The sequence below is a fragment of the Xiphophorus couchianus genome, chromosome 20, assembly GCF_001444195.1.
Source record: "Xiphophorus couchianus chromosome 20, X_couchianus-1.0, whole genome shotgun sequence".
Classification (NCBI taxonomy): domain Eukaryota; kingdom Metazoa; phylum Chordata; class Actinopteri; order Cyprinodontiformes; family Poeciliidae; genus Xiphophorus; species Xiphophorus couchianus.
In genome coordinates, this window is record NC_040247.1 from 17405356 (window position 1) to 17477444 (window position 72089).

The 72089-nt window shown below is 37.6% G+C and overlaps 2 protein-coding genes across 3 annotated transcripts in view; both read left to right on the top strand.

The window, feature by feature from the left end:
• Window positions 1–7357: 7357 nt before the first annotated feature.
• On the top strand, window positions 7358–48366 carry LOC114135584 (sodium-coupled neutral amino acid transporter 3-like). Of its 2 annotated transcripts, XM_028002976.1 has the most exons (17): window positions 7358–7686; window positions 21741–21974; window positions 23248–23289; window positions 24622–24715; window positions 24824–24939; window positions 30952–31025; window positions 31137–31229; window positions 32490–32571; window positions 36648–36730; window positions 37906–37964; window positions 38316–38462; window positions 40050–40129; window positions 40463–40563; window positions 42180–42304; window positions 42459–42603; window positions 43757–43860; window positions 44476–48366. In XM_028002976.1, the coding sequence occupies exons 2-17, from the start codon at window positions 21838–21840 to the stop codon at window positions 44578–44580; spliced, it is 1587 nt and encodes a 528-aa protein (XP_027858777.1). In that variant the 5' UTR covers window positions 7358–7686; window positions 21741–21837; the 3' UTR covers window positions 44581–48366. The 2 variants fall into 2 exon arrangements, with proteins under 2 accessions (XP_027858777.1, XP_027858778.1); XM_028002977.1 differs by lacking the exon at window positions 23248–23289 and having other exon boundaries at window positions 7360–7686.
• Window positions 48367–50939: 2573 nt separating this feature from the next.
• The window catches only part of LOC114135550 (guanine nucleotide-binding protein G(i) subunit alpha-2-like), a 52470-nt gene continuing 31320 nt past the window's right edge, over window positions 50940–72089 (top strand). The window contains exon 1 of the mRNA XM_028002924.1: window positions 50940–51691. Within this exon, the coding sequence (XP_027858725.1) occupies window positions 51574–51691 (118 nt within the window). The 5' untranslated portion in view covers window positions 50940–51573. The remainder of the gene's footprint in view (window positions 51692–72089) is intronic.

A 72089-nucleotide genomic window follows, 5' to 3' on the forward strand; every position in this document is an offset into this window, starting at 1 on the left:
AAGTTGACTCATGCACAGCTCAATCATATATCACACTTAGAAAGCTTAGCCTGCTCTGTTATGTCTGTATCTTATTAGTTGGCTTTTGCTAGAATTCATGACACCTTCCTCTTGGTGTCATTTTTTCAGGACGTCAGCATTTCCTCAGTTGTCATGGTTCCTGCACAGCTGTTCCACGGTTCATCAGACTCACCTGTTGCTTTTTCCACTCTTTCCCATATTTATGCTTTCTATTTTTATCTGGTTCTCCTGCTGGTGCCAATCTTCCAGTTCCCGTTTTCCAATACAAATGTTTTTCTATTTGTATCGCATTACTTTGTAGCTACCATTATTGGATGTTTTGAACTATTTATTCCATCAATTCATCACTTTCATCATGATGTGCTTGCTTACAGTCTTTGTTTGGTTCCCCCACAACTGTAGTTTGAAACAGATTCATCCAGTTCAAAACCATTGTTGTCTAAGGAGTTATTGCCCAGTGGAAACATCTGGTTGTGTCCAAGTGTCCACCATCTCCCTCAATGTTAAGAGGGAAAGTTGATGTTATGAGGGCAGGCTTTCTTCTTCATTATTCCATCCATATTGTGCAATGCATCAACACCCCTAGTAGCAAAACAGACTCCATGTCTGATAGCTATGACTGTGTTCTTGCGTCAAAAGCCTTAACTTGACTGTTTCAGACATTTCTCTTGACAAATGACTCAATTTGTCAAGAAAAATGTCTTGAGAAATTTGTCTTTTGTCAAGACAAATTTCACTTGTGTTTCATTTGACTATAAAATGTTTCCCAAAAAGCATCTACATTGTCTCTATGGACAAATTTAAGTAAAACATGAACAGACTCCACAATTTCTCCAAAAAAGGTGTTAAAAGATAGAGCATGAATTATACCAGAAGCCAGCAAACGATCAGTAGCCTTTGCATTCTTGTTTATGCCACTTTTCTGGTCGAACTCCTTGATCCTAAGAACATACTGTACAATTTGATGTTTCTCTGAAACCAAAATGTTTGTGTTCCTTTCCTTCCTCTGGGATCAAAAAGGAAATACATCTAAGACTATACTCAGAATAAACACATTTCAAACAGAGGAACTTGTCTCATGGCGGAGAGTTGCTTAAACCTTCAGACCAGCTGGCCAAACAGAGAAAAACTGAATTCAATATCTGAGCAACTCAACATCTGCACATTCACTGGAAAGGGTTTACATTTATTACTAAACCTTAGCATTCATAAGATAAGGCATCCTGCCTTATTACAGGTTGTATTATCTGAGTTCTCTACATACTTTTTGTAATCTTACCCTTAGGAGGATTGGCAGGAATGTTAAAAAACAAACAAATAGCAAGCCTAAACAATAAAAGCTGAGGACAAATATATTTTGTTTTTATTACAAACAGACTTGCTTGGATTTATCAAATATGCAAAGACTATGCTGGATAACATTTTCTCTATGTAGGTCAGACTGCACTATTGTGTCAGATGTTTATTTGTGAGACTGGATGTTCTTCAGATTGATGTCTGCATCAAGTAATCTCTTAACAGAAAAGATATGCATGTAAATTAGATACATTATTATTGGCCTACTATCTGTGATTTTGAGTGATTTGCACCCCCAGTAATTTGCATCTAAGGCAGCCAAATAAAAATAATATTAGTAATGATAATAAAAATTGCAGCCTATTAATGTGGATACTTGCAGAAATGTGCAATAGGTGCCAGAGATTATTTTATTAATTATGATAATCTGGTTGCCGCCTGAAAATCTAGGAAATTCAACTTTTGTGATGACATTTTCAGTGAAAAAGCGATTGTGTAGGTTCCTCCGACTTCCTATCTGTCTCTCCCTTTTGGCCTCTTCTGCATTGTGGCCTGACAATTGCCAATTAGGAGAAGAGCTGAAACTCTAGCCCTGAAATTTTATGATATTCGTAGCAAAACATTAAAATTATAAATCAGGAGAGCAAGTCTTTCCACACCCAGTTAGCTAGAAGAACATTAAAACATATTACTCACCAAAAAGTGATATCAAAACAGAAAGTAAGTGTATTATCCTACTGCAGATGGGAAACATGAGAAAGACTTGTGTCTACTCTAGACTACAGACATTTGTGTTTAATAATAAATACCATTTGAAGCAAATAATAATTTGGAATTTAGATGACATGTTTCAGAACATTAAAGTAATCCCATATCCTAAATAATAGCCTTGTGTTACATTTACTTGAGTAACTTTTTTGGGGGAAAGGGAACTTATAAGAGTAGTTTTACTACACTATATTGTAGTATATTGGAAACAGCTTAATGGATTTCTGCAGCCTATGAGCTAATGTTTAATGTTGCAAATTTGAGCATAATTACTCAACATTTTATATGCTGCTGTTTACATCCTTATTGATTTTTGTATCAATATGTATGGTTATTTTATTTGAAAGGTTACATAATGGTTTATGTATTTATGTTAAAGTAAAAGCTTGTTTACACGGTCCTCCCAAAATAAAGCGATGAACCCCCTGGCAAAATTCCTCTGGAGCTGGGGCTGGACTGGACCTCTGCATTGGCAAATACATTATTAGAATAAGGTTTTATGTCATGCTCATTCCACATAAAATAATGAGCCTGTGTAAGTATTTCATCCTGGTGTTGTATACTACTTGCAATTTATTTTTTGTAACTACAGAGGTGGTGACACTACCATGTAACAAAGTTGTTATAATTATACTAAAAATGTATGATTATGTTACTTAAACAAATGTTTTTGATATGAGGGTATAACATCCACAGATTTCTTAGGATGGTGAACTGGACCAAAAATAATTAAACCTAATATAATTTGAAAAGCAAATTAAGTGTAATAGCACACATAAGAAATATACCTAAAGCTTAAATGTCTTGCCTGAACCCTTTTACACACTGACCTTTTTCTCAGTGTTTGGACTCTGATGTTTCATCTCCTCTCTGGAACAGCCAGACTGCTCCTTGAGGGAATTCCTCCCGCAGAGGAGAATTATGTTCAGGGTTTTTTTTGTCTTTGCTGTGTGTGTTGGTGTGTACTACAGTAAAGCCTCTTTGATGGTAAAAGAAGACGGCGGGCAGGTGGCCCAAGTACGTGTTTGTATGTGTAGGAGAGAGGACACATTGTGAACTCTCACTGTACAAACTTTCTGGAATGATTGAAGTCTGGACAGAATAACAAATAGCAACTCTCTTATATGGCAGATGTCTCCTCTTGATATTTGCTACTGTACTTGTTGATTGTTCTAGCTGACTGTGTCATAATGTAACATTTACACAAACTGTAAATGTCTTTTTTTTTCATGATGTTGGATCAGGGAAACAGATTATGCACCTATTGAAATTTATCTGAAATTAATCTAAAGGTGGAAAATATGACTGAGAACTCCAGCACAGTCCATCAACAAATTGATTCATTTAAGAATAAAAATAAAAGGTAAATGACCTGTATTTGTATAGCGCATTATCCAGATGACAGGACTCCAGAGTGCTTCACAGCTTTTTTTTATTAAGTCACAGCTTTTGCTGTGATCTAATAAAAACAAAAACCTGCACCAATTTTCTGTGTCCTATTTTGAAAGAAAACCTTTTCTTCTGGCACTGTACTAACATGATTTAGTGAATATAAACAAGCTGACTGACACCTGCACCCCCAGCAGCAGCATGTGTCGTGTTTATTCATTGTTGGCCAATATTTACCCTGCGACGACCATAAATTATAGCCCCACTCGACTAACAAGTAACCTCTCCACTATACTGCCTTTGGACCCCAGAGTCGATTAACTGAAACCAGTTTTCAGGTAATTACATAACCACATCATTTCCACAGCGCAACTATTTATTGCTTATCCATGAGTGGACCACATGGCAGCTATAATCACTCAGTCACTGCCATCCACTCCCTGCATGATGAATGCGCCAGTAGATTGACCTTAATTGACTTTGAGTGCATCGTCATCCAGCAGTGTTCAACAAAATCCTCTGAATGGGTTTAGTGGTCTGTGGCAAGATCTTTTCTTCCTGTTGCTCCTAATTATGCGTGGTGAGGGCCGCAGTGCTGTGGAGCACAGAGCCTAAGCTCAGGGCTTGTGAGAGAAGCTACTTGGAATCAAACACAGAATTCAAAGCATGTGAAATGACTATTTTTTTCCTTATGTTAGTGAAGAATTGCCTTCATAAGTTAATAATCTACTTAAAAAATACTTTAGTTAAGCCCTTGTACTATTACATGCTGGCCTGACTTCTATAAAGTCATCATTGTTTCAGAAACCAAAGCTGTTCAGAGGGCCGTGCTACTTTGTGCACAATGTGGAGCAGTGTGTGAGCTTTGGTCAAAAAAGGCTTGATTTTCTTTTCTAATGCTTTTGAGGAATGACATTCACTGTCACAAAATAATGCAACATTTAAAATGCACCAGTGAATTAAACATTTTGAAGCATCAGAATATTGCAAAACCCATAGATAAGGCAAAGTGCCACTAACTGGTATGGTATGTTAAAATATACTACTAAAGGATCCTTAAGTGTTATAAATATTCTAAGTAACATAGAAAGAATTGCATTTTGAAGGTACAATTGTAGGAGAAATGCTAAATCTTGCTTGTGAGGACTGAAGTGACCTCAGAGTTGTTGTTTTGTGATCCTGGAGTTTGGGGTCAACACAGTCTTGGGTAACACAAAGCTTTAGCTAATTATGGAAATCCAAATATCAAAGGGAACAATGTTTGGTTCAAACGAGAGCTTTAATGATGAAAAGGTAAAAGTGAGTATTGTTGTTCCCTAGGAAAGGACACACCCAGCCGCCGTTCATAAAAGACAACAGAGTTTACAGATGTAGCTCCACAGAATTATAAAAGGAGTTCAGAAAGGCCAAACTTGTGAAACAGTCTGTCTATGATTTGCTAAATCTTGATGAAATCCGTCAAAGTGCCAACGATGTTTTGCATTTGAGAACAGAGGAGCTTAAGGAGTATTTGAAATACCTCACACCAAATCACAGCTTAGGTTCAAAAGATGAGGAGAAAATTAAGTACAAAAACTCAATTCAGTTCAATTAAGAAACATAAATATTGTTGTCTCCTGCAGTCAGAGTTATACTCAAGAGTGATTGTAGATGCCAATGGCTGTGGGTAGGAAGGATCTCTTGTAGAAGTCAGTATTACAACAAATTTAGTTAATTATTTGTTTATTTCATTAATTTAGTTTAAAATGAATGTTGCATGTTGATAGACAAAGGTTTTGAATGAAAAGAAATAGTTGGAAGAAAACAAGCTTATATAGTCTAAGTACCACTCAACCCACCATATAAATATATCTTTAAATACAAAACAGGCAGAGCCACAGTTTATCTGTCCCCCTATACACTGTGAATGAAGGTTAAAACAAGTAAAACTCTCCCATGTTCACTGTGAGTTAACTCCTGCAAATAATGGCAATGCAAAGGTCTCACGTATCCATAGCAACCTCTTACTTTATACATGTCTTTAATTAAGCACCCTGATTCCTGCCTGTCCTCTGATTCAGATGTGAACACCCTCAAAATAAAGATATCAATCTGCACCTCTGCTTCATTGTTTATTGCATGAACTAACCAGAACTGAAATTTGTCATTGTTCAGTTATATCCTTAGAGCTCATCCCTTGCCAATAGGTGAGAACAGTTTTCGGTTTAACAGAATGCCTTGTAATGTATTATTCTACTTTATATTGTTATGTTAATTTTATTTTTACTGCATTTAAGGATATGACCAACTGATTTCAATGCACTTTGCTCAAAGCAATAGTATAATGACTCAGTTGTAAAGTTTTCTGGTAATATCTGAATCCTGAGCAGAACTCATTTAACAACTCTGGGTTCATTTAGCTAAAGTATCTCTTCTCAGATCTTATCTTACTTGTGAAACAGACACCTGTGATGCCCAGTTTCTATGGCTACCCTGTGTTGTGAATTCACCTTGGCTGATAGTGAGTACTCCAGGGAACTGCACATGTATCATTTTTTAGGCTGACAAGCAGGTGAGGAAAGGTGAGACTCACCTTGTTAAAAAGAGGAAAGAACAGAGCAGACTACAGCCAAAATAAAATGATCTCCTTTCAGATGTGGAAAGCAAAAAGTATTTTCCTTTCTGGTAGAGAATTTGTCAACAACAAATACAGAGGTCTAAGTGATCCTCATTTGGTAGGGTCCCAACGTTTATAAGATTGTCTTTCAGACCATGACACTACCACCACCAATCTGAATTAGTTGATAGATCTATGCTTTCATGTTGTTCATGCCAAATTCTCACCAGATGATCTGAATGATGCATTTTAAATATAGAATCATTGGCCCAAGCAACATTTTTTCCCCCCAATCTATTATTGTCCAGTTTTGGTCAGCTGTGTGGACTGTAGTCTTAATTCTGCTCTCCTTAAACTAGCAAAATTAATTTTTCTTCCCCATTCTGATTCTCAATCTGAACTTCAGCAAGTCGTTTTCACCTCGTCCAAATCACAGACACCAAAGCTGGTGTCCCAGCTCCAACCCAGCTGAATTACCTTCTCTGTATGTCATCAAGTTCTGCAGGAGCTTGTTGAAGTTCTGTTGACTCAGGTGTGTCAAAAGACGGGGCTCATCTAAAGCGTGCAGGACTCCAGCTCTGAAGGAGTAGGGATGGTTATCACATAGCAGGTGTACACCTGCTGTGGGATGCACAAGACTGTTTCTCAACAAAGGGACTAATCTCAGAACAAATGTTCAGCTCGGTTAAATGCTCTTTCAAATAAATAAAACCATCCTTGCTTTCTGAGAAGATCTTTACATTCCCACACAGGAAGTCAATTTAAATAGTTAAAGTTTGTGTAAGCTTTCTTATAAATTAGACTAAAAGGCCTACACAGGAAAACACCTGATCTAATTTCACTAAAGGTGCGTTTAAGTGTCCTCCTCGGCGAACCTGATCTGGAGGACAGCGGAAACAAACCCGATCCCCGGAACGATGATACAACAAAATGCGCAGCCGGCATATGACCTAAAAATGGGGCGAGCCTTGTCCGTCCTGTGCGTAAGCGGCAGCGGTGGCACATGGCCCCGGCAGCTGTTTACGTTACCGACGGCGTGTCAAAATGGAGACGCTGCAGTTTTATTAAAGTAAGCGTTCGATTTCTGCGTGCTCTTAAAGCGGCACTCATCCAATTTGTTCAATGAATTCATATAATATGCGTGACGTCCACGCGCTTATATTCTGCCCTTTATTTCTCATTCACAAGCGACTTCAAATGCACGAGATGCCACCAACACTATGTGAACAGACGGCCGCAATTCTCCAAAATGTTCCGCGCGCGCTCAGCCTTCGTGACGGAACAGTCCGTTCCAAAACGATTTCAAAGGCGCGTGCCAAGCGCTCCTGCGCGCGCCGCACCGGCTACGCAACAGACACCCAGACACTTTCAGCATCATCAGCTGTGCGTGCGGTAGGCGGACCCGGAGCACTCTTCACATCCCACTTTGGAGAAGATTACTAGGATAATTCACCGAGGAAACACATGACAGCGAGGCTGTGGAGAGGGAAGGCGCTGGGACGTGTCGCTGGACAGAAGAGGCGAGAAAAGAAGGTCGAGACAGAGCCGAGCTGCGAGCGGAGGCGAAAGCTGCGTGGAGATATTTGGAGTTCGAAGAGGGCACCGCTACTTCCCTGGTAAGAGACCGACGCTTAATATGTTAACCTTGATGTATTTGTGCTATGTAAGACTTGTCGGTGTTTCATGACAGGTAATTCATTAGAATTAGTGCAAAAAAAGAGATACCCTTTATTTTTAAATTATTGTGCATGCCTCATGCATCAACCTCCATTCAAGGCTGACCAGTTGTCCATTCAAAGTAAAAGTCATGCCATGTTGCAGAGCTATTTAAAGAGTTGCGAACATGGTGCACTTCATTATGAAGATGAATCTATTAACCACACGGTGTCCTTTTATGTCGCCTTTATTCCCCGGGGCTTATCAGCAATGATTTCTTTCACAGTTAAATGTTTATTTTACCCTTGAATCTCTATTGGCAACATAAGTAATGAGTTGCCAAACTGTGACCCACAGTGGTATTGACACCCAAAAACATTACAACACAGAGTCCGTTAAAGTGGGATATTATGTGATATGTCAGCACAAAGTTGAACATAATAGTAAAGTCGAAGGAAAAGGTTGCACAGTTTTATACATTTATCACAAATTAAAATACTAAACGTGTGATGCACATTTGTATTCATCCATACCACACCGCTGCAATGTTACCACTAAATACGTTTTTTCCAGTTTCATGGGAAAAAATATAAAGAGAATGGCACAACTGCCAAATGACAGTGAAAAATGATCAAACCAAACTCTAAAGGAGATGCCAAGAACTAGCTCAGGTGAGAAAACTTGTCAAAACTGCAACTATTAGTCATGAGCTTAACAAGTCCATCAGTTCTGTAAAATAAAGCTCAAAGAAAACTACAAGAAGTCCCATCTAATGCTTTCTTCAAGACAAACACAAACTTATGTTCTTGAGTGAAATGCAGTGCAGCAGTACTTACTGAAGTACCTTCTCCTAAATGGAGCTTTATGAGTGAAACTGCAACCCGTATAAAGTGTTGCAGCGTTTTTTAATAACACATTGAAAACTGATGTTCATTGGTTCTCTGCATCTAATTTGCTGTCAGTAAAACTGGGAGAGTCCCACTTTTAAAAATTTGCAGCTGTAAATGCGGCAAAGGCGATTCAACAAACTGTTGACCCCATTTGGATGATGACTTTAGAGTCATGCACTATGTTGTGTTTATCTACTCTGTAAAATCACGATGTAAATATAATGAAATTTGGGGGGACAAAAAAAGAGTGATAAAAATTTTTGAATTTCATTTAGCGAACTGGGGTCACAAACTTTGACATGCAGTGATATTCTTCTCTCTTTGGATTCTGATCAGTAGAGTACTGCTTTTCATAGTTTCTTATTAAGTCATATAAAAACTATGCAATTTTTTTTTCAAAGTTTACCTGTTATATGAAATATATTGATGATATGATTTCTGATTCTGTCATATTTTTTTGCATTGTTTTATATTTTTGGAGCTTTAACATTTTAGTCGTAAAGATTTTTGTTTGACATGGCCAAAAAAAGGACACTGAAACTCTTTCCAAATACATTAATAGCAACCAAAATGTAAATGCTTATAATATTGCAGACATGGAGAAATCACTGATCAGTCTCTTCCTGACAGAAATCAGTTTGATTTCGTGTCATTCAATGTCAGGCATGTTTGGATTTTACAGCTTCACACTGGTTATTTTTCCAGAACTGCAAGTCACACTGATTACGTTTCCACAGCTGGCTCACAGTGTGGCCACAGGTGCCATCTGCTCTTCATGTTTGGTTTGTGATCTTTCATAGCCAGTGGGAGGAATTGACACATTTGGTCTGCCAAGTCCAAGTAAATATTAAGGGATATATCCTTCTATAAAGCATGTCATATGCAGAAAAATATTTGGATGTAGCGGTTTAGTCACAAGAAAAGATGCATTTATATTCATATGATAAAAGTGACATGGTTGGATTTTTTATTTTAAAATAGATATTTTAATTCAATTATTGCATTACATGTTGCACTGTTAGTATGCTTGTCCTGGTTGACAGCGGCAAATTTCAGTCAAACTTTAACGGTGTGTATTTTTATAAGAATGAGCTTCTTTCTTAGTTGGCACATCCTTGATTATTGTGATTGAAAATTGGTTCTCGGTGGTGAGTGGCACTGCAAGTATCCATTTTGTATTTGTGCTCAACATGTATTTTAGACAGGAAATGTACAAAAAAAACCTGCCACAGGACGGGCGGGTAGAATAGTACTGTATATTTATAACAGTAAAGGACATAGAAACCTAATAGTTCACACACTAAATTATATGCAGTCACATAGTTTTAAAAGTAGTTCAGGGCATGTTTGAGCCTCTTATGATCCACAGACTGTCCTGCATCTGTTCTTCTCTTGATACATATATTTTAAGAGATTTATCTTTCTGGGGTAGGACATTATTTTTGTATCTGACTGGCTTGACATGCTTTAATTGAGTCACATGGTCAATGTGCAGTGAATCTCCTACTGGATCATTGAGAAAAATCACATTATTCACAAACTCATAATGTCTCCATTGACTGCAGAGCTTTTGAGCTTTGATGAGCAAAAATGTTAATGTGGGGAGATGTTTTGTTCTGCTAGTTTTGAGGAGAAAAAACAGTGACTTCTTCTCTATCCCTTTCTTCTTTATTATTAGAGTAGACACAAAGATGGGGTTGTACCTTCTTGACTGATGTGATTAAAGCTTCATGCAGTTGTATTGACTCAGATCTGGCAGATTGAAAATAAACCATGAAAGGATATTTCGCCTTTTGTAGTTTTATTCAGGATGAAAAGGGATGTCCTGCTGTGAATTTGTTTAAATCTTTAAAGAGACAGAGACCTTTGTTCTGATCTGGTCTCCTGCTACGTAGATTTCTCACTGTTTTGAGTAATATATCTGATCTGAAAATCATCGACACTCATCAAATATGTTGGTCAATGTTCCCTTTATTACTGTTCAAAATCAACTCTAAACAGGTGGGTTTTAAGTCTTGACTTAAAGAAACTAAGTATTTCAGTTGTTTTGCAGTTTTCTGGAACTTTATTCAAGATTTGTGGTGCATGGAAGCTGGATGCTGCTTCACCATGTTTGGTTCTGGTTCTGGGGATGCAGAGCAGACCAGAACCAGAAGACGTGAGTGATTTGGGAAGGCTGAGACACCAGCAGATCTTTAATTTATTTTGATGGTAAACTGTTCAGTGATTTATGGGTTAACAGAAGTATTTTAAACTTCAGGGAAATTGAATAAAGGGGCATATTGGTGTGTTCACAAATGCAATGGAAAGTAATATATCACTTCGTTGAATTACTCCATGTTTAAAAATATAGCCTCCAATAGCGAAGTAGCCAGTGCTGGGTGCACAAAATTCTTAATTTTGGCACTAATTCCATCCATCCATCCATCCATCCATCCATCCATCCATCCATCCATCCATCCATCCATCCAGCATAGTGTTTGTGGGGTTTGATTGAATTTACGAGCACGGTTCTCCAGGTGAGAAAAAAAAAAAATCTTAGCAATAGGCAACCTCCAAGTGTGATCAAATTACTTCATTCATACACCACACTTGTGGCTGAGTATTGTACCTAATTGTTTTTGTTTGATTGTTAAGTCCTGCATTGATCTGATTACATTGGGTGCCTGGTGTGCTAAGGACTTCTATGTCAGTAGATTGGGATTTGGACCGCTGGGTTGTGTGGCATGTGACAGAATCAGCAGCACAATATCCTCGCCGGTGGCCACACACTGCTTGAGTTGTACGTCCAAGCTGAATGAAAGCATTCGTCTCCACTCTGCACTGCCGTCCTCCACTTCCATCCCCATGTGACGAGGAGGAACCAGGAGAGAAACGGACGGTGGGAGCCAAAGGAAAAGTGTGGCGCTTTGTTTTGGGCCACATGATTAAGGGGAGACAGAGGTGCCATTGAAGAGTGTGGTGATGAGCAGCAACTGTTGGGGTGATGGTTCATTTTCAGTCCAATTTTTCTACCTTACATACAGAATGGGCCTGGATGTAGTTCCCCCTGGCTTTGTCACTTCTATAACTTCTTGAGCCTTGGCTCACTTCAAATTCTGCTGACTGAAAGAGGCATTTATAACAAGATTTGTCCATGATAACTGGAAATACATTTGTCATAGCCACTGTTCATATTCGATAAGCCTGATCTCTTTACAAATCCTTACGTTCCCAGCAGAATATGTTGACCTGAAGGAATAAGAAAAGGCAGCTGACCACACTGCATTTCATCAGTATGTGCTTAACGTACATTAATATTGTGACTGGATTCATTGTACTTGGAATCTGGATTTTCTAGGTTCCCAGTTAGAAGTGAAACAAAATGCTCCCCTATTAACACTTCTACTGGCAAGTAAGTTGCCAAACTGTGACCCACAGTGATGAGCATTATATCACAAATGTTAGTGCGTCTGAGAAAACAGAAAGACTGCAGATTTACCTGTCATTTTAATTTTACATGTCAGATGGGAAATAAATTGTAAAAAAGTTGACATACTTTCTTCTGTCCTTATTTGGCAAACAGACAAAAACTTTAGGTCACAATGAGATGCTTCTGTTATGATTTTTTCAAGACACTACAGAAAATGGTATGTTAAAGTTGAAGTTGGCTAAGCAGAACACAGGCAACTAAATGTACTCTAAAGAAAGTTTTTGAACTTGAACAAATCTCCAGCTGGAACTACAGATCAGAGGTTAAGAGAAATTTCTGATTTCAGGTGGCCTGAATTTGTTTTCAATGTTTCAAAGATATTTAATCATATTGCAAATTTACTGAGCTCAGTGATTTCAGGAGCTAACTAAATACCCTAAGCTAATTACTAATTTTCTCTTTTTATATATTTTTAATCATAACATTAAAAGTGTTTCCTGGAAATTAAAAGATTCCATCTTAATCTCACTTTTTATAAGGCATTGAGGTCAACACAAGCAGGAGAGAAACTTTTCTGAAACAGTTTTTAAAGGTCCATGAAATACATTTTTGAAAATCTCACAGATTATTTAATTATTCAAATAATTACACAAATTTACCCTGGTTTAATTTAATAAAAAGCAGGAGTATTAAGACTTGGTTAAATCTCATGTAGCTATGATAAGAAACATCTTCTTGCTGCCTTCTTGAGAGAGAGGAAGAGAGAGAGAAAGACAATTGAGTTCTCATACTACGACTATCAAGCTGTCTTTATCTCTCAGTGAGAACTCTGGCATATGCTTTCAAGAGCTGAATCAAATTTGATTTTGCTCAGAGAACAGTATTAACCATGCCAGCATTAAGTTATTGCCCAGACGGGAACTCATCATTATGCCTTTTTCACAGAGAGAAAAACATAAAAGGGAAAAAAATGGTGTGATCTCATCCACAGATCTGAGATTACATTCATATCTAGCCATCACAGAAGGTTGTTGACACAGATGTGAGAGAACATACACGTGTTAACCTGTCAAATGTTAGAGGCAACTCCTTAAATAAACTGCTAATTGTCATGAGCTGTGGGGTGTGGTGGTGAGGCAGACGCCGTAGACCCAGGTTGAAGTGGATGAAATGAAGATTTAATGAAGAATATCCAGAATTAACACAGTCCAATACAATTCAGAATACCGGGCAGCACGGCTGAGCGGGCACCAGGGCTCGACGCCGGTAGCAACCTGTTAAATGGAGGAAGAGACGGACTGGGCACACAAGATGACAGCGACAAGACGCCAACTGAGACAAGAGCTAGACAAGGACCCGACAAAGACACAGGTGACATTAAATACACAGGAGGTAATCAGGGAACGAGACACACCTGGGAACAATCGAGGGGAAGACAGGACAGCACAGCGACTCAAAGACACAGAAACTCAAAATCAACACTGAGAAAAACCGATTCCTAACACTAATATTTTGTGGTTTATGTATTTGTTTGCACTCTTCTCACACATTTTACAGTCCTGCATCTCACTTCGCTATTCCTGTACTTTCATATCCACTTGTGTTAGTCTGTTAGATGATAAAGACATTATTTATTTTTCTTCAGTGTATCTGCTCTCTGTTTATCTGCTCCACACAAGATATTACCTTGTGTGGACGACATACCTGCTCATGATGAGAGCTGACCTAGATGTAGATATTTCACGTTAGAAATATCTGCATCTTTTTTGATTTGTGTTTGTTAAACACAGCCTCATATTTGATAAAACTGAATATTTTTTTCACTCTTTGTCTTTAGTTCAAGTTTCTTTATTAACATTCCTGACACTGGTGTCATACACTTGAACACTGTGTGGTATTAGTTATAAAATCACAGTCAGTCTCATGCCATATATCACTCTCTTTAATAAAAGTGTAGTAACAATCTCTTGCTATCTATTCTTTACATGCATTTTGACTTTGAGAGTATTTCTGCTTATTTATTCATGTTTGCTGTGGTGTTCCTTACTTCAATGTGGTCGGCCCACACCTTACACTGAAGCAGAATAGAAACGTTTCTTTTAAAAAGAAATATGGCAGCTTTAACATCTTTCGCCTAGGAAAAGTAATTACAATGAAAGCAGCAACATGTCATTCACCTGTATTTAAACTCCAAACTCTTCTCAGGAGGTATTTGCATGTAAAACATGCCCTGCCTGCATTGCTTTAAAGCTGGTTAAGCATCCTTATGCATGCAGCTCCAGTTTTGCTCTTGTCTGTGGGGTGTCAGTGTTAAGAGTTGAGCCAGAGTGACAGAAAGTGTCGTGTGCTGCTATAAATAAATCCCGTTTTAAGTGAGTCATCACTGTGCTGGTGTTCCCACACGGGCAGTTCACGAGACAATTCATGCTGCCTAATGTATCACTCTTTTCCTGGGTTGATTAACCTCGGAGTGTTAAGATCCGTGACCCTGGAGGTGCTATACGCCACCCTGCCCAGGAGACAGAAAAGCAGACACACATCTCCTCCATCAAGCCTGGAGGAGAAAATCAAGAGTGCTTTTCCTGATTTAAAGTAGGGTATGCACTTCCTGGTTCAGAGAAGTAAGAATATCAAAGTCAAATTGAAAGGAGTCCCCCCAGAGAATTTTCAAAGTGTAATACCTGGTTTTGCCAGATTTGCAGCAACAACTATGAAGCCTTTGTGATAACTGTTAATTAATCTTTTACATCTCTGTGGAGAAATTTCTCCACGGAGAAACACTTCTGCAAACACTCTTTTTGCAGAAGTGTTTTAATTCAGACAGACTGGCATATTCTTTAGACTAAAAAACTCCTAGATGGTTTTCACAAACATGAAACTCCCTTTTCTCTTCAAAATTTAAGACCTAGTGTCCTGGACACTATAAATTATTATAATGTCCAAAGATTTTTGCGCTTTTGGTCTTTTATATACGAATCCAAATTTATTGATAAAGTAATGAAGTGTTCAGATGTCAGCTGATTAAAGTGAATTTTTCCATCACTTACCCAGGACTGAATATGCAACATCAGATAGTTAATTCATTTATATATTTCATATAGCCACAACTTTTTTACTTATATGAAATCATTTATGTTTTATTTAGCATATCTGATTTAACAAGTAAGGATTTTCTCCAGTTATAATCAAAGCAATCATATTTCCATAAACAGAACACAGGAATCATGCATTATTTTATTTTCAATCAAAATCAAAGTAGCTCACTTTCTGTTAGAGAGAATACAACAATGCATGTCTTTTGCTTTTGGGCCTTTCATTATTATTCAAGGTGCTCATTTTTAATTTTTAAGCATAATATGCATGGAAATAAGGATTAGTTTCACCTGTTTTGACGGATGAAATACAGACGTCTATGTACATTTCTACCCTCCAGGGCAGTTTATTTAAAGGGGTGTTCTTTCTCCTCCTGGTTTTGTTGGTTGTGCCATTGTAAATGCTATCCTCCTTCACATCCTGCCAGTTTGGTGTTTTGTACATTTCACTGTTGAAAGATCTCACTCTGAGCTGACAGCGTGATGTGATAACAAGATTCAAGAGAACATATGAAGCCTGCAGTGTTGGCAGCTGTTCAGATTGTTGAGATTCTGTTTCTTTAGAGCTGACTGATGAGCAAAGGAAACCAAATAAGATGAAAAACTAGAAATAATTGATAACAATCTTCACCAGTTTACCTCATAGACTCAGTTTTTATGATCGATTTTGCAAAATCAACCACCATCTCAGTGATTTCAAGGGAAACTACTGAATAAGACTTTAAATAAAAGTCAGTGATAATCTCTGTGAAAGTAACACTCAAATGCTCCCTCTTGACATCATTAAAGTGCAATGTCAGATTGACATCCTGTATGTAACTGTAAATTCTGACTTGCATGTTTTATGGCAGCTAATAGGAATCACTGAGACACAGTGTCTCACAAGCTAAAATACAAATCTCCCAGTCAGAAGTTAATCTGTTATTCTCTCCTGCTGGCTAATCACAGTGGCAGAGGAGGCAGGGGAGAATGAGTGAGATGGGAGGACAGATCGGTAGGGAAATAGAGATGGCAAAGCAGTATTTAATCTAGCACAGTAACTAAACCAAAGCTCATTAAAAGTTAGCTTATAAGTTATAAACTAACTTAAAAATCCATGTTTTTATTCTGTCCTCTTATGAAAAATTAAAATAAATAAGTAAAAAGAACTGAGACCGATACAATTTATTATGCATTTATGTTTTTTTTGTCATGACAAATTTTTTCTTAACGCAAGCATACAAATATTTCTATACTTTATGTTTTGAAATGGTTATTTTTCTGGCTATTTTTCTGATTGCGCTGTTCCTGTTGCCACAGTAAAGCTTTTTCTCATCGTTGCGTCTATGTCATGTTTGCGTGTGCCTGTGTGTGGCATCATACGTGTTGTTGTCACTGCTTAGCCTGGTGTGAAGAACCAGAACACCATAGCAGATGGCTGCTTGATGCACTCAGAGAATGGTTACTGCACTCAGAGAATGGTTATTGCTTATTTTAAGCAGCTGCCATTGTAATTATGTAGCACATGCAACAAGCACTCAAACAGCTTTTTTTATGTGACATGATGCAAGGTCAAGCTTTTCTCTCCTCTGCAGCTATTTTTAAGCAGGAGTGTTCGAAATGACCTGGACGGGTTTTATTCCTGATTTCCTGCCTCAGTGAGATGATCTCTAATCTGATCTGCTCCATCATCCTGAGTGTCCAAGGTCCTAAATCTGAACCCTTACGCTAAAATTTCAGCTGGTGGATCCGTTAACTTCTTGTCAGCAATATTATGGAGAAGTGAAATCTTTAAAGCTGCATAAAATTGCTTTTTGAGAGGGACGATAAGCAAATATCTTTATGTTTTGTCTTTTATTGTTTCAGTGAATATTCAGTGAGTATTGAAGACTTACTGTACATGGCATACTATAGTATGTATATGATTGTTAAGATCAAAAATGTTAAAATTACAAGTGAAGATGTGAAGATGTTAATGTGTTAATGATTAACAGTTAATAGTTAATGATTATTCTTTTTGAACACATTTAGAATATCTTTGGTATAAAAGCAATGATACATATGAAATAAACAAAAACAGATTAAGGGTCTCAGTTAAGAAAGCTTTTACATCAACATGTCTGCTAAAATGTCATCAAGCAGTGGCAGAAGAGGCTGTGTTAGAGAGATTACTGATGATATTACATAACCTGCACATCCCCCCTCCACACACAAACACACAAAGCCACACATTTAATTACAGTATCAAGCTATGAATAAATGGCAAGGACAAATGAAAAAATAAAAAAAAAACTAAATAAGTGTAGGAGTGAGTCAGCATGAGCAGCGTTTTATAGCACAGGTGTCACTTCAGGAATAACAATGAGAGAAGCCGCCTGGCTCCGTTTCCCTCCATGTGGGATGACGTCTCTGCAGAGCTGCTGACGTCAGAGCTACAGAGCTGAGGCACACACACTCTGATGCTCTGAAGGAGAATTGGAGTGAACCTAGCTTCTGCTGTTGCTGACATGAAAAACAGATTCATCTTCTCCCTCCAAGAGTCTTACAGTACAGGATTATGTCTTGGGAGTTAAAATAAACATTGAGGAAAGTCGTTTTGTCCATCTGGTATATCTGCTATGTAGCTGTGGTGTGTGTTAGTTTATTTTATTTGGAAAAATGCATTTTGTTGGAACATTTTTATAAAGAAAAATAAACCTGAAGTGAGAGACTAAATATCTTATAGTCAACTGAATCATGTAACGGATTTTATATTGTATTTTGTATCTAAGAGGATGAACTAAAAAGTGTAAGAAAACTTGATATCAGTGATCTGAGAATCAGGATTTGTTAAAAAATAAGAAGCCCTGTGTTTCCTTCTGCAGCCACACAACCACGTTTTTACATGACATAGTGTCTACAAACACTGTGTCACCCTGCACTATCCAGGTCAGCCATACAGCCAGACCCCTGTTCAATACCCCAGTCCTTATGTGGATGGTGCACTGGATGCCAGTTGGTTTCTCTAAATATCTTATAATTTTAAAAAATAGTAGTTAATCTAATTCAGATTTTCTATTTGGGGATGATGCATCCTCATCCACTGTCTTTGTGCAGTTTGTAATCTCACCCTCAGTGCAGCACAATTATTTTGCATTAACTATTTATTTTGTTTGCTTTCAGTTTATTCAATGCAACTTGAAGTGTTTGTTGCACTCTTCCACACTATATATTTGTCTTCTGTATTTTAAAAGACAACATTATGTATTTAAACACAACATACATAATTTGACAAAATGATCTATTCTGGGGGAAATATCAGGCAAACACTTTGTGACATCACTGACCGGTTTTTTGTAAAGTCATTTTTTCCCTGCATTATATTTAATATATTTTTGGCAGATGTTATTATTCCCTTGTGGAAAGCGCCACTGGTCTTTGAGAAGGCTAAACTCTGCCAAAAATTCACATAAATATGGACAGGTTTCCCACTGATTCCCTGCATAATGACTTATTTTAATGTGGGAATCTGAGTTAGTGCAGAGATGTTAGTTATTAGCCACATTAGGAACATATTTCCTCTGTCAGATTTAGAAGGACACAGAAACTCACATTTGCACTAATTTACAACTTGCAAACACTTTCACAAATTATACCTGTTTATATGGTTTCCTCAAATAAGGGGATCTTCTGTGACGAATGCATGTTCTTGCATGTTGACAAACAGTAGACAGTCCTGCATGATTTAGGTCATCTATACAACCAGACTATTGTTTCACATCACAGTGTTCATGTCGCTGCATGTCTGAGATTTGGTCATTTCAGTGCTGCCTCTTGTCTTCCACCTTTATTTTTTCATTAAATGTCTTATCACTTGATGTGATGCTGAGGAGGCAGTGTCATTAGTTGAATCAGGTGTTCTGGAGTAGGTACGCAGCTAAAACATGGACAGAGGGCAGGGACGGAGAATTAGTTTAGATCTAAGTTTCAATGTGTTAGAATAGGCTAGATCTAAGTGTAATTAATTATTTTTGACAAGGATAGTTTGAGCTATTTTACAAAGTTGAATAGAGATAAATTAACTTCATGTACACGTCACAAATTTTAGAATTGTTTCCTTTTCCTTTCATTTCACAATTATGTGTTACTTGAGTTGGCCTACTGCATAAAATCACAATAAACAAGGAGTCCAAGGAGTATTCATATTTTTATAAGGGATTGTAATCTAGGAAATTGCTATTTAGTTAGATTTTTTGCATACATTTTTTTACCTACTTCTGCTCTGCCTTCACTCACGACCTTCAAGCTTTCCGAATTCCCTCAATGAATGCAAGGTTCTGACCAGTAAGTGTGTTTTTACTCAGCAGTCGTGTATTCTCTTAACTGCTGAACATAATGATTGCAAAAGACACAACTCAGGCCAATGATGCCTTCTGTTAGAAGCACCAGTGCTTGGTGCCATTGAGGAGGAGCTGGGCAGCTCATCGAGTGTTGTCCGTCAATGGCTGCTCCAACCTCTCTGTGATTTGTGGGCCTTCTGAGTGGCAGTGCGGTGCTGTGCAGTGATTTGTCCCACAAGGCTGGTCCGGCCTCGGCCATTGCTGCCGTCAGCAGCTATGCTACAACTCCGCGTGAAAGCAGTATGCTGGCATTTGCTGAATTCAAGGTGGCGTCTTTTCAATTAGGGAGTGAAATACCTTTTCAGCCTCTCGAGTGGCCTGGCGAACTACAGCCAAGGGGCCCTGGCAGCATAATGATGCCTGGCACAATAGTACCACTGTTTCCCAACCAGTTCCCAGGAAACCACACAACATGTGCCATTGTGCCCAGTGCTTTGCTGCCCGGCCACGTTGCCCAGCTTACCCAGGGACACCGAGAGGTCTGTCTGTGCAGTGGAGCTCACAATGATATGGCCAGTAGGTTTGGAGGAACGCTAGGTGAAGACCAGGGGTGTTTCACCTCACAATGCAGTCAAGGTTTGGGGATATTTCCTCCCGGATTGAGCTACCTTGAAAAGAGTAGGCAGCAAAGCGAAATAGGCCTGAAGGAACAAAGGGCGGCAGAGTTGTTGCCAGTAATTGTTGCAGTGAGAACCCTGAACATTGTGGCTGTGCTGAACCCTCCACAATAAAAGAGGAAACCAAGAGAAAAGGGACGAGCAGAGAAATGGAGGCACAAAGACAGCTAGAACTGGTTTCTAGCTGGTCCTGACTGGTTCTTCTCTTTTTATCTCATCGCTGTGGGGGGAGTTGAACCGTTTGTGTGTTCCTTCTCTACAGATTCCAACATGGTCACCATTATAGCCCCTGTTTACGCAGCACAGCAAAAAAAAAAAAAAGATCATTTAGGGCCAGCCAGACAGGGGGGAATTAGTCAACGGCATCTAGGAGATACATGTCACTAAGGCCTTTCTGGGCCCCACAAGCCAGCTAGTCAACTAATACAGCACAACAGGATACCCAGGAAATGAAGGCCTGATGCAAAGTCCAGTGTGACACACCAAGCTAAAGGCTCTATTTCCTCTAAAAGGGTGACCTGTCACTTTATGTGTCAATTATTCATGAAATTTGCCAAAACAGCTATTCACTCTCTGCTCTGCATTGAAAATTGGAGTTTACTGAGTTTTTAGGATAGTTTACACAAACAGAAGCTTTTTATTTCTTGCAATCACCCTTTATTTTGATTTTAATTTCACCTCAAAATCTGAACACCCGTTCTAGTATAATTAGTGCACAAAATAATAACAAATTATTTATTTTTATTTCAGACATTCATATGCAACTTTATTAGAAAAATATCAGTTGCTTGATAAAACAAATAGCAACTTAGTACATGTAGACATCTAGATGTTGTGATGAGTTACTCAAGTACTAACCAAGCTTCAGGAAGAGGTGGTAAAAGCAGTTAAGTGACTTTGAATGTGGTTTGGTTGATTGTGCCAGACAGGCTTGTCTGAATATTTCAGAAATTTCTGATATAGAAGACAAAAAGCCTGTTGCAATAAGCAATTAATCAGCTAATCACATGCTAAATTAAAATGAGCTTGGTAATTTCAATTCTGATGATTGACATTTCCTTAAGAGCGATTTGTGTAATCTATTATATTTATGGTTTCAGTTGTGTTGATTTTATTTCAGATTTTTTTTTTGTTTAATTTGTTGTATATTTAAAATATCTTCAAGTTCCAGTACTAAGTGTTCTTCACAAAACTAAAGTGTATTGGGTAATTTTGCTTTATTATGCCAATATAAAAATATATTACTTACAAGTCAACCATATTGTTGTTAATCACAAAAATGATTGGGACAATTTATTGTCCAGCAAAATTTGTTTTCTTGACAGAACCTGGCCACCTCAATAAAAATTTCCTTTATTCATCGTCATCTTTTTGCTTAAATGACCTATGAAAACATTTAACTTATCTCTTCTCAATGTTTCATTTGCTGAAAGGTTTGGAGTCAATTTACAAAATCTCTTGAATCTTTCAAATGACTTCCTTAATGTAACATTTCAGTAATACATTCCATTAGGTTATATCCCTTCGTGTGTTGGGAGAAGTTTTCGCCTAACATCTAATGATATGATTTCTTTTTCATTTTCCCTTACTGCCTGACACTGTATGTCTGAAATGTTAATTGTCTGTATTTTTTTCTCTCACACAGATCCCAGGAGGAAAATCAAAACTTTGGTTTCAAAGCACTTACAACTGTCAGGCATTTACACTTTTCGAAGGACAGAATATTATTTACCTGAGGAGACATGAGTGAGGACAATCCAGCTGAGACTGTGGAAAATTCCTCAGCAGAGGTGAACGCTATTCCAAATGGGAAAGGCCATGAACCTGGAGAGGAGATCACAGCATCTGCAAAAACACCTTCTGCAGAAGACTGTGAAAAGTGAGTGTTCCACATAATTGTAGTGTAAACCATTGTAATGTGAGCATAAAAGTCATTTTTAGGTACCTGGGTTTTACTAAATAATTTAATTGCTGGTGTTTATGGGTCAAGTGTCACATGATTTCAGAAATAAAAGTAGGTACAATGTTGTTTACTAACCAATTTCATACAAGAAATGTTTCAAAAGCATGTTATATTTTGTTATATTTTCTTGTACTTAACATCTTAACATAGATCTTACTTTCCTTAATTCGTTTATGAATTACTTTCGCTTATTCTGGCATTTATGGCAAATAAAAATAATTTTAGTAATCCTAACTGAATGGTAACTGAGAACATTTTAGTCAAATTTTTAACCAGACATGAGGTTTGCAGGTTCTCTCTCTGCATGCGTGGGTTTTCTTAGAGTGCTCCGACTTCCTCCGCAGTTTAAAAACATGACTGTTAGGTCAATTGATCTCTTTGAGTTGTCCTTAGATATGAGTGTGTGTGCATGGTTGTATATCCTGTATGTCTCTGTGTTGCCCTGTGATGGACTAGCGACCTGTTCAGATGGTTACCTGCTTTTTTTCTCAATAAGCACTAGTGATGTGCACCAATATAAGGAAAGGCAGGTATAGACTTTGGAAGAATGCTCCAGTAAGGTGAGAGCAATAATAAGTCTAATCTATCACAGAACAACATTGAATCACATGGACAATGATTTAGATGATGGCATCTGACAAAATGTAATGTTTATTGTTGTTTCATAATTGGTTACTACATCGTGTTTTTGTGGTGTAAACACTTTGAACTGCCTGGTTGCTGAAATATGCTATGCAAATAGCCTTAACTTAACTTAATAAAAACAAACTAAACAAAGCAGAGAACAGATGAAAAGAATACTGAAAAGCAAAGAACAGCACTTAAACAGATGACAGTGTACCATAAAAAGAAAAACTTATAAACAACAAATCTGTCAACCACGATGGGATATTCAGCATAGACCCTAATGAAGCGCTGCTTGGCACAACACTTAGGCTTCAGCTGCTGACTTGCTGTACTACAATTTGTGCTTGATAATGTAATGAGATAAGTGCCCAATTATCACATCAGGTTGTCCAGCTTCTTTTTTTTTTGCACTGTTGGTGTAATAGATGGTTCAATTAAAGTTTCCCTCTCTGGGATAGAGATGATGATGTAATTTTTTGTCAGTGTGTTTGTCATATTATGACTGTGGGTCTTGTTTTCCACTTTGTGCTTTCGTTGGGTGATGGATGACCTCTCTCTACAGTACTTGTAGAGAAACTGTAGCCAATAGCACCCAGAATACTTGGTATGTATAAAATGATGTACAGTATAATGAGAATAGTCAATTTCACACTTAGTTTTGTGATAACTGTTGCACGTTGTGTCTTTGTGGTGACCAGGTGCCTGGGAAAAGTACTTTGTCATTTTATCTCTTTAAACTTTAATGTACTTTAATGGGATCTTATGTGATAAGAAAACACAAAGCAGTAAGTAGAAGAAAAAATATTCTGAATTGACCCCTATTACTTTACTGTACTGCCAAAAAGATGAAATGCAGTCCAATGAGTTGCCTTCATAGGTTTCTGAATTAGTAAACGGAAGTCACCTGTGTAATTTAAAGTAATTAAAAATACAGCTGTTTTGTGGAGGCCTCAGAATTTTGTGAACTTTAGTGAACAAAGCAACATAAACACCAAGGAACACGGCAGACACGCCGACAACTACAAAGTTGTCGGCGAGATTTACAGGGTGGGATTATAAAATAATACCACAAACTTTGAAAATCTCAGAGTACTCTGTGATCCATCAAAAAAAATAAGCGGATGTTCCAGTTACAGTTTGCCTCAGGTTTTAGTTTAGTTACTGCAGACATGTGAAGGAAGGCGCTCTGAACAGATGAGATCAAAATGTGACTCTTTGGCCTAAACGTAAAATCCTATGGTGATTTTGACTGGAAACAGAAAGTGTACCTGTCAGAGCCTGCAAAACACTTGAGTCAAGGGCAGAAGTTCCTCTTCCAACAGGACCAACCAGAGTAAAACATATTAGCTTAAAGCACAACCATGTCTGAAGGGCCTAGTAAAAGTCCAGGCCTACGTCTAATATAGAATGTGTCATGACATGAAAATTCACAGATTCTCTCTATCTTATATGGCTGAACTTAAGGTACAGTATTTTGAAAATAAAAGATGGATAAAGAGTTTCTGGAGACACAAACACCTGGAGTTTGTGTCTCCAGGTGTTTGTGTCTCCAGGTGTGCAAACGTTATAAACATACTTGCAAAACCCTTGTAGCTTTAATTTCAGTGAAAGATAATTTCACAAAATTGAAAACCATGAACAAATTTTCCTCCACCTGATAATCATGAGATAATTTGGTTTTGTCTATCATATACAATCCCAGTAAAATCCCCTCCAAAATTGTGGCTTTCTTGTGGAAAAATGTGGAAAAGTTCAAGGGATGTGAAGAGTTTTGCATGATGATACTAACACAGATGTGTCGAAGGTTTACCCAAAACTTGCTCAGTTAATAAATAAACCATAAACATACCCCCAAAGAAGAGATGGCTTTTGAATGATTTTACAAATCTGTGTTTGTAGTATGCTCCGTATTCTTACAGCAGTTTCCAATCTTTAGTCCTCACAGAACTGAAAACACAGAAGCCAGCCTCCCTGAGAGCCAGGAGTTCTTATCAGGCGCTGAGGATAAGAAAACAACTCGCTTCACGGATGTAAGTTAACACACATCACAGCCTCGGCATGATTATACTCCTCACTCAGGGATGTTTGCCAAAATGTCACCTCGCTTGCATCTAGCCCCTGTTCTACTTTGATTGCAGTTTGAAGGGAAAACCTCCTTTGGGATGTCCGTCTTCAACCTGGGCAATGCAATCATGGGAAGTGGAATTTTAGGACTTGCATACGCCATGGCCAACACAGGAGTCGTCCTGTTTCTGTAAGTCACGCATTAATGATGATGATGCATTAAAACCCTAATTGGATTGGAATTACTTCCTGCAGCTACACTTGCTGAATTACACCTCCCAGAACTCTGATTTATTTTCAACCCTTTGAGGGTTTTGCAGTGTGAGTTTGTGCCAGACATAAATATCTTCTAAATGCAATGTAATCACCTTGTATTAACATTCTAGCAGACCCTATTAATGACAAAGAAACTAGTGATACTGGGTACATTTGATGCATGTGAGTAATTGTACTCACATGCTTAAGTACAATTATAGCCTAACAATAATTTATTCATCTCATAAAGCCAGTGATTGCAGTCAAAGGTGTAGAAAATAATGAGTTTTAATATGTTCCTCTGATTGATTCTCTGCTTTGAGTCAGTCTGTGTGCATAATGAATTAGCAGCATAACATTTAAAAGTCTCCAGCACAGCAGGCTGGTGCAACAGATTCATGACTTCGGGGCTTTTGACCTTTAAGGAACATGCCTCACCAGCAGTATCTAAATATTTTTTTTCTTGTAGCATTTCACTTTTATTCTTTGACATGAAGAGAGAAATGTCACAAGCATTTTAGTTTGCTTGTTTTCTTGCAGACTGTTGGCTTTTAGTGTGCTTTTTTCCTGCTTTTGATGCCTACTAACTGGTGCCACAACAAATAGCCAAATGGTATTTACATGTTAATATTATGGCTGATCAGTGTAGATGTTCAGGAAGGTTACACTCCTGTTGCTTTCATGGATTTTTTTCTGGTTACTCCATGTTCCTCTCACTGCCCAAAAAACTTTCATGTTGGTCTGAGTAAAAAAGAATGGCTGGATGTTTATAGATGTCCTTGTGTTGTCTAGGCATGTCTCCCCCTCAGCAGCAATGCACCATCTATTTTTATTCTTCACACCTCTTCATGATGCTGGTTATGACGTGGCAGACATTGAAACTGGTTTAATCAATCATTTCAAAAATAGTTTTAGTCTGTTTTTTGTTTATAATAGTGAAGCTAAACACAAAGTTCCTGCTTCGTTTTGAATGTTTTCTGACTCAAGATTGGTAGTTGTACGTTTTTTTGTTTATTAGTAAAAAACTGAATATACCTGAGCAGACTTAGCTCTTTTTGTTATTCCAGATTCACATCTCCTCTGGAGAAAATCACAGGCATGTTTAATATTCAGAAACTCAATCCTGAAGGATGTAATTTGTCCTCTTCTTCAAGGCAGTCTTGTGAAGAGGATTTCCCCTCATGGCAGAAAAAGCTCCTTATTTTGATCTGTGTAGTGTGACTGAGGTTTTTCTGGATGTTAACTGACTGAACTCTCTGTCACCAAACAGCAGCAGTTCCGACACTAGGCTAGACGGAAGCTGAAAATAATCCCCTAGTCATCTGGGCTACATTATATATTAATATAGTCACATGTTAATTAGTAGTACGTGACTCTGTGCAGCAGATAGCGTGCACTTGTCTATCCTGTTTCAGATGAAAGGCTGTGTATTTGTGTTTATATTGGATCTTGTTTTGAACAGTAGAGTAGCCGCAGAGAGGAATAAGCAACAAGTGTGACATATTTGGCTGAGAAAAACTGGCAGATTTTCTGTGTTTCTCATTGAACAGCAGGCTTTTCCTTTTCAAAGTATCCTTCTGAACCCCCGGGCTGCCCTCCTTAAGCAGTCAGAGGAACAAAAGAAAATATTAGCTTAACAAAACTTGCAAACAAAATCAAAATGTCAACAGTAACAATGGCCATAGCGTACATTTTGTCATATAGGTTGTTGTTTTTTTTTCAAGCCACTGAACAGATTGCCTTGAGCAATGCATTGTCTATGTTGTGATCTATGAAGGATTGTTGCAACTTTTAGTGAGCATCGAATAAAAATACCCCAAAAAACTCTGTTTATAAGATATTGCTATTGACTGACACTTAAAGATGGGATTCAAATGTGTAGCAACTGCCTCACTGCCAGATTTACATAAATATTTTCTTTGATATATCAAGAAAATATACCAAAGATATACATTAACTTTAGTATTTATTCAGAGTGGGCAAAATGTTAAGAAATGTTTTACACTAACTGCCACAGTTCCTGTTTATTATTTTGCTCAACCCTATAGCAATTCACAAAGTTAAAGATAGAGGGATTTTGACCATTTCTTATAGAATTTACATCTAAAGAACTGATGAGCATGGAAAAAGATTGAGTTTAAACTGTTTCTGTGATGATGTGACATGTAGGCCTGTCACGATAGCAAATTTTGCTCAACGATTAATTGTCTCAAAAATTATTGCGATAAACGATAATATTGTTTGAAGACCTTTTTACACTGATTTAATGGAAATGACGTAATAATGCATGCGATTTCCTGCCAAAGATAGATACACTTTATTTTCAAAAGAATATTTAACACTGGAACTGATAAACAAAATAAACCAAACAACCAAAATCAAAATGGATTCTCAGTCTCCATTAACAAAAAATGTACTTGATAAAAACTAAACAACATAAAGCCAAAGTGGAAATAAATACTGCATTCAACCTAAAGACTGCAGATTATGAAGTCTGTATACTATTTTGCCCTTCATTAATAATTAGATTTAAATAGAGAAGATGGGCACATCCCACTACAATCTTAAAACGTTGGTCTTTCTAAGATTGTGTGGTGTGTGATGATAGATCGTCGTTGCCGCTCCGATCTAAATCAGGGGTTTTCCCCGACTGGGAGCTTAATGCAGCCTGTTGAATGTGACAGGTAGCCAATCAGAAAGCGCGGATTCTCCTCCATGTTTTCTGAGGGGAAATTACGTCGGGGAATCCCAAACAGCTGACACGGCGCAACCCGAAGTCCAGCGGACATCGAAGATGATATGTGGAAACAACATTAATGTTTATTCAACATGCAAAGAATATAGAAATGACAAGGGGAGGAGTTGGAGCGAAATTGCTACCGCAATTGATAAACCCGGTAACTTTTCAGCTGTTCTACGGTAACGTGACGTAAATACGTTATAATGATTTTCATTCAGTCAGGACTTTACGCTGACACTAGCCACATGCATTGCAGGTAGATTGTAGTAAAGCATTGATTAATGCCTGGTTTTAAAATTAGTTCACTGGACTTGACAATCGGCCGACAGCTTGTGTGCGCTGGGCATTACACTAAGTAAAATGAGGAAGGGGGGGTCAGTGGAGAGCACTGGAGTTGGGCCTTTTTTCATTCGGTGTCATTAACAGAAAGAGAAAAAGGCCGGAAGAGACGATAATGCCGATAATTAAAATGACGTCGATAGTTTTAATTTATCGTACTATTAATTGATTTACCGTTTATCGCGACAGGCCTAGTGACATGTTTTGAGTAATAATAATGACCTTTGTCAAAATGGGCCCACAACATCATTATTTCTATTTTCATTTTTAGTCCCAGGATTTTAAATAAAATCCTGGGACTAAAATCCTGGGACTAAAATTCCTGATGTCATGAACTTGAGTGTTTTACTGTCAAAAAACTCTGTCAGAGTTTCATTTGGAGCTGTAGTTTCTGTTTTTATGAGAAATAAAGATTCCCTCTGTTGCACTTGTCTTTGACATGATATAAAAGCTTGTTATTCTAGATACCAATGCGCTCAGCATGTTACACCTGAACCACCATTAGCGTCCGAACAATTTCTGTAAAGGTTTTTATGGCAGAGTGGGCTCTGAAGAGCCACTTCCTCCCTGGGTCAAGCCCCGTGTTTTAGCACCACAGGTTTCCATTATGACTAAATCCATTAACAATGGCTCTGATATGTAGTGTGCAAATCTACATTGGGTTGTTTATTATTTTCATCAGAAGAAAAACTGCAAATCCATTTCACAAAAATTGATCACCAAAAGCAGTTTTTTGTTTTAGTCTCTTGCATCAATGTTTAATAACTTTTTGAATAACTTAGGAAATGGTAGCATCAACAGTTCATTATGAAGTAGGATTGGAATAGTGTCCCAAATTGATCTTAAAGTTGTACTTTCAAATATTTACAAATATTAATAAGATTTTATGCAATTATTTACTTAAAAGCAATAAAAATATCCCCCCCCCCAACTCCCACAAGTCATTATTAATAATTTATTTCAAGAACAGGGAAGCAGTCACGGTATTAATATGCTAAAACAAAAACAAATTGATTTAGAATTAATAATTTAAATTAGCTCCACTATCTTATTGGCACAATTAAAACTCAGTAACAGCATTCACATCAAAATGTCTTGCTATCATGACCTTTGTAACTCCTGGCAAAGTGAACAAAGCGATAGGATTTTTTGGTTTCCAATCAAGCTGAAATTTATTAGATTTCAGTCTCCGGGCATCCTCACAATACATCACTCACTTTAGTCATTTTTCCCTTACTTGAACAAACATTTGAAGTGTTCAAGTGTTCAGCACCTTTTATCAGTTGATAATTAATTATATTTAATACACGAGTGCCCTTTCTTTGAGATTTCTCCTGTGGGTGCAGTTTGGGTCAGTGGTCCTGGTTCCGAGTAGGAATGCTGTGGGGTGGAATTTCAGTGAGTCGGGCAACAGAGACCCAAGTGTGTCAGTCTGTCTGAGTGTCAGCAGATCCGTCTTCCCACTTCTACTTGACTGATTGACTTCAAACCCCCAAGTCAGCTAAGCTTTCTCCCACATGGTTTGTAGAAAAAGAAAATTGTTTGGCAGCCAAGAGTTGAAGTCGCGGTGAAAGACAGAACTGCCTGGCCTCTTGAAAGGGAGAGCGGGATTGAGAGAGTGTTTGTGTGGGAGTGAAAGTTAATGTTGCCAGTAGTAAAAAACAAAAGACAAAACAGTAAATAGTGGGAATGAGGTGAACTGGGTCAAAGAATGCCAGTGGATCAGGGAAAACATTCATGAAACCCCCTCAGGCCATGGGTTTATCCCAGGAGTTAATTTCAAATTCTCTCCTTAAGATTTTGCTCTAAATCACAAAAAGAATCAATTCTGGTCACCCACTCAAATGGTGCCTTATTAAATATAGATATGATCAATCTTTTTCCTACTACATGTATTTTTATGAAAGTGTCGTTACAAAATGTCTCAAAATAACTTTTTCCTTTTTAAGCTGGTTATTCATGCAGTCCGAGATTATTTTATATTTGCATCAGAATGCAGGGAAATAATGTAGTGTTGAAATGATTCATTTGATTAATTGTCATATTATTGAATTAACCGTCAACTAATTTAGTCATCAATTAAAATAATCAACAGATCACTATGCTGTATTGATATAAGCAGAAATAAGTTGATCTTTCTTATTAGCTGCAGATTCATCCTTTGCTACAGATAATCAAGCGCCACTAAAGGAATACTATGATGTCACGTTTTATGGAATAAAATGTTTATTTCCTCATTTAAAAAAATAAATAAATTATTTGTATATTTTAATGTATTTCTAATATTGTATATAAAATGGCCTCAGTGGTTAATGAAGAATCTGCTAACCCAGAGTTTTTATCCGATTAAAGTAATTGACAGGAATAATCAATTATTGACAAAACATTTAGTCAATAATTGCAAAACCAGTGATTATGAACAAGTAAAGAAAGGATTGCATTCTCTGCCTCAGGGAACAGCTGAAATGACTTATTGTGACGAGTGTATTTTTCCAAGTCGGCTGAGTAACAGAAAGAAAGATTTTCTTCTCTTTTGTGTGTTTCTTCTGTCCTTTAAGAGCCCAGCTGGTGTGTTTGTGTATTGGTGACAGAGGGCAGAGAGGCTTACAGGGTAACCTCTGTGAATCAGCTGGACCAACAGTCCGGTGTGAAGGAGAGCCGCAGGGTTTTCTTATACAATCTATATGAAACACATTATGCCTGAACTGCAGCTGTTTAAATAACCTGCAGTGAATCATATAGTGTAAATATTCAACAGGAAGGCATTTTTTTAATATTTAGATACAGTCCTACGTCTTAACTATAAGTATTCATTTTGAAGTTTTGTTGAAGTGGTGCTAATCTCGATCTGTTGTCTGATGGTTTCAGGTTGCTCCTCACAGTGGTTGCAGTTCTTTCGTCATATTCAATCCATTTACTGCTAAAGTCATCTGGTATTGTAGGTATGTAAACATGTAATGTAATCTGATGTAAATGAATCACAAACATAGTTGTATTTAACATTTTTTAGCTGTGGGTGTAACACAATCTCTTTTCTTCTGTTTGTGGTTCAGGTATTCGTGCGTATGAGCAGCTCGGCTACAGGGCCTTCGGGACTCCGGGAAAGATGGCTGCAGGTATTGCCATCACGCTCCAGAACATTGGAGGTGAGGTCCCCCGCTGCTGTTCGCCAGGCTTTTATAGAAGAACAGCTCTCTTTAGAAAAAAAAATCCAGACTTTCTTGTAATAATTTAAAATGGTTTTAGACAATATTTAACTAGGATTTCTCAGGTTTATTTTGTTAAGCTCTCACTTAACCATGAGCTCTGAATCATCCAGGCTTAAATGGCTCTTAATCTCCATAGATAAACTTTTGTTATCTCTTTAGGGGTTTTATTGGCAGCCTGTCACACACACAAGTTGTCCCTTATTTCTGTGGTTGATTGTATAAGAAATAGACAGCACATTTTCACTGAAATACCATAAGATTTTAGCAACAGTAAGTTAGATCCTAGCGGGAAACCATGCATGCTATAGAAGACTAACAAGGCCACAGAAAAACTCAAAAAGATGTTTAGTAAGTATAAAAATCTTTGCTTTAGACATTTCAAAGCTTAATTTTTTGTTCTGGTGAAGCCAAAATTTTGTTGGTTTTCACATAATGCTTGGTCTCACTGTGATACCAGAAACATAAAATCTGACTTAATCTTTCGATTTCCGGCAGACACCTAAGGTTTAGGCTCAAATCTTTATTTCCTCCACCTTCTCTCGAAGTCTGGCTCCATCTGAAGAAGCCCCAGAGCATGATGCTGCACTGTGCTTGTGGTGTTCTCTGGGTTAATGAGTAGTGTCATTTTTGTGCATAACTTTTAGAGTTTATTTATCTATTTAGTCTGGATAAATTAAAAAATAAACTACTATTTTTTTCGCATGTAGAATACCTGCCAGAAGGTCCTGCAGTCCCTTCAGGTTTCTTTCTTATCTTGTTAGATCTTAAGGAAACCTCCACTTTTAGTAATGTTGGTTGTTCCATATTATGTCCATTTGCTTATGACTGTTTTCCCTTCACCAATCTTCTCCTGACTCATACATTTGGACAATGTCATCATTTTGTAACCTCTCTGCAAACTATGGCTTTAGCTGAAAGATACAAATGAGTAAATATCCAGAAAATCCTACCAGCACAGCTGAACTTTATTTTTATAAAAGATGCTGGACTTGACTAGTATTAGTTCATGCACACTTATTCAATTAGTTTGTCACTTGAAAAATACAGGATATGTAACACATAAAAGGTGGAAAAATATGCAATTATTCATTACGTTTTCTGTCTCAAAAAATGTAGTCTGCAATCTCCTGTTTGTTTCAAAAGGTGAAAAAGCCATCATTTTTTTGTACTATAACTTTATCTCTTTCTGATCCACAGCAATGTCCAGTTATCTTTACATAGTCAAGTATGAGTTCCCTTTGGTAATCCAGGCATTTCTGAAGGTCGACGTGCCTGCAGGGTGAGTGGCTGTTTTATGTTATCTAAAATAAATACATGAAATGCAAATTGTGAACAATTCTGCTGATAGAATATGCATTTCTATAGCATTTAGTTCCCTACATTTTTCCCCAGATTTTGTTAAGTGAGATTTTAAGTTGTAGACCAACACGGAGAATTGTGAAGCAAAAGGAAAATGCTACATGGTTTTCACTTTTTTGCTACACTTAAGTTTGGTGGGCATTATGATTCAGGGTATGCACAGCACATATCTCAATCTAGAGATGTACATTTTTTACCGTTCTTCTTTGTAAAATACGTAGCTCAAGCTCAGCCAGACTATTTAGAAAAAATATGAGATAATTGATTTTAATATCATGCAACATATTTTCAATTAAATTAATGTCTGGCCTTTGATTGGGCACAGAATGTGACCTTGATATGTGTTTATGACCCCCTGTTGCAAACCAACATGCATTGCCAAAAAATATTTTAAAAACTCATAAACGTTTAGAATGTTTTTTGCTAACTTATATTTATTATTCAATAATTATTACATTTATTTTGCATAAATGCTGATTTAATTTAAAAATTACTTTAAATTAAATTCATAATAAAATGTATTTTTAAAATTATTTTGTTTGTTTTTCCATTTTTTTTCTCTCATCTTCCATTCAACTTTCTAAGGCCCTACGTAGCACCCTATGGAAAGTTTTATGTCGAAACCTCTGAAAAAACATGGATCATTGTTCTACTCCACAATAATGTGCTACTTTGTGTTGGCCTGTTATATGAAACAAAAACCATCAACATTTGTGGTTGTAATGTGACAAAATGCAAAAGTCCAAAGTGTGTGAATACAGCTGAAGGGCACTGTATTTCAAATCTATCATTAAGTAAAATCTTAATTAGCTATTCTCACACTTTCCATGCAAATAAAAGACATTAAGGCAAGAAAAGCCCGTCTTTGAATCACACTTGATGAAAGAGCAATCTGCGAAAAGGAAGTGACTCATCCCATCAGCTCCGTATGGGACCGGACAGAGATTTAATTGTAGACCGAAGAATCCTTCCGAGCTGTGCCAGTTGTTGGGCCCGGTGCCACGCTTGGAACAGCTGGTCTGAGAACAGCTGTGATTGTGACCCCAGAGAGGTGGGGGGGGGTCGAGCGCCATGTCCAAAGAGAGCGATTGCATCAAAACGCAGCAAGACTCTGCAGCTGAAAATGTAAACTGTGGGATATCACTGCTTACTGCAGGTGGGCTAGGAGACAAACAAAACCCACTCTCATGCGTGCAATTCATTGTGAATTTGCTCCAGTTCTAGAGAATCTGCATCTTCTTTTTGTTTCTGAGAATGGTTACACAACCCTGTGCTAAGTGGGTCAAGAGTTGCTTGGACGTTTTTGGGTAAACATTTTTGGGTCCTTTGTACTGTAGTAGAAGTGACAACATGCACACATTGTGTTCAACCTGTTATCACTGTGAAGCTGTGGGCCACGGTCAACAATCATTGTTTATCAGAAATAACAAACCAGGTCGCCCTGGTGGCGTCTCATCCTGTCAGAGTGTGTGGGTTTGTTTCATTTAATTGCATAGGAGTGGGCTAAAAATACAGAAACATCTAAAAATCACCGTTATTCTGAAACAAAAAACACGCACATAGGTAGTACACTGCGGAATAGTATTTGTATTTAGAGAAAAAGAGCTTTTTTTAAATCCAGTGTTTATGTGGTGTTGCTTCTCCCTTGTGAATTCTTCGCAGTGAAAAAAAAAACAACTATACATTTCATAATAAATGGTCAAATGATTGTGTCCATATGTTATCGACTGTTCAGCTCCTTAAAGTAGTGTGGACAGTAAAACACAGAATGTTGTAGGTTTCCCTATCATTTTTACATGAGATAGCATCATTATTGCTTTAAAAAGTGAGTGTGTTGCAACAGAAGCTGCATGTTGTGGTGGTTCCCACCTGACAGAGGGCAAGAAATTAATCCCCTCCCGCTGTGCGGCTCTAAAAATAAACCTCTGAGCTTTCTTTCCTAGACAGAGACAGCCTTGTGATTATAACATGCCAATGATTCCCTCATGGGATTCTGTCATGAGTTTCACACCAATCTCTTCCAATGTCGTCATATCAAATACATAGGAGGGTAAAATACTATTTTACAAAATTAGGAACAGAAAACTCTTGGTACATTATTTTAAAATATAAACCAAGTTAACTTTTTCCATACAGTCAGTTCTAAGAATATTTTCATAATTTCATTTACAAATGTTTGTGAAAGAGGAAGAATAGAGAAAAGCCGAGATAAAGGTTTGTTTTAATGTGCCTTGGTAATGTAATGAAATGTAAAAGATTTGTAAAGCTGCTAATAGAAAGTTAAGCTTGTTAGCGACCTGAAGCGGTCCAGTTCAACAGCCAAACATTTATGCTAGCATATTTGTGTGAAACAGAGTTTAAACTTTAAATGAATTGATTCTCCTGCTTGGCTCCGTATATTTCTGAGGTATTTTGGCTTCAAAACGCCGTGTTTGATAAAAATAATTAAAACTTCTCAATGTTTGACATTGTCTAGCAAAATGTTTTTACGTCATGCTACATGGCTGCTACATCGATTAGCTGCTCTATGCTGTAGTTGGGGATTTGTTGTTTGCTGCTGAGCAAAATCATTTTGTGGCTAAAACAAAGATTATTTTACATCAACTTCTAAGTTATGTGAAACTTCTGTTAAAATCATTTGAGGCTCAGAATCAGTCCAGTAAAAAATCCACATTCTCAGAGGAGAAAGACTCGCCTGGTATAAATTAAATTTTAGCTATTGGAGTTACACTTAAGATAAATTTATTTAAGCAAAGAATGTCATGAATATGAGTGTAGGGCTGCACCGATTGCAGTTTTCTGGCTGATCTCTGGTTACCAATATTAAAAAACCTGACCTGCCGATTTTTTTTTTTTTCTGATATACATTTTTTTGTCTGAAATGTTGCTAAATATAGCAAAACGTCAATGAGTTGGCAACAGTGGGGTGAATATTGTTAACTGCAAACGTGCAGACCTGACCTGGTGGGCCGGTCTATCAGTCAAACCTCTCACTGCAGAGCAGAAGAGGACAGAGACTGATTTTTAAACCGTTGCTGACGAAGATAAGATTAGGGGATAAGATGGGATTCACATGTAAGTATCGGCCAATCACGATCCCCCAAAATTAAGGAAATCAACTGGTCAATAAATCAGTTGGCCAATAAATGTATCATATTATACATGTATATAATGTAAACAGCACTGCCAGAGATGCAATAAGTTTATAGCAGGTGTGTGAATGACCTAATGATCGGGCTGCTGGTTGCAGCCAGTCCATGTTGTTAGCAGAACTAGAGGGCCCCAAAACCACATTTTGCTTACGGCCCCATGGGCCGGGTCTGGTTATAATTATTGTTAGATAAATGACTTGCTTATATTTCATTTTTTAGAAATGTCTTTTTCTGGACCAAGAACAAACTCTCTCAATATTCCACATGGGAAACAAATGATCAGTTTAAATCTTGAATATCTCTTTATTGTTCAGATTCCTTTTTTTCTGAAGAATTTACAACCTGTGAAATATGAGCCAAAAAATTTGAAAGTTTGCATTATTTTCCCCCAATTAATGTGTGATCTTATGCTAATATGGGTGATGTGTTCATGTTGGATATAAAAATGTGTTTAAAAAGCCAAATCAATTTTAAATGTAGTGATTGGTAATGATTTAAAGGCCTAAATATTTTTTGGAATAACTTAAACTCCCCTACATCACATTCACACCATCTCTGTGAGCAGCAAGTGAGCTTTTGTTTTTGTCTACTTTGAACATATTTAAATCCAACCCAGTTTGGTTTGGTTTGTATTAATTTCTGCTCAGCTGTGAATTTAACAACTTGACACATTAATAACTCTTGAAACTCCAAATGTCTTATTTCTCCTGCACCTGTGGTTAGCTGTTGACTTGCTTTCATTTATCTAACAGTACAAATCATTAAAATAAGTGAGACTGAGAGGAGTCTTTATAGTAATTTCAAATCAATACCATAATTGCTGTGTCTGTCTGCTTCTCTACAGTGAATGGTACCTGAACGGAAACTATCTGGTCATTATCGTCTCTGTGGCAGTGATATTACCACTGGCTCTGATGAAACAGCTAGGTGAGTGTGTCATTTTATGGCGTTTATAAGAGGAAACCAATTTTATCTGGACGCCTGTAAGAGCTTATGGTGCACCCAAAGCATTTTATTAAAGAAAAAATGGCAAAAATTCATGTTGGAAATTGAGCAAACAGGCACATAATTATAGTCTTTTGTCGGCAGTTTGTGTCCTGATGACAGACAAAATTAAATAAAAAACATGGATGATTTCCCAGGCATTTCATTCTAATATTCCCACCTTCCTGGCATAATGGCCCAAGTCACTGCTTGTCAAAAGTCTCAAAATAATAGATAAAAGTTTGTGGTTATAATTAGGCCTGTCACGAAAACAAATTTTGCTAAGCGATTAATTGTCTCAAAAATTCTTGTGATAAACGATAATATTGTTTGAAGACCTTTTTACACTGATTTAATGGAAATGAAGTAATAATGCATGCGATTTCCTGCCTAAGATAGATACACATTATTTTCGAAAGAACACTTAACACTGGAACTAATGAACAAAATGAACAAGACAACAAAAACAACTTGTAGTGTCTCAGGATTGAAGTCTACATCTGAAGTGGTTAAATGTCTTGGATCCAAACATGTTTAGAAATTTTTATGGTTAATCTTGCATTTATTCACCTGGGTTTTTATTACCTTTTTTTCTGTCTCAAGTGGCTTCAAAGAAGCTTTCTTTCCCTTCTTCTTTTCCTGGTGCTGCAGTTTGTTGGACACCACACGGCACGATCGAACCCGATCAAACTGTTATTAATGGGATTTCTGTCGGCTAATGTGTGATCTCTCAGCTTTTGAAAATGGGCCGACAATCGGCCGACAGCTCTAAGATCATGTAATGTGCGCTGAGCTTTACACTAAGGAAATGAGGAAGGGAGGTTCAGTAGAGAGCACTGGAGTTAAGCCTTTTTTCGTTCAGTGTCATCAACAGAAAGAGAAAAAGGCTGGAAGAGACGATAATGCCAATAATTAAAATGAGGTCGATAGTTTTAATTTATTGTGCGATTAATTGATTTATTGTTTATCGTGACAGGCCTAGTTATGATGTGAAAAAAATTATAAAAATATATTCAACATTTTATGTAACTTAATAAGACATGAGCTTTAGGTTTTTGTTAATTATTGCCATGTACTCTGTGATGATATTAAAGGCTAATAAAATGTTTATTTTTCAGGATACCTGGGATACACCAGTGGATTTTCACTGAGCTGCATGGTGTTCTTCCTCGTTTCTGTGAGTCTTCTGGTCATGAACTATACATACTGTATGTGTAGTGTACATGTCACATGTTGTCGCCTGTTCCTGGTCTGTGTCATGCTGACCAGATACACTGGGATCTTCCCACCAGCTCTTTAGTATTTCCTACTTACTGCTATGGACTAATGTTTGCATGCTGCAGTCCCTGGCTATGTTTCCTTCTCTGACCTAGTTTTGGCTCTGTGAGCTGTAATCCACTCGCTGCCTTCCCTCTCTCTCTTTTTTGTTGGCTTTCTCTCATTGACATATTTCCAGCCTGTCCCAATATTAACCGTCTCACTGCTTTTTGGGTTGCTGCAACACCAATTGTCTCTGCACTCTGCACAGGTCATCTACAAGAAGTTCAACCTCCCTTGTCCGTTTGTGGACTTCGCTCCTAACAGCACTCAGAGCGTGGTGAATGTCACTGTCAACGACCCCGGTGGGGAGGACAATCCGGCCTGCATTCCCAAGATGGCCAACCTCAATACACAAGTATGTCTGCATGTCACTTTCTATGAAGCTGCAAGTTCACCTGCACTGCTATGGGCACTGAAAGCCACCCACTTATGTCATAGTCATTAGCATGTCGCCTGTCCCTTCTCACAACCAAAGCATGGGAATCCTGGTTTGAAACAGATCAGAACCTGCTGCAAACCTGTGTAACTTTATGACCGATGCAGGGCCCAAAGACAGAATGAACCCCTGAACTGCCTCTAGGTCAGTTTGCCTCCATGCCTATTTGTACCCCCATTTTCTCCCTGTGGATTGTCATTTTGTCCCTTCTTATTTGCATTTTGTCCCTGTGAATAAATCCTTTATCTTATTGAAACAATGCATTTCCCATTTTATTTATAAAGGAAAGAATGATTCAAACCTTTTTGGCTCTTTGTGAAAAACTAAATGTCCCTTAGACCTATAACTGGTTGTGCCCCTCTTGTCAATTCCTGCCATCAGACTTCTGCGATACCTGAAATGTAATGGTTTTGCAAACCTTTTCCAAATTTATAGATGTCAATTACTTTATCATCTGTTTTTTTATTTCTTTTGAATTGGCACATGATGGGTTGCCATTTGAAATCTTTTAGCCTACTACTTAGGGCCAGGTTGTTTTTTTTTTATCTCTTTTTGTATTTACTCAAGTTATCTTTAGCCATTATTAATATTTATTTGACCATTGGAAACATTTATGTGTGACAAAAACATGGGGGAAAGCACTTTGAATAATCTTGAAAAATGCCCACACTTTGCTTGTAATTCTTATGTTCTAAAAACTTTCTATTGCATCTTTTTACCACTGATCATGGATCTGATCCTTGTGTCAGTCGACCCCTGCTGGTGGATATTATTTAAGAAACTTGCATAACATTTCATGACATTAAACTAATAGAAAATTGTAGAACATTGCTTTTAGTTGTCTATTACTTAGTTAGAGAAAGTACTTAATCTTTCCCCAGTTGGTATGAAGTCTGCTATGGGGGACAGAACAAACCAAAACTACAAGGATACAAAATGGCAAGGAGGCAAAAAGACTAGAAATCATTTGGTCTCTGAAGTAGTGCAGCAATTACTAAAGCATTTGATTTACACAGAGAAACCATAAAATTTGGACATATCAGGACCAACAATTGAGATGGAAAAATATTGGATACTTTTCTAAGTTCCTTTTGGTTTTTAAAATCCTTTCTTGACACATAATCTTGGATGACCCTTCATTATAGTCTGATCAGTCTGAACGTAATTGCATAATTTCATTGAGCAGTTTTACTTTTCAGAGCAGCAGCAAATATTCTCTCGTTGCTCCAGATTTTTCCTAAAACCCTATAAACATTTTGTCAGCATCCCCGTACTTTTTCTCACTCAACTATGACCAATCCCAGCTGGTTAGCAGCTTACAAGGCACCAAGACATTTTTAAATAGGCTAAAGCTGGTCTGCTGCCAGGCCCAAGTTAATCACAAGAAACAATTAGCTCTCTGTGATGTGTCAGAGGGAGCAATGGGCAGTGCAGCCAGAAGTTGGTGGTAAGACGGCGGGGATAGCGCTGCTGTATCTATGGTGACCTGTTGGGGTTCATTTACAGACAGCCTACACCATTCCAATCCTGGCGTTCGCCTTTGTGTGCCACCCTGAGGTCCTCCCTATCTACACAGAGCTGCGCAAGTATGTTCTTATGATGGAAACCTCCTGCTTACTTTGTTTTGGATGAGACATTAATAAACAGAGGAAAGCTACTGTTTGTGCTTTGTGCTTGGCTTGCCATATTCTGGTCACATGCACTGCTTTCACTGTATTTTGAAATGTCTCTGCACTGCTTTGTGTTGTGTAGCATGTTGTTAGCTGAAATGTACAATCCCTTGTTGAAAAAAGCTGCTAATGTTTTCTAGGGTTAAATGTGAAGGCAGCCTTTGTATTTGGTTTAACAGGCATTGCTTAGAAACATAATCAAACTGAATATTGGTGTAACCACATGATGATTTTTCTTTCTGATTTCAGTCCCACTAAGAAAAAGATGCAGCATGTGTCCAATATTTCCATTGCAGTCATGTACGTCATGTACTTCCTGGCTGCTCTGTTTGGATACCTAACTTTCTACGGTAAGCCCTCGTATTCTCTCATTTTTGACAATTTGCGTTTCTGTCTTACAGAACATGTTTCACTGCTGGTTTGGTTGACTAAAGCGTTCAATTCTTTCATAATGTTAAAAAAACGCAAGCGTTTTAAAATTCAGCTTTCATTTAATAAATGGGGCTGCACAGTGGCGCAGTTGGTAGCACTGTTGCCTTGCAGCAAGAAGGTCCTGGGTTCGATTCCCGGCCGGGGTCTTTCTGCATGGAGTTTGCATGTTCTCCCTGTGCATGCGTGGGTTCTCTCCGGGTACTCCGGCTTCCTCCCACAGTCCAAAAACATGACTGTCAGGTCAATTGGTTTCTCTAAATTCTCCCTAGGTGTGAGTGTGTGTGTGCATGGTTGTTTGTCCTGTATGTCTCTGTGTTGCCCTGCGACAGACTGGCGACCTGTCCAGGGTGTACCCCGCCTCTCGCCCGGAACGTAGCTGGAGATGGGCACCAGCACCTCCCGACCCCATTAGGGACAAGGGTGAACAGAAAATGGATGGATGGATGGATTTAATAAATGTACCAAAATTACTAAATACAAATCTATTGAAATAAAATGGCAGTAAATTGAAACCTGTAACTATTATGATACATTCATGCCCTCTAGTGGCCTCTAGTAAAAAAAAAAAAAACACAAGTCCCTCCATGATTATTGACTGTTAAAGATAAGAAAAATAGGCTTCAAATTGTTATTTTTTTCTATTGTATATTATACTATATGAAATAGAGAAATAAACATTCATGTTAAAAAGGAATTCAATACCTAGAAAATGGTATTTGATCTGACATTTTTAAAAGAAATTTCTTTAGTTCAATGTGACACTGTGGGCCATTTGTGACCCACAGATTGTAAAACATTTTTAGCCCATTATTGATCATTGATAATTCAAGGATATTAATGGAGATGGACACCTGCTGTAAATTTATAGGGCCATATATTTTTATGATTTTAGGGGTTTAACAGAAATATAATATTAGCCTTTATTTATGTTTGGGTTGCTATTCAGAAACTTTCAGTCATCGAAAATATAAAATCAGACTTTGTTAAAGAAGTTATGGTGAGACATGTTTTGGAGACAGTTCAATCATCTTTCCTCTTGTATCTTAAAATCTAACTTTCTATGAAGCAGTTTTGAATAAAAATGTATCAGATTTCATATTGTCTCTTACTTTCATGACCCAATTAATTAAAGGGATAAAAGTATTTACTTTTAATACGTTTGGGAGACTTTTAAGATCTTCAGGGGTTTAGAGCTGTGTTTTTACCTCTGAAATTAGAATATCTTTTCTCTTACACCCCTCAAGAAAGTGCCGCTATAAATCATCCCGAGCCCCGACTCCCTTTTCTTGAGGACATCCCAGTTTTTTTTAGAGGGCTTAGATCTATGAAGTGATATAGCATTGGAGGATGGGTGATTTTTGGTTTATTAAAGAATTTCTGTTGAGTTGGCTTTATGTTTTAGTTATGCTGCTAAAAGTCCTGTAAATAGCCAGAATTCAAATAGATGTCTAATTTTACAAAGTAGTACCCCATAATTTCTCTAATTTTGACATTTTACTTTGAATCTCTGTTTTCCTGTTTTGGTCACTTGCAGATGAAGTGGAAGCAGAGCTACTTCACACATACAGCCGCATCGACCCTTATGACACTTTAATCCTTTGTGTGCGAGTGGCTGTTCTCACTGCTGTCACACTTACAGTACCGATCGTGCTCTTTCCTGTAAGTACAATTATTTTAGCACTCAATGTTTACACACAGGCTCGTCAGCCGATTGCCTTTTTAATTAAAATATTGTCTTTTGCCTTGACAATATTTCATTATTGTCGAAGTTATTAAATTAATAAACAATTAAATCCTTTTGTGTTATGATCAGGTAAGGAGAGCAATCCAGCAGATGATGTTCCCCAATAAAACCTTCTACTGGCCTCGTCACATTGCAATTGCCATCACTTTGCTCACGTTCATCAACCTGCTGGTCATCTTTGCCCCAAACATCTTGGGCATCTTTGGGATTATTGGTAGGTTAGATTAAATTGATCTTGAGAAAAAGATGTGAATACATCAGATTAGAATCGAAAACCCTAAGTTGGAATAGCTTGATAGATAATGAATAGAGACATATTGGCGGCTCATATTCATACTCTTTTGCCTTAACGATATTTAATTATTGTGAAAGCAAATGGGCATAAATGCTGTTTTATTAGTTCAACAGAAGTGGGTGGAAACTGGGCTAAAATAAAGAAGTTATACTCTTCCTTCTCAACATTGAGGTAATATGTATCCTATACAATTTAACTAAGAAACATTAAAATCTTTGAGACGAAAAAATTAAAAAATAAAGATCTGCATAGCCTGTTTGAGTGTGCAGGTTTTGAGAGATATTTGCCACGCCCTTTACAGTGTCTTCTGATAAAAGATTTCTGCATCCCTATTCCTTAGTCCAGACATATATAGTTCATAAGTTATTCATGAAGTTTTTGGCATTGCATAGAAACTTTTTATTTTAGAGGTCAGCAGCCGTAGAAATTCTAACAGTCATTTTTGGTTTTGGTCCTACTTGATGAAATTTATCTCAAGTCACAAAATATACATGAATAAAACAAAAATATCTACCATATAGAATATATATTTTTTGTTTTTATGGTTTAATTAAACTAATTTATTTTTATGTTTTAGAATCGAGAAATCCTCAAGTCTTTACTAGACAGTTAATATTTTTTATGAATGAAATGTTTCATATTTATGGAGAATTTTGGAATAAAATAATAAAATGGAAGTGTATAATGCAGAATTATTCCTTGTATCTGGTGTGTCACTGTTGTGGAAAATCTGGGCAGAAATGGCATTAAAATAATAAGAAAGAACTACACCAATCATTTTCTTGCCTTTATTGTATTGCAATGTTTCATTGCTTTAAAAACATTAAAGTTGGATCTAATTTTAGATCAGAGAACAGACAACAGCCATAAATCGCCTCAAGAGGTGCATAGAGCCATGATTTTTCTGAAAACAGATTTTTATTCCTGCTTTTCAGAACTATAGTTTTACTTAATAAACTTTTATATTGTGAGCATTCCCTATTTGTCCTCAGAGTGGTGCATCTTCTGCAGGGTTTAATTTTTCACACTGACATGATTTATGAATAATTGAATGTATTTTATGTACTTTCAGGTGCCACGTCCGCCCCCTGTCTCATCTTCATTTTCCCTGCTGTCTTCTACATCCGAATTGTACCCAAAGAAGAGGAGCCTCTGCGCTCAGTTCCAAAAATCCTGGTGAGAATCTCTTGGAAATATTGCTCAAATCCACTGTCCTTCAACTATGGGAGGACCTCTACATTTATTTAAATCTATGCAAAATATTTTTAAAAAGCCTTAAAATAAAAGTTTATTGCATTGGCATAGTCTTTTGCTAAAAAAAAAAAAATAAAAAAATCCTAACTTCAATTTGAGTACAGCTATTCAAAAACCCTACAGAAGAAGCATGTAGTCAGAAATCAGAGCTACTGCATCTGGGAGAGACCACAGTTCTGAGAGTGAGATTGCAAAGCTGTGCTAAAGCCCAACCATAGAAAGAACCAGTTTATTTTAATAAAAACCAGCACAATAACACAACTTAATATTTGTTGCAGCAACACCAGCGATACAACATGCAGACGTACACTATCTGTATAAATCCTATCAGATATTTTTGCATTTTTAATAGTAGAAAAATTAAAACATTTTTGGACACCGCTGTTCTAGGACCAAACTAAATCTGATAAGAAAAAAAACAAAAACCCAGTAAGATCAACAATCATGTCCTGTAAAAGTTTACGTTTTTGGTATCATGCAGCCACTTAATCCTCCCATTGGTGTGTCTCTTCCTTGAACTCTGTGTTTCTCTTTCAGGCCGCCTGTTTCGCTGGGATCGGTTTCCTATTTATGATAATGAGTCTCAGCTTTATCATCATTGACTGGACATCAGGCAGCAGTAAAGCGAGCACTGGTCATTAGAAACCTACTGTATTATTTTTTTTCAGCTTTTATATTGTTTGGATTTGGATTTTGTGTTGTAATGTTACTATTTTGATGTCCAATCACTGATGTTTGAAGATGCCCTTCCTTTTTTCTAAGAGAATATCTGCTACAGAGATGAGAGTTTGGGGGTGTGGAGCGTCTCTCTCCTCTCTAAGCTCTCTGGTTCTGGTGGAGATAAATTGTACTGTACATCCTACCAAACAGTAACAGTGGATCCAGGCCAGTAGAAGTGCTTGGGAAGTTTTAACAGTTAATTTACTGAAGTGCCAGATGTGTGATGATTGACTGTGACACTGGGAGGCTGAGTTTTGTGAGGACAAAGTGGAAAAGCAAAGATAAAGTTAGCTCCTGTCCTGAAAGGATCTTTAATATGAAAACTACAAATTACATAGATATTTTGATCTGTCTCCTGTTTACCAGCTAATGTAAAATGATTTATATATATTTTGTAGAATTTCTGTACTTAGAATTAATTATATAATTATATTTTTTTCACAGCAGTTGCACTTTAAAAGTGCAAAAGACAATTATTGCTACATTTTGGGCACTACTTTTGCTTATTACATGAGAGAACTACAAGCACACTTATTACCAAGAATAAATACGTGGCCAAGTGATTCAGCTGACAAAGCTAAAAAATGCGGCCTTTTCCTCAAGGTGTGCCACCTGAACATTAAACTAACTCTTGCTGCTGCTCTTTATTTTATATCTTGAAGTTTTCAGCTTTCTTTCAATTCTTCCTGTTGACCAGGGTGTTAAACTAAAATGTAAAGCACAGTTACATATGTCCTATCAGATATAGTCTAAAAAGTGTATTGTATTGTTTTACTGGAAAAAAAACTAAGACTGATTAGCTAGTACTGGATAACCCAGGAGACACATTTTGAATTCTGCCAACATAGCACAATATATGCCTAAATTGTGCAGGTATTCCTTGTTTTCAGTATTACTTTGTAAGAGGACAGGTAGAAATGGTACTGAGGACCTCGTCTGTTGGATTGCTTAGCCCCAAAAAGATAACCACAGTGCAGAGAAGACTGCTGATCAGGTTGTATTATCAGATAAACCTGGGGTTGGGCTCTTGGATGATTTGATGAACTGTTTTTAAGTATTTGCTAGTCGTAATATGAGATAACCAAAACATACAGCGCCTTGCAATATTATTCATGCCCCTTGGGCTTCTAAACATTTTCTCAAGTTGCAGTGTTAAATAACATATTTTTTCAAGATTTCATGGGATAGACCAACACACAGAGCACTTAAGTTTGAAGTGGAAGTATGAGGATTCGTGGTTTTCATAATTTTGACAACTAAACATCTTTTTCATGCATTCTTATTCATGAATTTGGAGTCAATACTTTGTAGCATCTGATCAAATGAATTACAGCTGCAAATGGTTTGATGTATGTCACAGCTAGATTTAAACATGTACATACTGAGATTGTTGGCCATTCTTCTAAAAAAAAAAAAGAGCTTAAGTTTTGTCAAACTGAATGGAAAACAACTATGAACAGCAATTGCCTCAGATTCTCAATTCAGTGTAGCTCTGGACTTTGGACCATTTTAGCAATTGAATTTGATCTAAACCACTCTATCACAGCTCTGGTTGTGTGTATAGAGTTGTGGTCCTGCTGGAAGGTGAGCTTTAGTATACAGTATTTTGTAGCCTCTAATGGGATTTCTTCCTTCTTTTCACTCCCCCATAAAGGCCAGATTACAAGACTAATAGTTGTCCTACCTGAGCTGCGCATCTCTGGAACCCCTCCAGTTACCATAACCTCTTGGTCCTGGTATGAACCAATTTATTAAAAAAAATAAACAGCACAATAACACATCTTGATGTGTGTTGCGTGTGTAAATGATGGATTGAACAGAGCTCTGTGAAATGTTAGAAGATTGGGACATTGCTTCATAACCTAACGCTACTTTAAACTTCTCCACAACTTTCCCCTTGACCTGCCTGCTGTGGTCTTTTGTTGCACAAGAATCACTTTGGGGGTATCAGAGTGGCAGGAATACAAAAGAACATCAACCTTTTGGGTTTAAATTTGTATTTCTTTCTACTTCACAATTATTTTCCATTTCGTGTTGATTTATCACATAAAATCACCCTGAAATTCACTGATATTTGTTATTGTTACCTCAAAAATAAGAAACCTAAGGGGTATGAATATGTTTTTGCAGAGTATTGCACAAAAGAAACCCCACCAACAACAGGGTCACTAATCAAAGAGATTGCTATCAGTAACTGGAAATAGGAAATATTAGGACAAGCCTTACTGACACTAGTCCGTCACGCACACTAGTGACCAATCATGTCTGTCTCAGCTGTAAGTGTGTTTGTTATTTAGCAGGTGGTTAGCAACGCACTATTACTTCAAAAAGCACAGCAATGTAGACCAGTTAATGAGATAAAATGCAAATAAATATATCTGAAGATGTGACTTAAGGGTAAGCTACTTTTGTTTAACAACATTTTTGATTGTTCTGCCTAATGTAGTGGATTAGTAACATATGAATAACCTGCAATAACCCTATCAAAGTTAACATTCCTTAGAGCCTCCATGATAATGAATATACTCCTGTTATGTGCTCCCTGAATATGATGAATAATTTATTGGATGTAATGTTGGAGGTTTTTGAGTGTCATTTAAAAAGAGAAACCATGATTCCACTGTAAGTGAACCATACTACATTTGTGACGTTTTAACTCCCATCTACACTATACTCCGATCAAAAAGTATATAATCACGTAAGTGTTCCTCGTCCTTCGATGGGTGAAGTGTTGTTCAAAACGTCATGTTGGATGTTTTATGTGGATATTTCGGATGAATCCGAGTCAGTAATGAAATGCAAAATGATTGTTTTTCTCACGTTTGATTTTTTAAATTATATAGTGAGTGGTTTATCATCATTGGTGGTCACGTCTGTCTTCCTCGCTGCTTCTTGGCAGACACAAACCTACTAACTTAGAAGTCCTCAGTAAGATGTTGGGCTTGCATACACTTCAATATTGTTTTCTATGATAAAAAAAATCTTACACCAGACTACTAAAAGTGCTGTATGAATATATTAATAATGTCCTGTTTGTCTTTTGTTACACAACAAATCTCTTTTAATCCCCTTTTATTTTTATTACCTTATATATGTTTCTTTTATGTGTTTGTTTGTGTGCAGAGGAATCGTCTGCATCAGCCATTGCAGCATAACTTGGTGTTTGATGTTCAGCTAATTTATGCTTTTATTTCTCCCTTTCCTTGTTTGAACCTGATATTTGGCTGAAGCAAAAGTCGGCCATTTGATTTAATTAATTAATAATAATAATAAGGTTGCACAATGATATGTCTTCACAACATGCACAAACAGACAAACATGAATAAATGACGCAACAATAAATGAGGATACAACAGGATCTCTGAGGAGACCTTGGTGTTGTTTGGCCTCCTTGATTGTGCAATTTCCTAATATGCATTTGATTGAACAGCATAACATTAATTAAATAATGACATCAGCCAGCATTTATAAATAATGTATATAAATGTATACCCTTTATATTCTATATTCATATCTAGTTTATATAATGTAAATAGCAATTAAAGATTTAGTCCGATTAAAAAAGTAAATGTAATCATTTTCAAAGTGCTTTTAAACCTTATTGTCCTTCAATTTATGTCTATTTTCTTGTATCTCTATATTTTAATATGTTGCTGGCAGTTATTGTACTGTAAATGATGTTGCAATAAAGATAATGGGGTAACATGATTTCCTTATCTTCATTTCTCAGATGTGATCATTAAATGCTAGTTTTTATTTAAATACCTAACTCTTAGGCATTAACACTTTTGTCTGGTGTCTGAGACACTATACCATGATCTACCACATGATGGCGCTACAGAACTTGGAAGAAAACATTTTTCGGCGAGGATGTTTCTTTTTAATTTTTTTATGAGAATTCGGATTGAGGACAAGTTGCATAGTTTGGGTTCAGTATATTCTGATTTCCAAGTTGGACATTTATTGAAACGCCTCATTATTTTAGCAGACCAATTTAATTGGATTCAAAATCGGCACCATTGATTTGTAACTCAGATAACGTTTACAAAGCGTTTGAATCATTAAGGCATAACTTTGAAAAGACGATGCGAATTTAATTGACTATTTTATCATTTAAGTTTTATAAAAGTACAGCAAAATATTAAGCAAATCAATATCAGTTAAGCTATTACCGTGTCAAAACTAGTTTCCTTTATGTTTGATCATGGTATCATGGTAAGCTCTGCACTTAACTTTGGACATGACTAAACTTGATTACAAACTTTTGCAGCTGTTAAAGGGGGAAATAAGCTCTGCATCCTTACTGACTACATTTCCCATAAAACACTGGGAGGAGGCGGGTTTTTCTTAGTAGGGTTCGCTCTTTTTACAACGAGAGACAGACGAGCCAGTCAGAAGTGAGAAAAGAGGCTGGGAAGTTGGCAGAGGAAGAACGTGTGACTTGAAAAGAAAATTTATGTTTATAGTTTTAGAATAGTGTCATGAAAAGCTCAAATGATAGATGTGCAAGTACATGTCCAAACATGTCCAATGATATTTCAGGAGGTAAGATTTAGTCCTCCAACCGCTGGGTTGCCAGGTTGAACCCCTGCTTCATCAGTTTTAGTCATCATGTTGGTCCTGCCTATAGTCCTGGTCAGAGGTCATGTTGGCACTGATTGCATGGCAGCCTTGTTTTTGTCACTCCACCCCAGGGCAGCTGTGGGTACAATGCAGCTTACGTGTGAAAGCACTATGCAAGTACAGGCCCTTTACCACTTACCATATTCCTCTGCATGTGTGAAGGACATTTGCCTGAAAAGACACACTGTGGCGTTTCCCAACCCTGGTCCTCGAGACACTCTGTCCTGCATGCTTGACATGTTTCCCTGCTTCTGCAGCTGACTTCAATTGATGACTGATTAACAGGCTTTTGCTGAACAGCAAGGATCTGAATCAGATGTGTTAAACACGAAGGACAGTGTGCCAGGAGGACCAGTTTTGGGAATCATTGGACTCCTGATTTAATGGCACATTCTATTTGCACTGTGATGTGCAAATGTTGCAGTTTCAAGTAGAAGAAAAAAAAATCTGATGTAGCAGGAGATTTTAAGAGGTCTCAAGAATTTGAAATCAGCTCAAAATAGCACACAGGTGAGAACATTAATAACAACTCCCAATGTGCCCCCTAAGAAAGTTCAACATTAAAACAAGTTACAAGATGCTAAAAAAATAAAATCACTAAAATCTTTAATTCAGGTTCTTGTCACTGTTGATGTGAAAGTGCATGTGTGCATAATCAGAAAGTGACTTCACACAATTAACTTTCATGGGTTGCTTTCCAAGAAAAAAACATGAAAGCCATGACTGAAGTTTGCCGACAAGAATTACGACCAAGGCAATGATTGCTGGAACAATGTTCTCTAGAGACAGATGAGTCTAAATGTAATTGTTTGAACACCAGAGCGGATAACGTGTTAAATATCAACTATGAATCATGGAAATGGAAGCATCACAACATGGGAAAGCTTTGATAAACCAGGACATACCCAGTTCCTAGAATCCACCATAAATACTACCATGTATGAAAGGGTGATTGTGGAAAGCTTGAGACCATCAGTAAGTTCTACTTCAGAAAATAAAGCTGAAGAACTGAACCCTTCAACATGGTACCTGGGAGCAAATGCACCAAGTACTATCTGAAAATGAGAATGAAAGTCAATGCAAAAGATAGAGGTGGGTAGAGCAGCCAAAAGTTGTACCAAAGCAAAAGTAGCACTACTTCAACAAAAGTAAAAGTAAGAAGTAGTAATCTAAGAAATGACTCGAAAGTGAAAAGAAAAATGATATACAGGCTACTTGAGTATTTTATATATTAGTGGTTTCCCCATTGTTGGCTTATTATTTTATTTGTATTTCTTGTATTGTTTGTGCTAAATAAATAAAATTACCTTACCCAGTGTTTGATTGTCCCTGAATGACAATAATCATAATATGTCTTAGATATTGTATAATTTTCATTTGCTACAATTTTTGTGTTTGTGTTGATCTTTCTATTGTTTATAACAAAGACATTAAATGGGGGGCGGGGGGAAGCAAAATCCTGAAGTAACCAAGATAAATAAAGACTAGACATTAATTTCAAAGAACAGAGCATTTCATTTCGCTTTCTAATGTTTTTCCAACGTGTAAAATGCTCGACAGACTCCGCCCTGTCCTCACCCCGCCGCACACTGCGCTGGCGTCGAATTGGTGCGGATCCATCAGCGCTGTGTATCTGCTGGGCTGGGGAGGTGACTCGCTCTCCTGTCGGTCTGAGGGGAACTTAACGGCGGCGACGGGTGTGGCTTCAAATGTGATAAATCTCTACGCGGGGAAAGAATGCGCGCAGGCTTTACGGATTAGGACGAATATTTACATTAGTCAGAGGAAAAAAAAAATCCACGGGAAAAGTGGCGAGGGTGTTTTCAGCAGCTTAACTGGCAGCGGGGGTTTCTGCGTGTGTTCGGTTTTGAACAGCTGGAGTACTTTTTCTTTTTTTTTTTTTTTTTTTGTAATGCTGAACTTCGTGGGCCGTTGTCGTGTCTTTGACCTGCTCTGATGATCCGCTGTGAGGACTAGCAGAAAGTTCACCCAGAAAAGTTAACTCAAGCCGTATTTTTGGACTAATAGGGAACAAATGTTGACTTACTCAGACATTAACTAGCGTGTGTTTTGAGACTTTGCCCAGAAATCCCCAAATTCGCGTCGTTTCACAGTCGCAGATGAACAGAATCCGTCACGTTTGTCGCTGAACACCAAAAAGGGAAGTCGTCTCTTACTCAACTTCGGCCCCTTGTTTTTGCTTTAAACCCGGGGAAGAGGGAGGATTTCGGACTGTTTCACTTGTTAAACTTCCCCTACCAAACAGCAGACCTGAAGCGCGCACTCGGAACCATGGGTTGTACTGTGAGTCAGGAAGATAAAGCCGCGGCCGAGAGGTCCAAAATGATTGACAAAAACCTGCGAGAAGATGGAGAGAAGGCGGCGAGAGAAGTGAAACTGCTGCTGCTGGGTGAGTACACTCTGTCACAACACTTGACACGGGCTTGCAAAATTGATTTGCAGGTTGTGTAACTGCGTGAAAAGTGCCCAACAATAGCAAAATAACAGGTAAAAAGCCTTTGAATGTTTGAAAAATGACACTTTTGGCCCGACCCACCTCTGTAAAACTAGAGTTTATTAAGCAGTGCAGCCCAAGAAAGACAATTTGCTTTTGTCGTTTTATGGTTTTTTTTTTTTCCTCGCCCAGTTTCATACATGCTTTAACACAAACATGAAAGCTCCTGCGTCAGTGCTTGGGAAAGTTTAGAGCAGCAACATTACGGTGCTTTTTACGGCTCTGTCCTTGAAAGCCAGTTTCACAGCATGTTCGATGTGGGCATTGCTGTGAGATTGCTGGAAAGTCTTGTTATTATTAGGTTTTTTTTTTTATTTTTTATTGTAAGGTCACTTTTCAGAGTGACCTCCTCTCAGCTGTGCCCGACTAAAGAGGGAGGTCAGACTTGGCAGGGTCTGGTTGACAATGAGTGGGCTGGCGTTTGGATAGAGGATGAACAGCCCTGTCTGTTCCCAGGACAGACCACAACACACACACACACACACACACACACATTTCTCAATCCTTTCGCAAAGGATTGAGAAAGACTTTTTTATTTTTACAGGCCTTTGTAATATCTCCAAAGTTATTTATTGTCTTTTTTTATTTGAATGAATTTTATAGCAACAAACATGTTGCTTTTCTTTTTTTAGTAATGAGGATTTCCTGAGCTTTTTTTCTGTGCTTTCTTAGTGATGACAGAGATACATGCTTATGTCATCACCCTGTTCCTTCTTTTTTTTTTTTTTGGAATATTTAAACTAACTCATTAGATCATTTAGTATGCTGCTTTTTCCTCCTCTCATTTTTCGTCTATTTCATGAGGAATAGGGCAAGCTGAGTTAAAACCCGATAAAGATCTTGTTCACAGAAAAATGTTAAGGCAAGGGATTCTTCAGATGTTGGGCTGAGACGTACATGAGGGCACATCAAATGTACAGATTCGAAACAAGTAAAAATTTTCCGTCATACTGATTTTGTGTTTTTAAGTCATTTTGTTGAGATACCACAAAGAAACCTTCAGTGTGTCGAGGACAGGTGTTGACAGACAGAATGGTAGAAAAGATGTTCTCCAGAGTACCAAAATGGAAAATACTATCATTTATAAAAATGTAATTCTCAAAATTTTATTTCAGCAGTAAGAATAATTGCTTTGTTTTCAATAAAAGCAGGTCATAAATAACATGACATGGGGAAGCTGTGGCAAGGTTATCATGCTGTGGGGATCTCATGCTGTGCCCATGCCTGCTCTCCACATGAGGCTAATTCGCTAAAACTTCACGTCACATTTCCAGGAAGTTGACCTGAAACTGACGGGAGCAATTAACAGGAAGCAGATACGGCATGTTTATCGTCCGTTAACCCCTTTTAAAATTCCCCGCTTAGTTCCAAAAGTCAAACTTGTGCAAAATAAATAGCCTAATTATTGCATTTGGCATCCTCTAACCATAACCATAATTTATCAGCCTCAATGTTGTTGCCCCAAAGCTGCTATTTGGGGGAAATGTCATTGGATGAGAGAGACGGATAGATGCAACCACTCTCCCTCGCTTTGTCAAATGAAAGGCTGCATCTCAAGCTTACTCTCAAAGATCGAAGTCGATGTAGAAATCGGTGGGAATCGTACCGCAGATGGCTGCAGTATAGGATCCAGGGTATAGTGCAAACAGTAAGTGTTAATACCTCTTGAATTTTGCCACATTTTAGCAGAAACACAGATTTTAATGGAATTTATTGTGCTTACATACGATGGATTTACACTGGGTAGTGAAGTGCAGAAATTATACAATATTTTTTTCTTTATTTTTTTTGCAACAAAAATCTGAACTATTTGCATTGTGTTTTCATTCCCCTTGAATCAGCACTATAAACACCAAGATTTGCACATCAAAAGACTGACTTTATTTTTCATTCTCTATAAAAAAAATGTGAAAGTTTTGCCACCCAAAAGCAGTTGGATTTTTTTCTGGACTTTGACTCTGGCCATTCTAAGACAGGATTTCATTGCACCTCCAGCAGTTCAGGATTCATGGATTTATCAATTTGCAGATTTTATTTGGAACGTAAAAGGCACATTTACCAAAAATGGTTTATTTGCAGGTTTGCTGTATTCAAAAGCAAATGCAGCTTGGGAAGCTGAACACCCATGCACAACTTTATGCACTATTGGCTGGCATACAAAGTAGCTGATCTAGGAGCATATTAAGATCTATTTGGTGTTTGAATTACTAAAATCCGCAGTTATCAGTATTTCTAGAGGAAGTCTCAGTTATTTGCACTTCTAGCTGTATGTTTAAGGTTTTTTATCCTGCTGCAAGGTGAACTGTTTGGGGTCAACTCTGTAGACCCCAAACAGTTTCTCTTCTGTTATTGTTCTGCTATTAGCTAAATCCATCTAACTAGCTTCCCTTTCACTGCTAAAGAAGAAAACCCCCTCACCATTATATCTTCTTGTTCATGTTCTTGCTGGGGTTGGTCTTCTCAAATGTGAATTGAATTGACTAATTGGTCAGCCTCTGATGGCCATTGTTTGCACTGGATTTTACTTAAGAGTGTCAGAGTAAAGGAGGTGAAATCTAAATACATATCAAATATGTTCTTAAACATTTCTTTTGCATCTTTTCCTTCCTCTTCACAAATGTGCTCTGATTTATGTTGGTCTATCATCTTGGTGTTGGTGTGGTTGTAATGGGTTTAGTTACGCAAGGCAATGTGCGCACGAACTGTTTGGGGTTGAATTTGTGCACCAGACTTTGATTTAATGTAGGAATCAGTCAGTGCAGCTCATTTTGAAACGTTGACTCTCACAAGTATGTTTGTCTTTTGTTTTCTGACGGAACACAGATCATCGATCTTAAATCGATGGTGAACGCACACCACCTCTTCCTCTCTTGGCTCTCTGAAGAGGAGGCTGGGTTAAGTTGTGCCTTCGGACAGAGGGCTAATTACACACTCAGCTCTGTGGAGCAGGTCTTACATCAGTAATTACTGTCTACTTCACAGAGCGAGGGTTGGGGCAATTACAAGGGAGTTTGTGTTCCCCCCCCCCTTTCTTGTGCAATTACAAAATCCTGTCTTCGCTTGTGAATCTTGAACTAGGACATAAACCTGGACTGTCCTTGAAAGGTTTCACTGTAAATGGTAAACGTAGAGTGCAGTTAAGGACAGGTGTATCAAAGGCGCACAAAACAAGCTCAGATAACTTGTGTTTAGTTTAACTATAGTCGTCTATTAAAGTTTTTTTTATTTTTTATTATCCTCTCATAACTCTCAGGCTACAGCATGCAATAGCTTACAGCTGCAGCTGAAACAACACTCCTGCCCTGGGTGAAGGATGTAGGGTAGAGGTGTTACATCCTTTAAGGGGTGTCACATCACTTATTTTCTAAGCGCTCTGGTACAATAGCATCCCCATAATTCCCATAGTCTTTAAAGACTTCGAGTTGCGTTACGGGGTTTCGGTTTAAGTGAAAACCTCATTTCTTGCGTTTGCAGGCGGAAGCGGCGATGCTCGTTTTCAATCGGCTCTCGAGTCGTTGCGCCCTACAGCAACTCACCGAAATCCAACTGCAGAAAGCCTAATTGAAATGAAATGTTGCCCCCTCAATATACAAGTAAATTTAATTAGGGGTTTCCAAGGTAACTGCTCTGGCTAATCTTCCCTCACCCAAAATAAAAAGGGGGGTGGGGGGAGGAGAAAGAAAAGGTGATGTGATATTGTTTTGCCTTGTTGTCTCAGAAAAAAAAAGCCATTAGTTAATGTGACCAGTGAGGATTTCCTGCCATCGAGGTTGGAGACGTCCAACGTCTTGTTTGTCCTTAAAAGAACACTTAGGTTAATTTTACTCTGTTTTGGGAACAACAGGTGCACAATTCAGCATAAGGTGCGTAAATTCAAAGTACACCACTCTCCCCACTCCTCACAGCCTCCGTAGTAAACAGACATATTTGCTGTGAGGTGTGACAGACTGTGCTGTTATGTAAATGCATCTCTATACCGACTGTATGCAAACAAGCCTCCTGCGGGCGCACAGTCCAGAAGCTTTTACCACGAATCTGTTAGCGCTGCACTGAACATGCCCTCAATGTGTTTACATATTACTGTACACGTGCAGGAAAACTCACTGGAATATGGGAGAGATTCTGGCTAGGTTCTTATAAAAGAAGGCGCTCGTCGTAAAATAAGTGGAAGGTACGGCACTGTTTTTATGACATGCTGTGTGTAACGTGCTACATATCAGTATCAGTTTATGAGTGGTTCAGTGCTGCAGCCGTGGCCTCGATTCTATAAAAGCAGTTCTTGGAGGTTGCAGCTGCTGACATGCAATGCTGTAAATGCTAAAACCAGGAATGTTTTGCAAACAGGAGGTGTAATTCTCTTTTTGTCACTGTGATTGTTGTTGCACTTACAAATAGAAATAACACATTTTGAGTTGTGACATCAATGACACTGAAAACCACCAAAGTGAATTCAATACAATATTATTTTTTCTCCCTCCTTTTTTAAATAAAAAAAAATTTTTTTTACATAGTTGATTTTGTTATTAAATGGCAGAATTGACCAAAAAAAAAGGGCAGATTTTTTATTTGTTTTCAACTGTTTTTCCTCATCTACACATGTTGCTGAACATTATTATTAATACTCAAGTTATTGTTTTTTCGTCTTGAATTAAGTTCAGTATTAAACTTTAGCAGCACATACAGTCCATCCTTCAGGGTTTCATGCGGTCATTTATTTACTGCAGACTGACCTGCTGAATGACTTCACAGGGTGACATGTTCTCCTGCGGTCAGCACTGTGCAGACACTGAGCGTCTCCCTCTTATTAAAGTCACAGGGAGAGCTTAAGTGGGTGTCAGGTGTAATCACAGTTGGCTCATTATAGAGGTCCCCGTTTCTGCAATAGAAACCATTCTCCCGGACGTGTTGCTCAAGAATAAATATGTCTCCTCTTCAGAGGACGCTCCTCAAGTGATGGAATCTTTCTACAGCTTTATTTCAACAGAAACCCTGGCAATTCTGAAATTTCTCAAATGAGCTGTTGCTTTATATATATATTTTTTGATGACTTGACCGTGTTTACTCAACAGTCTACACCACAGCACTGCCCAATTAGCTGTATGACGCACTGGTAGGCAGGGCTGTGAATGTGTCTGCGAAGAGGCTGAATATCCTGCAATTACAGCGAGAGCTCTGAAGATAAGACCAGCTCCTGCAGACTGCGCGTCTCAGTGCAGGTCCACAGAGACTGAACGCTACACTATTCTTTCTGCTCTGAATATGGTGATATCTTAAAAAAAAAAAAAAAAAAAATCACCACTGCCTTAATTCCCACCTCCACTATTCAGTCCACGTCCCTTCCTTCCTCCTGCTGTTTTAGAGACACTCCACAGCAGCACACTGGGTATATTCAGGGATTACATTTTAAGACTGAGGATGTGGGGTTCTTGCAAAGTTCTGACAGATTTCAAATGTTTAATAAGGTGCAGGAAATTCGGGATGACTGCACAACCTCCCCACCAAACATGATCTGACTTCTAGGAGGAAAACTCTGGACTCTACTCTTGGAGTAACGCATACAGTAAAGATTGTTCCCATACAATCCTTACTGTACGGTTGTATGAATCATACAGTAAATAAACTATTATATTATTATTATTATTATATCTAATCATACGGTAAATAAATGGTCCTTTGAGTAAGTTAGTTTAAAAAAAACACTTCTAAGATAGTTTTTCTGAAATGTTGTGTTTTGGTCCAATTTAAACTTAATGATTTAACAAAAGTGTACATTTTATTAAAACTCTGGTAAATATTTCCACTCTGTGGGTATGAGTGAGATTTTTCTGGTGCATCAATGGGCAATATGGATGTAGTTTTATCAAAATGTTTTGTGAAATTTCTGACAGTGTTGATACAAGTGATCATGAAAGTAATACAACGTCATCATCACAGTCTTATTGGTTGTAAACTTCTCACTGCAAACTGTATAAGCAGTTTGGAAAAAATTTTATACTGACAATTATTGGCATATTGCAAACATCATTAATTAGCTCATCAGCATTGTCTTTAGACAAATAAGTGGTAAATGCACTCAAATTATATAGTGCTTTTCTAAAGGTTTATACTAGAGGCACATTCACGCTCACAAACATGCAGACAGATATCCACCGATCGGTTGGTAACTAGGGGTTTACTACCTTGCATGTGACAGGAAGTAGGAGAATTTGACATTGCCCAGTCCTACTGCAGTTAAAATGAAACAATTAAAAATACAAACTGAGTGAGGGCTCACAGCAAATATTCTTTAGCAGGGCAATGATTAAAAGTTCCCCACATTCCTGCTGCTGACTGAAGACTTTCCCACATGGCGACCTGTCTTTGAACTTCTTCTCTAAATCCCAGAGAGGCTCGACATGCCAGACAATGTGTTGGGTGCTAAAATGTAGCTTCATGAAACCATTAGCTGAAACAAATCCAACCAATAAGTTTTTCTTTTTTTTAATAATTGAAGCTATCTGGTATTATAGCATTTGGTCTTTGTACGCTTGTAAATGTTTTTTCAAACAAGCCTTCTTACAGCATCACCATATCAAGTTTCCTTCTTTCTTATGTTTTAAGCGCCTTTTGGTCCAGTGGGACATCTGGAGGTTGGTTGTCACTAAGCATCCATGATTATCCATTATCCCCGTTTCTGCCGTCATGCAATCCATTTTCTTTTTTTTCCGTCATGGGAAATGAGTTTCCTTCAATCTCCTCCATCTTTACAGGGTTATCTTGTCAGTATTCTGCTCTAGAGGGCCCATTGTTCCGGGGTTCCCTCAGGGCCGAGCCTGCACGCTCTGCTTTGAGATTACACATGTCAGGACAGTTAAAGTACACTTTGAAACAGACGATTGGAACCCAGTTTCCTGCTGCCATTAAGGAGATCAAAGTTTAACAGGTCTTTATGGGCCATTAAGGTAGGAGGTATGAAAACAAACTTCCTGTGGGTCGATGGAGGTAAACCACAAAAGCCGACGTCGTGCATGTTGTTAGCACAGCACTGGTTTCATGTTATATTCCTTAAATTTAGACATGATGTTAAATTTTTGTATCAGGACTGATCAGTGCGCTCACTGTGATCATGTTGTTACAAATGCAATGCAACAACTGTAACTAAAATGTTTAAATTATTTTTGTGTCGGTACATAACTAGAGTTACCACTTTCTTTTCAGAAGGGTTCTCTGTAAACACATCCAGGTTTGGGCTGTTTGGAACATCAGCAATGCTCACCTACTGGTTTTCATGCCTTTTCTGATAACCTCAGCAGCTCTCTGGATGCGTTTCTCAGTTGGAGCAAAGCATCCTCAGCAATATAGTATTGCCATCCAAAGACTCCTGCCACGCATTCTGTTAGTAAACTTAAAACTAATTAAAATCTTCTGTTGATGCAAGTTATCTTGTATAAGAACGCCAGCACAAACAATTGCTTCCCATATCACAGTTTGCTTGTAATGAGTTAACTCTCCAGTGCCTCTTTTTGGCTCCTTAAACTCTTCTTGGTGCAGCGAGACAGTGCCACAGTTCTCTCTGCTTTTTTTTTAATTTCACCATTTGTGATCAAGGCTGCAGACTCTGCCGGATGTGGTTGATATCATTTCCTGTTGCAGTCCTTCACCCACCAACCCCCATCCTCCTCCACTGTCACTTCCTCTTTTAGCTGGTTGCATGTAAAAGAAGTAAATGTAAGTCTTTTGTTTGACTGGTAGAGGAAACCAGCACACCCATCCTGTGTCAGTTGTACGGTTCTGTCCCACAGGCCGCACACAGCTGCCTAGAGAGAGAGCAACTTTTTTCGTTTCTGATTTTTCTTTCGCGAGTGTCAAATATTAACACAGTATTTTTTGGCAAAACTCATCTGTTAGTGTTCTGTTTCTCAAAAATCCTCACATTTTTTGACAACAAATATGTTTGATTTTCTTTTTAAGGATTTTACGTGCTACACCAAGACACATACACGATGCGTAACTGTATAGTGGCTAAAAAATTACATAGTTTTCTCACATTTAAAAAAAATAAATGTTAAAAAATATTATGATGACCAAGAAACAGCAGATGGGTCAGAGAAAACTGTGGAGCAATTCAAAACAATGTTATTTTAGCTACATACCAAACTTAAAAAATCTCAGAGAAATGTTGAATCTATAATTTTTAAGACAAGGACACCCGCCTACACAGAGCAATAACCAGAAAAGCAGCTAAAAAGCCCACGGTAACTCTGGAGGAGCTGCAGAGATTCACAGCTCAGGTGGGAGAATTTGTTGACATGACGATAATTACTGGTTGAGAGACCAACTTAATTCAGGGGGCAGACCGCATCACGTTTTTCAGGTTTTTATGTTTAGAGTACTAAAAACTGTCATTTGCCCCCTTTCAATAACTATGGGCTACTTTTGTGTTGCTAAATAAATATTAAGTCCTATAAAATTAAAGTTTAGTTTTAGTGAAAGAAAACATTGAAAAGAGTTGGGGGAATAATTTCTTTTAGCAAGACATTGTAGGTTACATCATCATGAAGTCAGTGTTGTTGTTTAGTTGCCGATTCATTGGTCAGTCACTTTGACATTTTAAAAAGTAATTGCTGTGATACTAAAGGAGAAATCATCAAAACCCTGCCGATGTTGTTTAAGACTAAAATAGACATTTGGAAGAGTCATAACGTTTGATTTGCACTGTGGTGTGTTTTTGTTTCCATTCCAGTGGAGGAAAAATACAAGCAGGAAGGAACAAACTGTTGAATGGAAAAATGCGGGAGCACATACTGGCTTGGGGCATGTGCAACTTGTGTGCTTGTGTGTGAAGTTTTGTATGCAAGATAGAAGACTTGTAGACTTAGGTCACACAAAAAACATCCAATTAAATTAATTGTACAGTTTTTTGTTTATTTCCCAGGAGATGAAGGACAGTCGTAGCCAAAGAGTTTGAAATGGAAAACGTGGACGGCAGTGGTGGAACCATTTACATCTTATTAGCATCAGGCTCGCGTTGTTTGCAATTTTAACACTTGATGGTGATTTATTAGTTTTGCTTGTCAAAGCACGTTACTGTGTCTCCTTCCCACAGGGTCTCTCGATGTGGAGACACTACCATAACTGAACGCTTGTCTGTGTGTCTATTAAGAACCTCTGGTCTGACTGGTTGCCCATATCACAGAAGCAAAATGAGTTGTGAATGCGAAAACAACAGCAAGCCCATATTTAAACTGCAGGCATATTATCATCAGGAAATCTGAAGCTGTGCTGCAAATATTGAAATAGAAGTTATTGTCTTCAAAGCCATATATTAATACTGTGTGTGTTCACAGAGATTTATAGGAGAACTTGCATGGTGTTTGACGCCACCGGCGTATCGACATTTATTTGATTATGGTATCTCATTAACTTGAGAGAGACCGACCAACAGAAATTGTTGACACATCTGTCTGTTTATGACAAATTTTGTTTGAAGAATGACACCCAGGGAGGATTTATGGAGAAAGGTAAAGGGGGGTAAAGGTCTTTATCAGCCAGGCTATCACCTGAGGTTTCATCTTGAAGGGAGCTGCCACAGAAAGACTGACTCAGCTGTTCACAGGCTCTCTTTACCGATCAGGATTATATCCTCTTGGAGGTTTTAAATTAAACCTGCCGGCAGTTTAGAAGCCATTTTCATTTTGCTGCTTGGTGTACTTTAGGTCATCCATGCAAAGTGAGTCTCATGCTACCTTAGCAAAGTCTTTTAGTTGATTGAATTTTTTGTTTTTGTAGGGCTTACACTTAAAAACAACATCTTAGGCTTATTGATTTTAAAACTAAGTAACGTCCTGTTTTTTTTCCTCTTTTTTTTTTTTTTTTTCCATTTGTTCAACTAAGAACACACATCCCAGCATTAGCAGTGACTTGTAGATAGCTGTGGGAAATTCCCAGGAGCATTAGTATGTTGGTTCCTTTCATACATATTTACTTTCCTTGAAATGATTTAATCAGTTTAAGGCTACATGCTATAATAAGGCTCTTGCTGACGCATGTTTTTATCCCCCGCCCCCCACTTGAGTTCTGAGACACCCGGATCCTGCAGAGCATTCAATTTACCAGTAGGAAGACGCTTACTAAATATGAGGAAATTTCTAGCTATTTGCTTTGGATTTGGATCTTTTGTTAAATGAGAAACTCCACTTCAGGTCTTACTTTTGCGTAGTGCAAACTAAGTTATGTCCTGCTCTGCATATCTGGATATTTTTGCACTTTCCACTGAAAGAATTAAAATTGCAACAACTCCACCTCAGGCCAACAAAGCTTTGTTTGCTTTTCACTTTATTTCCATTCAGTATTTTCAGTCAGCCAGAGGTTAGGAAAACTAATAAATGGAAAATAGTAGTGTCTCTCAACAGTATTATAAATTTCATGCCATAATTAGCTGAATGTTAAATTGGTGCTTTTGCTTACAGTTGTAGTTATTTTACTCTAAGGGGGAAAAAACAATGGCAGCATGCCTTCTATGTGGTAAGCACCTTACTGCCCATTGATGGTGAGAGATAAAAAGCAGTTTGAAGATGCTTATCAATATTTAAATACGGATATTTAAATATTGGAGAAAAGTAAGGGAGAGTAAATATATATATTTAAATGTCAATAAAAATGGAGATTTAACTTAATCACAGGTTTGAGGTGAAGCAAATAACCATAAAAGTTATAATTATCTTGATTACAGTCCTCTACTCTGATTTTCAACCTTTGCACCTTCCAGGAAAATTTTACAGGTTGTAGAAAGGGTACATAATGGCTGAATGATGACACAGAATTGTGACATTTTAACTGTGGCTTGAAATGCCAAATAAAAAGACAAATCACTCAGTGACTTGCTGTAGAGCGCTACACTACACACAGAGCATGAGAAAGAAAAAAAAAAAAAAGGCTTCTTATTCTATGGCAAATATGGCTGCTGTGGTACTGTATAGACCCACTCTGTGGTCTTTGGAGATGTGTAATAAAGAAAATCACATTAAAGGGATTAATTTTAGAACATTTAAGTCCATTTATCAATTTGACAGAGAAACTGGCTCCTATCTTTTCCAGCCGTTTAATCAAATCACCAGGTAACTGAGGGTTCATGCTTATTGGTAGTTCTCAGATTTTTCACAAAAGTCTATTGACATTTTTAACTTTACCTTTCAGATTGAAAGAATTAGAACAATTGCTTAAAAAATGTCTGATTTTTAGCCTAATCGGGTTAAAAAAACTATTCTAGGTATCAATCAATCAATCAAATTTTATTTGTATAGCACATTTCAGCAGCAAGGCATTTCAAAGTGCTTTACATCATATCAAACACAGAAACACAACGCAAGACAGAATCAACAATCAAAACATGACATTGAGTCAAGTTCCATCAATAAATTTGTAATTGATTACGTTTCAAATACAATTCTAAACAGGTGGGTCTTTAGTTGAGATTTAAAAGAAGTCAGTGTTTCAGCTGTTTTACAGTTTTCTGGAAGTTTGTTCCAAATTTGTGGTGCATAGATGCTGAAAGCTGCTTCTCCTCGTTTGGTTCTGGTTCTGGGGATGCAGAGCAGACCAGAACCGGAAGACCTGAGAGGTCTGGGGGGTTGATACAACAACAGCAGATCTTTAATGTATTGTGGTGCTAAGCCGTTCAGTGATTTGTAAACTAACAACAGTATTTTAAAGTCTATTCTTTGAGCTATAGGGAGTCAGTGTAGGGACTTTAAAACTGGTGTTATGTGCTCTATCTTCCTGGTTTCAGTGAGAACGTGAGCAGCAGCATTCTGGATCAGCTGCAGCTGATTGATTGATTTGTTGGACAGACCTGTGAAGACGCTGTTGCAATAATCAATACGACTGAAGATAAACGCATGAATGAGTTTCTCTAGATCTGGCTGAGACATTAGTCCTTTAGGTAGAACAACTTTGATTATAATATAGCTTTTGGCAACCTTTTGGGATGCAAATTTTTATCAATAACTGAACCATATTTAGTGTTTAATTTGCTTGGGAGCCATAGATAAAGAATTCTTCAACAGAAAAGTAAAAACCTTTTCTGCAAATGGCGTTAAATTATTTACTGTATTCAGTTTATATTTGACCAAATAGCAAAAAATGCCACTTCAAGGTTCTGTGCAAGACAATCATATCCAATTTACATTGGCTTTAATTTTACTTTTATTTAAGTCTGCCAAATTATATAGTGACATTAGAATGAACCTTCATAGAGTTAAATATGATTTTGTTACTTATATTCTTAGAATGGCTACAGATAAAAGGTTGTCTTTCAAAGGATGCAAAGCCTTTGGCATAAAGTCATTGACTTTGCAGCATTTATTTTCCCGAATAAGCATTTAGCGACAGCAGAGAAGAACTACTGCATTTTGCAGTTGCAGCACAAGATTGAAGTCTGAGAAAAACCTGTTGTTCAGTTACATGAGGAATAAGGGTCAGTTTCATGTAAGGTAAATGCTTTCAGAGCAAGTGGGAAATAATTGCTAAAGGCCAAGCCTTCAGGGTCAACATTTTCTGTCAATGATGAGCCTGGTTTGTGCAGCAAGAAAGTCTCTTCACCTCCCACTGCCGACTTATCAACACCACAATAGTGGACTCTATGTCTGCTCTATCTCTGCTCCATTCTCTGCAAGTTGATGAGAACTTGTAGCAATACACTAATCAAGGGGAGCGGCCTCGCTGGTCATATGTCTGGCTCAAAAGTGCTCTTCTGTGTTTAGAAAAGGAGATGTATATGTAATTAAAAATAAATCTTTTAGAATATGTAGACATATTCAAGTACTACTTCTGTTAGGAATATTTTGTTTATTACTGGTTGTTACAATGATTACAGCAATCAATTGTTCTACAGAATGATTGCTGTTATTAAAAGAGAGCAATAAAAAAAAAATACTTAAGTGTTTTCCAGAATTCTCAGTGGAAACACCGGAAGACTTCTCATTCAGAAAATGTTGCATTGATTGCCTTAATATATAAAATGAGTTTTTTTGAGCTTATTACTGTGTTTTATACAATGAAGAGCTGAATTACTAAAAAAACATTTAATGTGATTCTTTTAACCTTTTCTTTTTAAGTGAAAACATGCTTAATACCTCTGTGGTGGCGAAAGAATAACTTGTTGGTTCTTTAATCAGATATGGCATTTTGAAAAGGGAAAGATGAGGATGACCACACACACACAGACTCTCAAACTCTCTATTGCTTTAAAACATATTAATTTCCTCTAATAGTGACTGGTGGATAACAACCAGATTACAACCAGAATCTTTCCAGGGCTTTTTAAGCCAGTCAGGCTCCAGCATCATTTGCATATTTCTATATTGTGTCGTACCAAGCACTGGATAAACAGCTGTTGTTTGTAGTGGACAAACTGTGCACTTTAAAAAAGTTAACACACCTGCAGAGTTAGACACATGAGAAGCACAGGTCAGTTAAGTTTCTACGGCTGCTTTTGAGCCATTTTTAGAATATGCAAATAAGATGTGAATGGCAGGAAAAAAAACTTCCTCTTAACAGATAATGCTCAAAAAGACTAGGTTTTTCTCTGACTTGGTCAGTTGAGGTCTTGATGGCTATTTAGGGTGATGGAAACAACTTCTGCGACTGCCGTCTGTCGCAGCATGATGTGACTCACTAGTACACAAAGTGGAGGTGGGGTAGGATTTGGGGGTGGCTGCAGCTTTGCATTGGAGCTTAGCAGTATGCAGCTGAGCTTTTGGCACGGACACAACACTGAGGGCTTTATTGTGATTTGTAATTATGTGGTTTTCTGTGGGGCCTCAGCCTGGTGTGCTCCCACACTGAGGCTCCTTTTTTTAGCCAGGGAATATTGAGTAGGATAACAGAGAAAGAGAGAGAGAAAGCGGGTGGGACCAGGTCTCAGTTAACTGTTACAGTTAAGGAACGACCAGACATGCAGGGAGCTGCTGCTGAATCCAGAGTGGAGCTGGTGCACAAGAACTGAAACCAAGAAACTGATATTGACATTCAAATGCCGAGAGTATTTATTTATTTTAAGGTGTAACTTCTCTTTTTGGTGCCTTTTCTACTTCAATATTGGGAGTGTCTTATCTAATTCAACTGGACACATGTGCATTAAAAAAAATAACTTGCATAATGTTGCAAAGGCGATATGAAGTATGTCACATATTACATAAAATGTGACATACTTCTGGTATTGTAATCGTACAATACCAGAAGTTTATTCATTGGTGATAGGACCTCTGAATAATGTTTTTGCAGACTTGACGGTGAGTGAGTGTAAACTGAGATGCCACACAGCACCTTTGGTACTTCCAATACAGTTGAAGAACCAGAATTGAAATTGATCTGGGTTTTTGGCATCAGTTTCTCACTGAAGCTTCAAGTGTGTGACACGTCTGATTTCAAATGAGGAAAGGTACAGCACACTTATGGATATTTATGTGTGAAATTCTATATTTTTCTTAGAACCTGTAAGGGGAATGCTTGATTGATGGAAATATGGAATAGGCTGGTACCAAAATGCTAACGGGCTACTGCAACTACTTTCAATGAGGTGCCCATGTCACTGGAGTATAGCAGAGTTGTGTTCCTCACCCACTTATTGGTGCACAAAAGCAAAAAAAAACGTGAAATCGTGCAAAACATTTTGCGTTTTCTGGGAAAACTGTTATATTTTTACTCTGTCTGATTGTATCGTGAGAATTTCCAACTGGCATTTGTGCCTGACTGGTAGAGCTGGTTTAGTCTTTGTTGTGGATTCACACCAGGTTTGTGGTCCCACTATTTTCGAGAGAACAACTCTCCCCACTGTAAGAATGAGCACTGAGGACTTAAATACTCAAATAGTATAATGGTGTAGATTTGAATCATTATTGGGTTTTGTTTTGTTTTGTTTCTTTTTCCTGCCCAACAGCACCTGGTCGTAATGCGCTACACAGACTTCCATAATGTGGCAGTAATGCACCAAATTGTTCTCCAACTTTTTGGCTGCTTTTCATAAAACTTCTTTAATAGATGTTTCAGTAATATCAATCTATAAAAGTATATATTTTTCATTACATTTTCCTTCCCTATTTGAAGTGATTTATCACAGATCCCAACAAAACGACTATTTTTTCAAGTGATACAAGCAGTTTGAAATACTGTAAACCATAAACAGCACATCAAATTATAATGGCAAAATATTGAATGTAGCCAGAGTGCAGCTGGTAGTTCTCCCATAGCAGTCAGAGCTCATCTCTCTTTGACGTTACTCTTCTATTTCTTTTACCTTAATAACCTTTTCAATATGTTACGTGAGCTAGTTTTTTGGGGGAGAATTACTGCCAATATTCATGTATCACTTATCGCCTATCAACGCAGCACAGTAGCTTCAGTTTATTACTTAAATTATTTAAAATAATTAGTTGTATTTTATAATCATTCAATTTCAATTTTTTGTAATTGTTTACTTGGATATACACGTTTCTAAGCTCTCATCCAAAGAATTTCTTTTTAAGAGGGAAAAATCTGAAAGGAAAAAGAACAGTCTAGACTTGAGATGTAGGCATAATCTTTTTTTGGTCTTTCTCTTGTGTCTTAATGATAGTAAATTAAATTGCTTATTTGATTATGCATAGCTAGAGAGTAGTATTTTAAAATACCATGTGTTGAGAACAACAGAAGTCCCTTGCTACGTAACAGTCCGGATATTAAAAGAAATTTGGTGAACGATGAAGAGGGTGTTGAAAGAATTGGCTCAAAGGTGATAACAAGTGTAGTCATGTTGAAAGGCTCTGCTGCTTGTTTTCCTGTCGGTTAGTGGTAGGAGGAACATGCCTGTACTGTAAACCTTTCTCCCCGCTTTGCTAAGCTTTACTTTCGGAGGTAGACATATAGACTGCTTTTGGAAAAAAAGGGCTTGATGTGTGTCATGATTTGTATCTTAACGGTGTCGGACGACGAAGGTTTTTGTCTGCATTGTGTCCAAAAAGTGAGCTTTTTGTCTAGAGTAGAGTCTCTGTTCCTGTTGCTCTCTGAAGCAGACAGAGCTGTGGGCTGGAGCCCATGCACCATCTCAGTTCTGCCCACAAGGGCTGCCAGTTGCAGCAGGTTGGTTTCCTGTTTTTCTGCTTTTCTTTTTCTTTTTTTTTTCTTCTTTTTGCTTCTTTGTGAAATACTATGCACATTAGGGTTCACACCTCCCATACAAGGAAATCAGATCAGATTTAAGAGATACAGAAAAGTAAATCTTGCTTGACGTTGCCCGTTTAAGTTTCACTTCTGTGATTTCCACAACATTAAGTTCTCCCATGTTCTCTTCTTTCATTCGTCTACTATAGATCTTAAGAGAGCAGAGGAGGTGGTGAAAAAATGCCTTAACCTTTCCTCTCCGGTTTGATTAAAGACTTAGGTGGAAATGAAAACTTGAGACAATGACAGCTTCTGGAAAGCGCGTTCTTTTGGGGACCTTAAATACAGCTTTCTTTTTTTTTTTTTTTTTTTAAACAGCTGAACTATTTCCTTAACGTTGTAACTTCTGGATTACAGTGTGGCTCCGCCCTGGCACATGTGTAGTCCTGCTGTTTTTCAATCTGCACGTTGCTGCGTTTTCATTGGCTCGGTCTCCTGTTGTGATTCAAGAGCAGAGACGCAGTAGATCTGCAGTCTAGGATGTTGTCTTGGTTTGGAAGCTTTTGTTCTCATTTTGATTTCTGAGTTTTACACAGGAATCAAAAGATCCTGAGCTGTGAATTTTTTTTTCTTTTCTTGAAACTGTTAATCAGCTGTATTATTTTTGGGATTGAGAAGCGTACATTAAGCTGAACAAAATTGTGTGTGCAAGTAGAGACTTGGGGAACAGGAAGCGCAGGGCGGAGCCGCGCAGCATGTTTCCTGTGAGGCAGGAAGTGAACGAGGTCAGACTGCAGAAGTTGCTGCTCTGAGCTGCAGCTGTTGGAGAAAATGAGTTAATTGATGCCTCAGTTCTTCCTCTTATTTGTTACAGCGTTGTCTGATTAGGTTTGCACATTCACTTATTTGGTTATGAGCAACTTGGGAATTAAGTCCAACAGAACATCTAACGAACATTTTTTCTAAGTCAGTCAGTTTTTCGGGGAATAGATGGGGGAATATGTCTATGCATTGTTAAATTGTTTTCCTCAGCCTGTTGCTCTGTAACCTGTTTGAATCCAAATTATAGGTGTCTTACATGTTGAAACCAATGATTCATCTGACATGCACATAATGACAGCAGTTGCGTGAATCCCGCAGTTCACCAAAGGTGCTTTGTTGCATTAAGAGCTGTTGATTGTGGAGGCTATTGGAGTGCTTTGAACTTGTCATGTTTATAAAAAAAAAAAAGTTTAGGATGATTTGATCAATACTGAGGCTATTTAGCACCAGAACACCCAAAGTGTTCCAAGAAAATGTCCCCCACCCCATAATACCACCACTGCCTTTCCAAACTGTTGAAACACGGCTGGACTGCCTTATGCATTAACAGTTGCACTAAGTCTGGCCCTACAATCTGGAGCTGAAATCCAAACTCCACAGAGAAAGCAATGTGTTTCTAATCTATTATTGTCTAAGTTTGACAAATCTGTGCAGATAGTAGGCTCAGTTTCCTGAACGTAGTCAACTCATTTCTTCCTCTTCTGCCATGTGCTTCAAGGTTTGACATGATGCTTGTTCAGAGATGGTTTTTTGTATTCCTTGGTGGTAACCAGCTCCAGTTGCATTCTGTTGTCTCGTACCTCCTCCCTTATTCTTTTTTTAAACTGACATTTTCAATCTGCACGTTGCTGCGTTTTTTTTTAACCTCGTCAGCAAAGCTAAGAGATGGTTGTGCAAAAAATGACAGTGAATCAGTCGTTTCTGAAATACTTGATGAGCCTGTCTCCCATCACTCACGCCATGTTTAAGCCCACATAAATTCTTTTTGATACTCGATTTGGATTTTACAAAGTTGTCCTCTCCTATTCTGGAAGGCTAAAAACATCGAGTTGCAGCCATGTGATTGGATTACTTGCTGTTCATGTTAACCAATTCAACAGGTGTACCCAACAGTGGCTGGCAAGTGTGTAAACCCAGCGGTGAGGTTTATTTCAAACCATGACATTATACATCAAAGGAGAAGTGCATTAAAAGAAATCACTGAGTCAGCTGTTGGGGTCTGATCTTTGGGTATCGACATTAAGGTTGATTCATACAGACATTTGCACACATAAAGGAACTGGCATTTAAAGTGTAGAGAAGACTTTATTCTGTTGTTGCACCAAGTTTCTATTTGTAGTTACATTTTTGTTTCATCTGTGTGATTTCCAGCTCTGTGCAAGTCAAAATGGTCTCCTATCTTGCTCAGCGTGTACACCAAGTCTACAGAAACTGATAGCACCCCTTTTCAGTTTCTAAACAGAAACTATTGGGACCTTTCTTGATGGATTTTTATCTTAAAGTTTAGAACAAATCAGAACGAGTCTAAAAACATACGCTTAATAAATGGCACGATCCTATAATCGTTGCTTTTCCTGTTTAATTAAAAACATCAGAAAACCTGAAATCACTGCTGGCCAGACAAAAAACCCTGATATGTGAATCTCTAGCTGATGTTTGAGTCATCATATCAAAGGCCGTCTGTAACAAACTTCACTGTGGTTCTTTAGGTTAAGCTTTCTTTCAGTTCCCCTTTTTGGACTGTTATGGACTCCTGAGCAAATGAGTTTCCAGTTCTTGAGATGCAGCATTTCAGATATACCTTAGTGCAGCAAGAAAAAAAAGGGAAAAAAGCTAAAAATATAAACATTCTTTATTCATTTATTTTTTTAACTTATCTACTGGAGGGTGGGGCAATACTGACTTAGAATTTTATTGTCGTATGTACACTGCTCAAAAAAATAAAGGGAACACTTAAACAGGTGTCTCACACTTAAAGTGTTCCCTTTATTTTTTTGAGCAGCATATATTTTTATTTCTTACATTAAAGTAATACAAATGTGAAAGTTTGTGGCTAGTACTACTATCTCAAAAAGAAAAAGCTCAATAAATGCTCAAAGCTCAAAATTATATTTCGAATTATAAACCTAATATTTATGGATAATGTAATTCAACCGAAAGTGCATGTAAAAAATATTTTGAAATGTGAATGTAAAAATCCCGGTAATCAAATGTTTGGTGTTTGCAAGCACCAGGTGGAGGTTTTTTGTTTTTTTTATCGGAAATGACAAATGCTTATCATAACGTTTCCTGGTATACAGTAAACGGTACAGCGTTTCCTATCCCTATAGCAACAGCACAGAGTAAACTTGCATCACTCATTGAGTTCTTGTCTTATGATTACATCAGTATCGGTATTTTATGCAAAAATCTGTTTTCAAAGTTTTACTGCCCATTTTTTCTTCTACTAAAATGCAATCTTAAGGGGTGTATCCTGTGCTGCCACCTTGTGGTGACGATATGCAGTAAATTTTTAAAATATTTTATTTTTGTATTTTTCAGCTTAGTTAAGGAAAAACTCTGTTGTCTCCGTTTTGTCTTTTTAATGATTGTTTTCAATTTGCTCAGCTTGTGAGTAAAATCAGACTTGTGACCTTTTTAGCTCTTAGACTGTGGTTCTTTAATTTGAAAATTAACTCAGAAACAAGCAGAACCTAAATTCGGTCAAGAGGCAGTAAACCAATTAGTACTGGTCATAAATATTCAACTTACTGGCCCACAGTGACAATGTTGGCTTCATATATTAATTTTTAAAGACTGATTCATTTTAATCCAGTCAAAATTTAAGTTTTGCCAAGCCACCTTTTTATTGCAATGAAGATATTTACATTATGAGGAATTTATGCTGGTCTGTGGTATTACTGTAGGAATGTGTCAGTTTTGCATACATACAAGAATAAGTATATCACACTGTGTTGCATGTCATAGTGTGTGACAAAAATAAAAAATATATGTGATATTGATACAGTTAATATAATAGAAAAAGTTTAGTGGTTATTTAACTGGCAGTAAACAATTATTTGTACATTAAAGGCAAAAGTTTGAAATCAAAGTCAAATTTGTAGAAAAACAGATCATAGAATCATTGCTGTGCTACTTAAAGATCTTTGTCTATTCGTCAATATGACTTATCAGAATATATTTTACTGTAATTCTCTGTAAATGTCACCAAAATAACCTCCTCTGGCTTGTCTTGTGTATGATATTTCAAGGTGGGCTTTTTCACTTTTGCATAGAAGTGTCTTTTGCAAATCTTCTCTACTAGGGCTGCTCAATGTTTTATGAATCTATCATCATCTTGTGCAATATTCATATC

Excerpts from the sequence above, each read along its gene's own strand:
- LOC114135584 (XM_028002976.1), top strand. The coding sequence starts at position 21,838 with ATGAGTGAGGACAATCCAGCTGAGACTGTGGAAAATTCCTCAGCAGAG. Across the intron at positions 36,731-37,905 it reads GGCTCTGATGAAACAGCTAG|GATACCTGGGATACACCAGT; the intron begins GTGAGTGTGTCA and ends TTTATTTTTCAG. Across the intron at positions 37,965-38,315 it reads TGGTGTTCTTCCTCGTTTCT|GTCATCTACAAGAAGTTCAA; the intron begins GTGAGTCTTCTG and ends CACTCTGCACAG.